A 62,778-nucleotide genomic window follows, 5' to 3' on the forward strand; every position below is an offset into this window, starting at 1 on the left:
AAATCAAAAAGTGACTATGATATGGTGTGAGAGATTAAAGAAACATGATAAGCTGAAATCTCTGACAACAGTACTACAGCTGTGGTGTCCTGTGAAATTTCTACTCCGGCCTGTAACTTGTGTGGTTTTTTGGCCATTTCACATTAATTAGAGTTCAAATTGATGCCAAATGTTTGCTGAATGAGTTAGTGTCTGTTTATGAGTAGTAACACATCATTCATCAACATTTTTAAAGGACTAGATATCTATAACGGTTAAATTGATCAAAATATGAATGTGGTCTGGCAGGCACTGAACTTCTAGAGCAGCTGGCTTTTGTTTTTCAGGATAACAGGCTGAACTTTACACTGACAGAACAACTGACAGTTACAAACAGCTGATCAGCTTACAGCGGAAGATGCAAAACGTAGATGTTAAAGGCTTAAATGTTAAGTTTAAGGAGAAATCTGTAATATATTTTCTGTTTTGTAATAAATCATCTGTGGTGAAGTTTCAACTCTGGCCTGTAATTTGTGTTATTGTTTGGTTGTTTCATGTTAATTAGAGTTCAAATTCATGCTGAATGTTTGCTGAATGAGTTAGTGTCTGTTTGCAAGTCGTAACAAATCATTAATAATGTTTTTAAAGGAAGAAATATGAATGGGGTTTGGCAGTGGGCTTTTGTTTTCAGGATAATGGGCTGAACTTTATACTGACAGACAACTGATGGTTATTAACAGCTGATCAGCTTACAGTGGAGGACTCGTCACTTGTTATTGTCAATTTCCAAAGTTGTGCGTATGCTCCTGTAGCCTGCAGAGCTTCTCAGAATCTGAGGAGGTTGAGGTGAGCAGAAACCACTCCTTTCAACCATAGATTGTCTGTTAAATATTCATTCAACCTATTTGATTTACTGTCTATGGCTCAGACTCCCTATTTTGCACATGTACTTTTTGACTTTGCTATATTGTTTATTTATTGCTGGATTAGTATTTTATTTGTAAAGTTGTAATGCTTCATTAATACTTCTGTGACACTCGTGGTCCTGAGAGGAGTTAGAGATCACTGCAGCAACACCTGTGTAACAATGAAAACTTTTGTCTGGTGATGGTAACTATTAGGAAGAATGGTCATACAGATTATTTGTCAGAAAACATGCTGGTTCAAAGTTCATGTCCACTCGGCTGCCAGTTTACAACTGGCCTGCAATAAATCCGACACAACCTAGTGTGGTTAAGATAGAGAAGTACTGATGCAGCTGTGAATGAGTTGGATCAGGCAGCAAGGGAGACTGACAGACCTGGAAAACCCAAAAAACTGGGGCAACTGGGGAAAGTCCACGAAGTCTTGTGTGTAACGTTAAAAGGGAGTTTTTCTTCAAAACACATTATACATGTTAGAACACAGCTGCTGAAAACATGAAACACTGAGGACTATGTAGTACTGAACTGTGCAGTTTTTTGGGTGGACCTGAAACATGTCTCGGTGACGTAACGGTGCCATGGTGCCCAAATACCTTATAAGCCCCATGAACCCAGTATGTAAGATTTATGGACATTTATTGGCAGAATATGGCAGAGTACTGACTGAACTCCCTGAACTGAATTTAATATTCATAAATATGTTTTCATAAGAAGCATTAGGTTTTGCATAGCTTAAGTTCACTCTCGCCTGCTCATGCAAACATTCTGACCATTCATTCCTGCACAATAGTAGTGTTACACTGATGTTGTGTCCTCTCCTGTCCTGCGGGGAAAACCTGTCATTATTCTGTGGTATTAATAAATGATGCATCTCTGTTGGTAGTAATTTGGTGAAATTATACTCTAGAACACTGCTTCCCAACCTGGGGGATCAGGGGCCCCTTATCACAGAGGATCCACAAGACTTTGTCTGCTCTGAAGTCCACAAAATCAGTTTTGCACATGTCAACTAAAATCACAGTTTCAGGGTTCCTACACCTTTTCCTAAAGTCACATTCAAGCACTTTTCAAGCATTTTCAAGCTTGCTGTGTGCCAGAAAACACCATTGTTCCAGACAAGAACACACAACTTTAAACAATTTAAGAACCTCTGCTATTATTATCAACTTTTTAAAGAAAATGTCGGCACTTAAAAGTTGTGTCCCAGTTTTAATCACCCCGTCTCATTTCCTGGTTTAAAAAAGTCAGGAATACTGCCCAAGCGAAGGTAAAGTTTCTATTTTTGACAAATTCTTTAAATAATATTGCTATCAGATGTTGCATCAACTCTCAGATGAAAATTAAATTTTAAGATTGTAAGATGTGTCTCAACCATAACATGTCAACTCTGTAGTCCTTCTAGATCAAGGTTTAAAAATGTGTATTTTGATTAACATTAAGAGAACTCTGAGCAACTTTAAAAAATAGAATGGTTAGGGTCAGGGTCCACAGTCAGAGTCAACATTTAATTAAATAAAAGGTTTAACCACTAGGAGGTTGGCCTGTTACAAGGTTTAATAGCCAAGAGTAAAAATCAGAACCCCTCAAAAGTCATCTTTGTCACAGTTCTCAAGAATGAGTGATTTTTCAAATGACAAATTAAATACATTTTCCATACCAGTATTTTGTGTTTGTACTTTGATATACTTGTTACACAAGTGATTTATAACAAGATACTTTTTGATGAGCGGATCTCTGTCTGAGTCTGACACTAATCTGAAACACTGCTCTGTTTTCTCCAAATGTTAAATTTTGGTTGAATATTAATTTTGATACTAGATATCCTCAATACATTGTTAGTTTGCAGAGCGAGGGTTGATTTGCTTTGTACAACTTTGGACACTAGAGGGCACTGTTGGGAGACAATCGACTGTACCTGATCCATCTTGTTCTTTCTTCTGGACTGACTCTCTGACCTCTGTAGTCCCTGTTGCATAGCAATGTGGAGTTATAAAATGTAGTGAGGACAAAAATAAAACCTTGGCATTCAGACAGGAATCATCTTCATGAACCAACAAAAACAACGGCCTGTTCACCTGCAAACATCTGTATGAGCATTCAGAAAGAAGGAAACGTGGCTGAGAGATAAGATGTAATCAGATAAAATAAGATGATGAACCTTTGTTGATTCCATGAAAGGAAATTTCAGTGTCACAGCTGCTGATTAAACACATTAGAATCCCTTCCTGCCCTGCACTTATTCTTGCCTTTTCAGTGGGAGATAGAGGCCTTTAAGGGCAGATTGCAGGTCAATAGTATATGCCATGTTGAAGTGGTAAACATCATCTTAAAGCTGGAACCTGAAGATTAATTTGAAATGCAGCCCAGCACTCTGTGTCAAGTTTTTCTAGTCATAAATTTATGCTTTTATGTTTTAGGTCAATTTTATTTAAGAAATGACAGTGCGCATGAATTAACTTGATCACTTAAGTAACGTAAACGTGCCAGATTTAGCTATACAGGATCATTTTCATCTGCAGTCCTTGGCAGGTTGATGATATACATATGAGAGAAAAACAAACTATCATACAAAAGCACAGAAGCACATCAGCACAGATAATAGCAGATTAATGGCACGTCCATACTAGCGCAAACAACCATACACCAAAAGCACATAAACACACACAAAAGTGCACAAACACAGAGCAAAGCACACTAAAATATAACTAGAAAATTTTGAGTGTGATTGATGCTCACTGCTGACTAGTATCTCCATCATATTGCCAGAAGTATTAATAGCAGTAGATGTATCATTGAGGCTGTGTGTCTGTGTGCACATGCACGCACTGTCACACACGTGTGTGTATGTATGTGAGTGTGTGTCTCTGTGTATGTGCATGCATTATCATGTGTGTTTGTATGTATATGGGTGAAAGTGTGTGTCAATAAAAGTCCCCTTACAGACACAAAGAACAGCTTTTGTGTGTGTGTGTATATATGAGAAGGTGTGTGAGTAAGCGGGACAGAAGAACAATATGGTTGACATTAAAAATATCAGTAGGCAGACATGGATATTAGACTCAGAGCTAGACATTCAATTAAGCCAATCACAATCAGCCTCGTCAATTTCTGCCCAGCAACTGTGAGTGGACATGTATCCACTGTGTAGATGAGATGGACATTTCATGAATGAATGAATAAATTTAACATTAACCAGCTCAAACTTTGAATTTATTAACAGTTAAAAAAGACTGCTGTCTAAAATGTCCAAGTTGGACACAGAAAGACAGACAGAGACAGACAGACAGGCAGTGTTTTTAAACTGTTAATAACTTCACACTTTGAGCTGCTTCAGGTGTAATTCTTTCTGTAAAAACAGCTTTAGGTCAATCCACCAATCAGAAGACAGGACCAGCCTCAGGTTGATGAAACTGGCCAATCACCTGTATGTTACAGCACAGAGAAATTTGAATAATGAAAGAACCAAAAGAAAGAGAGAATTTAACCTGAAGCAGATCAAGGTTTGAATTTATGAACAGTTGAAGACAAAAATGTCAAAATTGGACATAGAAAGACAAAGACAGACAGAAACAGACAGATGGCAGACAGAGAGAGAGAGAGAGAGAGAGAGAGAGAGAGAGAGAGAGACAGTCATTTTAAACCGTTAATAATTTCAATCCATGAGCTGCTTCAGGTGTAATTGTCTCTGAATGAGGTTTTAACTACAAAGAACTCATGTTGGTGAAATTGGCCAATCACCTGTGTGCAACAGTACAGTCAATTTTAATTACTCCAAAAAGAGTCAAAGGTCAACTTACCCCTCAAACTACAGCTGTTTAGTGAAACACAGTAATTGCTACAGCTAAAAACTGCATACAGTGAGTGAGAGGACAGTTTGCTGAACACGATGGTGCAAATTTTATTTCTGTGGTGTGAAAAATGAGGCCCCCACCATGATGGAAAAAACTGGAATCATCTGCTTTCTTCTTCCAGAAATTTTGTTTCTTGCTTAACATGGGAGTGAATGGAGCAGTTGGTTGGACCCGTTGTCTTTTTGGACATCGGCCAACCAAAACCATTTGTCCATTTGCTTCAGTGGTCACACCTCTGGCTGCACATCAGGCGCACTTAACTAACAGATCGGGGTCATGGCGGATGAGCAACAATGATGTTCTGCAAGTTAAAATGACAGATTTTGTCGATGGAGTTTAGTGACTTTGGAGAAAAAAATCTGTCTGGGATCAGGATGTCAGATACAAACAGCTCAGACCTGAAACACTAAAAACAAAAACTGAAGGAGCTTTATACTGCAGACAGGATTGTTTTTCTTTAAAAAATAATAATAATAATCTGTAATGTGCAGAAGAATCTGTCATACTTGAAAAGTTGTGCAGATGTGTAGTTTTTCCAGAGGTTGTAAGCATGTTGGTAGTTTGCATGTTGTTTCTGTGCAGACAAACTGACTCATGCAACCAACATATTGATATTAACAATAAAATTTAGTGCAGTGGGAAACACTTTTATTCTACAGGTTGGGATCAGTTCATTCACTTTGACTGAAATTATTTCAAAGTCTTTATTTAGAAGTGATTAAAAAGAAACACAAAACTGCACCTAAAAATTGCAATATCTGAAGAGAGAATTAGCAATAGAAATGCAATGATTGTAAGATGAAATCAGCAATATGGATTTGACTTTGCTTTCACATGAAGTGATTCTGACCTGCAGCTCCGCTCACTCAGCTAGTGGTCTCTGTTTTTGGCTGCGACTGAAGTTCTGAGGAAGCAGGTTCAGTCCTTGGGTTAGTTTTGAGCTGAAGTTGATGCAGAGAGACAGTTCAAGAGGATGACCTGCTAAGATTTAACTTCAACTCAGTGTTGGATTGAATCCTGCTTGAGGACGTGTTGTCTTTAAAGACACCAGCAGAGCAACGCCCCCTACAGGCTGCTCTGGTTCACTGTGTATGTTGTGGATATTAAAAAAGATTCAAGATTGATTTGTAATTTTTATTTTATTTTGAGTGCAAATTGAATATAAAACTTAGTATTCTGATTTTATTTTGATTTTGTTTGCAGCTGAATCATCAGTTATTTTTCCACTGTGCTGCCTTCAAAGTCCCTAAAATTAAATATGAAAAAAAAAAAAAATCGATTAGGTTTAATAATGGATTTTAGGTTTATAAGATCAATTAATAAATTAGTTAAATTTTGAACATAGATATGATGATTTTATGGTAAAAAAAAAAAAAAAAAAAATCTTATCCTAAAAAGATTTTTAATACTTTCCATGAAATAACGCATATTGATAAGCGCAACAGTGTGGCCAAAACAGTTATGCAAATATTATTTATTTTCATTTTGCATTTGTGTTATATATATATATTTTTAGAATTAATGAATCTAAAATTAAATTTAAATTAAATCTGAAAGCCCTAATTACTATATTTATGTTTTTTAAAAAATAAAATAAATAAAAATATGCATGATGAAATGATTCTCGAAGATCATACAATTTTCTCCAGTTCCTTTGAAGATCGATAAACTTTTCATATTTTGATGCCACTGTCAACCTGCAGGCAGAGACGGAGGTTGGGACTCTTATTTTGAATGTGGCACAGTGAAAACTATTTTATAGTTTTATATATATATATATATATATATATATATATATATATATATATATATATATATATATATACATAGAGATAGAGAGAGAGAGAGAGAGAGAGAGAGAGAGAGAGAGAGAGAGAAATAGAATAAATTCTCATTCAAAGATGGCATTAGAGTGTTGGTATTAATATTGAATATTTAATGTTTGTTGTTACTTACTTTGTAAGTTACTCATTGTTACTTTCTAATTGTGGAACTACTTTTCCACAATTGTCTCGACACCTTTATATGCACAAGGTAGAAATGGACAAATGTCCCTGAAACAGTCCAGGCCTGAACATATGATATGACTTTCACTGATGGGCATGCCCAAGAGGCTTGGCCACACCTTTTAAACAGCAGGCTAAACAATTCACCATAATATATACTGAGGCAATCCAAAAGTAACAGAAAGTAATCAGTTTGCATTACTTCTATATTCTGATACTTGGATTAGGTTAATACACAGTTTCTACATGAAACTGGAGAAAGAGACATTAATGTAAAACTTATTTTTTTACGACAAGTCAAGTGTTATTTAGTTCCATTATATTTGAGAGAAGACAGACATTTTCAAAACTCTGCAACTCACCAGAACTGTCTAGATAGATGAACAGATGAGAGGAAAAAAATTGGATTTGGGGATGAATGTCCTTTTACCATTTTTGGTACATATCTGCACACGGTTGGAGATGCAGAGAATATTTTACTGCTCTGTACAAGTGGTGTTTTTAAAAACAGTGTTAAATTTTTGATGACCAGTAGTTTAAAATTTGCTTCTTAGTTTTCGGAGATGTGTCGTCCTGTTAACGGGACGGCCAGCATACCTCGCCAGTTGGCAAGATGACCGGGCTGTTAGCATTCATGTTACCCCGCTAAAAACAGCCTTATCCCGGCATGACCTTTTCAAATTTGCCACTGGCTCTGATATCTATGTAGAAGTTAGTTAGTTAGTTTATTTTCTTGTACTAGTTGTAGTTGGCCAACTTGTTTTCCCCTTGTGTGTTATTTGGTTTGACCTGGTCACTATATATGTTCACTGCTGTTTATTTTTCTCCATTGGCCACAGAGACAGCTGCTCCATGAAAGAGGCTTTTTATGGACTCACAGGTACCTTCAAGAATTAAAGAAGTCATTGTATGAACTGTTTGAGTGTTAACTAGAGCTGGGCAGATGAAGTTCTGTGAAGCTTTGAACCACCTGTAATTCTCTAATTGAAGACAACATGGTTCTCATTGGAAATATTTCACTGGAATATATATGAATATATATATATGTACACACACACATATATACATATATATGTGTGTGTGTGTGTGTGTGCATACTTTCCTTTTAGCTTTCACTGATTTAGAAGTAATGGTCACATGGATCTACAAGACACATTCTACCTATCATATCACGCCAAGTTTGTTACATCTAGGTGGGAGGGGTTTGTGATGGAATTAAAAGTTATAACCTCTGATCTCTATAAACAGTACAACGACTAGTAGGCTTTGTGACAATACTGCAGCTGCAGCTACACCAACTGGACAGAACTTGGAAAACACAAAACAAAGGTGAGTTCAGAAAAAAGTTTCTATTCACATTATCTTGTCAAAACTGTACCTCTGTTGACTTGAAACAGTACCATGACATGATGTTGAAACTGATATACTCGATTGCTTTTTGTACACTATTTCTGAGTTTGATGCCTGCAACATGTTCCAAAGAAGTTGTGACAGAAGACTGGGAAAGTTGTGTAATGCTCAAAAAACACCTGTTTGGAACGTTCCAAAAGGAAAAAGGTTAATTGGTAACATAGCATTGTGATTGGGTATTAAAGGGCGTCCTTGAAAAGTGTAGTCCTTCATAAGCATGAATGAGGTGAGGTTCAACACTTTGTTAAAATCTGCCACTTTGGGCAAATAGTCCAACAGCTTAAGATCAAGCTTTCTCGATGCACAATTTAAAGGAATCTAGGGAATTCACTGTTTACAACCCATTATATCAATAAAAGATTCACAGAATCCAGAGAAATGTCAGTACAAAAGGGGCAAGACTGAAAACCAACATTCAATACCCATTACCTTTGACATCTCAGGAAGCACTGCATCAACAACATCCAGAAACACTGCAGACTTCTCTGAACCTGAGCTCATCTGAGATGGACTGACGCAAAGTGGAAAAGTGTGCTGTGGTCTGACTAGTCCACATTTCAGATTGTTTTTGGAAATCACAGACATTGTATCCTCCAGGCTAAAAAGGACCATCCAAATTGTAGCCAGCGCTAACAGATGCTAAAAGACAGCATCTGTGATGGTATGAGGGTGTGTTAGTGCCCATGGCATCATGGGTAACTGTCACATCTGTGAAGGCCCCATTGATACTGAAAGGTACATACAGGTTTTAGAGTAACATATGTTGCCATCCAGATGTCTTCAGAGACATCCCTGCTTATTTCATGGAGACACTGTCCATATGTCCCAACAGTGTGTCTTCGTAGTAACAGAGTTCAGGTACTAAACTGACCTGCCTGCAGTCCAGACCTGTCTCCCATTTAAATTGTGTGATGCATTATGAAGCACAAAATATGACAACAGAGACCCCGGACTGTTGAGCACCTGAAGTCATATATCAAGCAAGAATGAGAAAGATTAGTGTTCAGAGTTCCCAAACATTTACTAATTTACATTTACTAACACTAATTTACTAATTTAGAGTGTTGTTAAAAGAAAATGTGATGGTAAACATACTCCTGTCCCAACGTTTTTGTAATGTGTTGCAGGGTTTAAATTCAGAATGAAATCTATTTGTATGTTGTGTATACATGTATATTTACAAAAAAACAGCCAAGTTAATCAGTTTAATCATAAATATCTTGTATTTGTACTGTACTCAACTGAATACAGGTCGCATTGCATCCTCTTTTTATTTCTGTTTTATACAATGTTGGAGCCACAGTAATACTTTTTGTTTCTTTTGTTTCTTGTTTAATTAATTAGAGGTAATTATATGTAAATAGAGGTGCAGTTTTGTTGTTTGTACACGGGGTGGAGCACTAGTTCAGAAGGTAATACAGGTAAGGGGCAGATGATGAGCAGCAGGTGTGTGGACGGGGAAAGCAAACAGTTTTTTGACCGTGTGTGGCAGCATGGAAGTTTTGGCAGTGTATCGGAACTGAAACTGTTAAATGGATACTTAACCTGTGATGGACACTAAACCTGTTAAATGGAAACCTGTCTGAGATGAATAATGAATGGCCTTATATTGAAAGACTCTACACACAATATCCCAACTCTTTTGGAACTGGGTTGCATTGTATTTTGCAATGTGAGAAGGGTCATTTGTAGTAATGAACCTGGTTCATTTGGCACGACCTCAAGCAAATTTTAGCAAGTTTAGAAATCAAAAAATTCAGGCAAAGCAAAACATTTAATAAATTATGTATATAAAGCCATAAAGAATACATTTTCACTAAAATATTGGAATGAAAGAAATAATAATATTTTTGGTTGGACATGATTTGTCCCAATTCTCAAGAATGGTTGGTATGTTACTTAACGCTCTTACTTAACCCTCTTATAATGAAGTTAATTGTTCTATTGCAGGTACCGTGGGTGGAGACAAGGATAAGGTAAAAACCCATAATTTAATTTAATAAGATCTTTTGGACCATTTACCTCTGGTTGCATGATGTTATCATTTTACATACATGCTTATTTACTTATTTACAGCAGTCTGAGATCAGAAGGAAGAATCAGCATCAAAGAGAAGCTGAAACACTGTTCAGCAGAATTCACCTTCAAGACAAGCATCAACAGAAGACACCAGCAGATGTTCTTAAAATAGGTCCACCTGTGAAACAGGTCCATGACACATGTGAGAAAGATCTAGTTCCTACTTTTCTTCAGAGGTTGATGATGATAGACTACAGAGCCAGATATATTCCTGTAAGACAAGACAGTCCTGAGGTGAGCCATTCAATGCCTGTTTTAGCCACTGGTGAGACAGAAGAAAGAGATTTAGACGCTTTTTACAGTACTGTTGTTGATGTTGATCAATCAAAACAGATTCATGTGCATCCAATGGATGTTCAAATGGCAGCATTTCACTGCTCAGACAGCTTCCTTAAGCAGAACATAACTACAAAACTCTCACAATGTCAGTATGCCTTACCTTTGCTTGTTCCTGACCCAGTCACAAAGGAAATTGACTGTCCTCTATGGACTTTTAGAAAAATAAAGAAAACATGGAAAATAACTGAAATCAAAGGTAATTCATACGTTGTCACCTTGAAGAGTATGCCCATCTGCAAAGCTAAGACACCCATGGTGTCATTCTTTCGCCTGGGTTCACTGTCTCTGTCTAAATCTCAGCTGATGAACACTTTGATCAACGACCGTCACAGTACCTTCTTCCACAGAAACTGCCCAGGTAGCACCAAGTCTCGCCATTTGATGGATGGAATGGCAGAGATTGCGTGGTACTGCCCTGCTGGAAAACCCAGTGATGCCTTCACTGACTGCATTGCCTTCTGTAATCTTCATGGTGATGCTCTGTTGATTGAAAAACAGCGGGACATACTGACTGACCAATCTTCAGTGAATATTGTTCTTGTGCCAACTCTAGAAAAAGGTGACAATAGTAGTGCAGTTATCTCAGCCCTTTTCAGGTCTCCAAAGCCCCTTATTTGTCTCATTGTTGAGGAGAACTGTGATACAGTGGAGATAAAAGGAAAATACAAAATGGGTCTGAAGGACAAAAGCCAGTCAGATGTTTCTGAGGAGTTAACAAGAATCATTAGGAGCATTTTGTTAAAACCATATGCATCCTTCCAGCTTGAAACCATGGCAAAGGTCCCTGGAATCAGGGTGGATGAAGATGACACAGCCTGCCTACAAGGAAAATCTGCTGCAATGAAAATAGAAAATTTGCTTCAGGCCACAGATGTTTCAAAGATCAAAGATAGATTTCTCCCCTGTCAAGGCCAACTGTGGCATGAGTGGTGCAGGACAAAAAAAGAACTGTATCGCCTCAAAGGACACATTGAGAAGGAGAAATGTAAAAGGCAACAGGAACTGATGGATATCCGGCAAAAACAATGCAGTGTGTCCTCTAGTGAGCTGATGAAGTTGTTCATTGAAAGTCTCTCATGTTTGCCATCAACAGACAAAGAGTATTTCCTGAGATGGACTCAAATCTTAATAGATGCCCTCTGTGCAGATGATCTTTCTTCAGTTCGCCAGAGCTATAATGAAAAGTGGTCAGAGGTCTTGACATTGAAAAAGAACCACGACAACTCTGATCAGCTAAGAAATAAGCAAACTGAGCTCAGTAAAATATCAACAAAACTACAGTCAGCAACTTTTGGCTTGGAGCACATCTTGAGAGAAATGGGACAGATCTATGAAGCCCATGCATCTCTGCAGAAACAAAGAAAGACTGGACAGACCAGCTGGTCTAAATACCCTGAACTGGCTGCAGATCTGATGATATCAGGGCACCCAATTGAGTTAATGGATGGTGATGCAAGTCATGTGCCTTTAACATGGATCTCTAGTCTTCTAGATGAAGTCATCAAGAAACTGGACAACAAAAGAGTTTTTGTTTTGTCAGTTTTAGGTGTACAGAGCAGTGGAAAATCAACAATGTTGAATGCCATGTTTGGATTAGAGTTTGCAGTGAGTGCCGGCAGGTGCACCAAGGGTGCCTTCATTCAGCTGGTCAAAGTGTCAGAGGAGATCAAGAATGATTTTCAGTTTGACTACATTGTGGTGGTGGACACTGAAGGACTGCGTCCTCTTGAGTTGGAATTTGACACTACTCTTCACCATGACAATGAACTAGCAACACTTGTTGTTGGTCTGGCAAACATGACAGTGATCAATATCTTTGGAGAGAATACAGTTGAGATGCAAGATGTACTGCAGATTGTAGTTCAGGCTTTCATGAGAATGAAGAAAGTGAAACTTTCTCCAAGTTGTGTGTTTGTTCACCAGAATGTTACAGATATTGCCGCTGCAGAGAAAGCCATGGACGGCAAGAGATGCCTGCAAGAAAAGCTGGACCAGATGGCCCAACTAGCTGCAAAAGAGGAGGTTTGTGATGCTGAATGCTTCAGTGACATCATTGCATTTGATGTACAAAAAGATGTGAAATACTTTGCCCAACTATGGGAAGGAAGTCCACCGATGGCTCCTCCAAATCCAGGTTATAGTGAGAGTGTCCAAGAGCTGAAGAACTTCATCCTATCTAAAGCTTCACAAACTGCTGGGATGACTCTCTCACAGTTCAAAATCAAAATCCTGGACCTGTGCAATGCCCTGTTGAATGAAAACTTTGTTTTCAGTTTCAAAAACACGCTTGAAATTGCAGTCTACAGAAAACTTGAGGTTGAGTATGGGAACTGGACCTGGGCCTTGAGGAGCAAAATGCTGACCATTGAAAACCAGCTTCATACTAGAATTGAAAATGGAAAACTTGACACAGTTGATCTCAATTATCTCTTTAAAGAAATCAGTGAAACCTACAAAAAGATCACAAAAGCAATGACAACATACTTTGACGAAGACAGAGATGTAGAAATTTTGGGTCAGTGGCGAGACCGATTTGAAAGCAAAATCAAGGAGTTTCATGAAGAACAAGTGGCAGGCGTTAAAAGAAAACTGGATGAAGTCATCAAGCAGAGGAATGCTTGTAAAGAGCTTGATGACAAGAAGACAGAGTTTGAGAACAAGTTGCTAGAAAAGAGCAAAGATCTTGCTCACCAGTTAAAAGACAAGGCAAAAGATGAAGATGAACTTAAAAAGCAGTTCAACTCTGTTTGGAGTGGCTGGGTGGCTGAATTAACTGCACATATAAAACCTATTGAAGACATCAACTTGAAAGACGATGAGTTAACTATCCTTCGAGAGCATGGTTTTCAGTGGTCTGTTATAGAAGAATCCAAAAGCAGTGTTAGCTACAAAAAAATGGAGGATGGAGATTATTCTCAGTATGTGTCTCTACTCAAACACAAAGGTAACCAATGGTTTCAAAATGAGGGGGAAGCCCAGAAAGTGATGAGATCACTTGTTGATGATGTTGTCACACAGTCTCTCGATGCAATTATGAGCAAACCCGTCACTAAAAGTGGCTACAGTCCAACTTACTTGCAAGAAGTGGCCAACAATGTAAATAAAAAGGTGACAGAATTTGAATCAAAGAGGAAATGTACTCTGAGGAAAGAGTTTCTAGCTGATCTCTTACTGCATGTATTTGACAAAGCAGAGCATTGGCTTTCAGAGTCCCACAAGAAATACAAAATGAACAACGATGCACTCAGTTATTTAGAAAGCAAGAAAATGCAATATTACAACATTTTCAGAAGCTTCTGCAAAGGAAACTCATCTGCTGTTGTGCTTGGAGAACTGATATGTGAAAAACTGAAGAGTTCCACCATTGAGTCCGTCTGTAACAAGACTGCCATTGATATTGCTGGTGTGATGAGGTGCAGTTTCCCAGCATTCAGTGGGAACAGGCTGAACTTGGAAAAAAATGTGTTGAAGTCACTGGCAGAGAAAGAGAACTTTAACGATTTTCTCACTTACATCAAACACCCAAGGAAGCAAGTAGAGACTTTCATAAAAGAGAAAGTGAAGAAATACATTTTCGAAGAACAAGCAGATAAAGCACGGACTATACTCAAGAAAAATGCTGACGACATCAGTAAGCTTGTGAGTGGAGCTTTATTTGCTGCAACAGAGAAAGTCAGAAGAGAGAGAGGAAACACGGAAATGTGGGTGAAGGAATTTTCCAGTTTTTTAGGACATGAACTAACATTCACCATTTGTTCTCAAAACTTCAGTGACATAAACAATTTTGACTTTCTTAAAGAAGAGATAGAAAAAGGCTTTATGCCAATAACAAAGGAGATGGGCAGCCTCTCATTGTGTAAAATGGAGGAATTCAGGCTGAAGCCTGATCAAATCCTCATCGATATGCTGTGTAAATGCTGCTGGAGAAAGTGTCCATTCTGTGAAGCTGTTTGTACCAGCAGCATAGCAGATCACAGTCCTTGTGACCACAGTGTGCCTTTTCATCGACCTGCTGCAATCTGTGGTATGCATGTCAGAAACTCAGATGAGTTTGTGATCGATTTCTGCACAACAAGTGTAGCAAGTGATGGAAGTTTTTTCCATCATAGAGATTTAACAGAGCCCATTCCCTACAAAGAGTACCGAAATGCAGGCCCAGGGTTTGCTAATTGGAGAATTACCCCTGATGAGTCCAAACCGACGTATTGGATGTGGTTTGTGTGTAACTTTCAAAAGCAACTGGAAGATCACTATAACTTAAAATTCAGTGGCAGAGGAGAAATTCCCCACTATTGGACAAAATACTCGAAAGAAGATGCTATTGAAAGTCTGGATGAAATGTACAGTTTCTGAATGAGCCAACAACCACACCCAGCTGAAAATCACATCATTATTCGTTAATCAGATTCCTATAAATCAACACTGACAGACTCATTGATTTAATCAGTGTACTTGACTATGAGAAATGAATGTGGACAGTCAAGAAATCATTTAAATGGCATGCAGAAATCTGATTGCTTTATTCACCTTAAAAGGCCATTCACACCAAGAACTACGGCTACAACTATGAAAATATTGTTTCAAAAATTTTGTTTTTACTGTATGTTCTATGTATAATAATCAGGTCACTTGTGATGCAGTATTTATAGATATTCTTACAAGTTTTACAATTCATTATATATAAATATTTGTATCTCCAGTTTTCATTTTATGCATTAGCATTGTTTACATTTGTTTACATTTCTATCTTTATTTTTTGTAACTCATCTAAACAGCATTATTTTATGTTTTAGAAATATTCCTATCTTTATCGTTAGAATATCCAAAGTAACTGTTACATTGCTTGTATTCTTATAGTTTTGTAATTTAGTTTACCCCTTACAGTTTTCACAACAATTGTTGCATTACTCATTGTACTGAAAGTTGCAAACTCTGCTCAGTCTCAGCCTACCAACTATTTTGTATATCTCATTTTAACCTGTTATGATATCCATGAGATTTGTTTGTTTTATTTACCTTGCTGTGTCCTTACTATTCTGATATCAAGAAGTAATTTAAACGACACAAGTCATTGAAAAAAATCTGTTGAGTTTAACCTCGCAATGGGTAGAATACTTAATAAAAATAACTACTTCATATCCACTGAAAGAGCAGTTTCTTAGTGTTTCTGAAATTACAACATCTCAATTTAAAGTCTATGTGAAGGAAAACACATGACACATGAACCAGACCTCAGAACACATGATTATTGTAGATGTACACAAACTTTAAACCTTTAAGGCCTGCTATAAACCGGTGCATTTTCTTTAGTATCATTACATCCTATATATCTCAAAACCACTACAAAAATAAGCTAACATGTGGTATCATCTTTGGCTGTATGGATGCCTATATTCGATAAGCATTGCTATATTATAAAATGTTTGACAAAGCATTGGACTAAAGCAGGGGTCTGCAACCTTTATGATCAAAAGAACCATTTTTGGCCAAAAAAGGGGGAAAAAATCTGTCTGGAGCCACAGCTATTAAATTGTCTCTTTTCTGGCTGTTTTTTTTTTGACAGCCATAGCTTATGAAGACTCAAGACACCGAGCCACCATCACAGTGTAGAGAAAAAGACACCGAGCCACAGACACAGTCTTTGATGCATGTTTTAGTTGATGAAATATTAACACTTTTTTGAAATCTTTTGTTCCCAACTCAAACTTGTACAAATTTTTAGTTCACCTTTAGTTGACATAATTTACTATTCTTCTTAAGATAAACTTTAAGTAGAGGTTAAAGTTAGAAAAACACAAAACTATTGTTTTTCAAAATGTGGTCACAGTTAACTGTGAACCTGATTTGTTACTATTTTGTTGCCTTAAAATTAAATGGTTTACACTATAATTTTTTAAATACAACATTCTGGGGTTTGTAAAACTCAAAGTTTTGAGTTAATCTAAAGAAGGAAAGTAAATGATCTCAACACAAGATCAGCAGTTGGTAAGACTTTTTTAAAACTGAAGAATTTGACTTGGGCTCAAAACTCAAAAAATGAAATATGAAAAATATTTAGAAAATAAAATGTTATTTATTTCCATATCATTTTTTGCCAAAGTCACAGGGAGCCACTGGAGAGGAGCTAAAGAGCCACTTGTGGCTCCAGAGCCTCAGGTTGCAGACCTCTGGTCTAGGAGAACCCCTGACACAACATGAATAGGTCCTCCAGTCTTCCTACTCCCAAGAAGGCCAGCAACCAAGTTTGCAGAGTACAAAAGGAGCAGCTTTTAACTGTTCTTCAGAGGAAGAACAATGCCAAAATAACAAACAAAAACAATCTAAAATAACCCTAAACTTCCCTAACCAAAACAAAAGTAATCAAATGACAAATCTCCTAAATTAGAAAACAGGAGGAGAGGGTTTCAAAACAAAAGGCTTCTCCCCCCTCCTGAACTGCCCCACTATTTACAGGTATTTACAAAAGTTCAAGTCTTAATTGACTTTACACACAATCTCTGCAATCTTTCAACAAACTCTATCAAGCACAATCAGTCTTGCGTTGACTCTCCTACAAAGCTTATTATAACAAGTCAAACTATAACACCATGCTGCCACTTTGTTGTGGACAGAGTGCAGTCTGCTCCTGTTCAAACAGGCCTGGGGACGCGCCCCCTAACCAATCACACTGCAGCAGTCATGCACCACCTGTTCTCAATTCACTCATTCATGAGAATGAGAGGGAGAGGGAGAAAACTCACACACACCAGGAAGAGGAGACAGAGTTCAGACTCCCAGTTCATTCAGTCAGTAAAATAATAACTGCTGTTTAAATACACAATATTTTGATTACCATCCGGCAATTTAGTGTTGAAACTGAATCTAAGTGAGGCAAATATTCAATCTTGACATTAAGATTAATCATTGGTAATCAGAAACTTAATTCATAACTACTGAATTCATTTAGAAGGATTTGCTGTTTTGTAAAAGTTATGATTAGAGACTGAATAAGGATAGAATGATGAAATAAAATAAAGATGAAATACACAACATGAAGATCTATTGCTTGTATGAAAGGTATGAAACTCTTAATACAGTCAGGAAAACAGAAGTGTGGACCAAACTATGAATCATTTACATACAATATCTGTTGGTATAGGGGGCAGGATAGATAATCATAAAATAATTAGAAAATAATAATTAAAAAATAATAATAATCACAATCAAACAGCTAATTTACCATTTGAATTATTATTTATTTATTTTTAATATCAGTGTTATTATAAAAGCCCCTGCATGTAGTTTTGCATATGGCCACTAGGAGGTTCAGTGAGCCACCTGAACTAAGCATGTGTATGCACACAGGGACACAGGCAAAAGTCTATTGCATGAAATTTGCATGTAATTGTAATGGATGCTGTAGGAGAGAGGAATAATGTGATGACAGAGACAAAAATTGAGTAAAAAACACCCTTTGTACTTTCTTCTGTTGATTCTGTTTTTTTTAAGTTTGCCATTGAAAATAGGTCATCACTTCTCAAAATAACTTCATGAATAAATACTTTGTCTAGACCCACATTACATAAATCAATTTTGTTTTGTTGTTAAATGTTTGAATATCAAATTTAATCAAAAGACTGTTATGTTGGGTCGGAACTGCTCCCAGCCCTCCTCCTTTATCCGGGCTTGGGACCGGCAAAGTGACCCAAAAGAGACACCTTGGCAGAGTTACTGTTTTTTTTTTTATTTATTTATTTAATTATTATTACTTTTTTTTTTTTTTTTTTACTTTTTAGTTTTCTTAAGCTTGGTTTAGTTTGGCAAGTTCAGCAACTGAGGGAGCTGACGTAAATGAGTCAGCAGCTGATTTATTTTATTTATTTTAGTGTGACAGTGAAGAAACATTGACATTTACATCCTGTTCTGTAAGCCAGGGTGGGATCATAACAATATAATAATAATAATAATAATAATAATAATAATAATAATAATAATAATCTTTATTTATAGAGCACTTTTCAAAATTCACATTACAAAGTGCTTCACAAGGGCAACAAAATAAAACAGACAGGATCAAGTGTCACACAACAACTAAAACAGATCAAATAAAATGGTACAGAGCAAAAATAGGAAGGTAAAAACATTTTTAAGAAAACAGTACACAACAGTTCGAACTTCGATAAAATCAGGAAAGGCTCTCTGATAAAAGTATGTCTTAAGAAGAGATTTAAAGGAGATCACTGACTTGGCTGACCTAATTTCCTCAGGCAGATTGTTCCAGAGCTTTGGGGCCCTGACTAAAAAGGCCCTGTCCCCTTTAGTTTTCAGCCGGGCATGTGGAACAGACAAGAGACCTCTGCCTGAGGATCTCAGGGACGTCCTGGTATGTAAGGTACTAACAGGTCAGAGATATACGGGGGTGCGAGGCCATTGAGAGCTTTAAAAGTCATCAGTAAAATCTTAAAATCTATTCTAAAACATACAGGGAGCCAATGTAGAGACGCTACAACAGGAGTGATATGATCATGTTTCCTAGTTCTGGTTAAAAGTTTTGAACATTCTGAAGTCTGTTAATAGATTTTTGGTTCAAGCGGGTAAAAAGGCTGTTGCAGAAATCCAGGCATGATGAGATAAAAGCATGTAAAATGGTTTCTGTGTCTTGAAAAGATAGTATAGAACGTATTTTGGAAATATTTCTTAGATGATAAAAACATGACTGTACAAGCTTTGTCATATGATGTTCAAAATGTAGGTTTCCATCAAACCACACTCCCAGATTCCTAGCAACAGGCTTGATATGATCTGTTAGGGGACCAGCAAATGGTGGGATTTGTGTGATCATTTGCTGGGGCCCAATCAACACGATTTCAGTTTTGTCAGAGTTTAGTTGGAGAAAATTTTGTGACATCCAATCCTTTACTTCACACAGGCAGCCATTTAGTGAATCTAGCATATTAGGGTCAGAGGATCTCAGGGGTAAGTACATTTGTGAATCATCTGCATAAAAATGGTAAGACACATCAGGTTTTTGTAAAATATGCCCAAGAGGAAGCATGTATAAATAAAGTAAGATTGGCCCCAAAACTGACCCTTGAGGCATACCATATTTAACACACGCAAAGGATGACACATAGTTATTAACAGAGACGCAGAATTTCCTGTTTGATAGATAAGATGAAAACCACTGCAGTGCTGTACCAGAAATCCCTGTCCAGCGCCTCAGTCTGTCGAGGACGATGTTGTGGTCGATTGTGTCAAAGGCCGAGCTAAGATCCAGGAGAACAAGAACTGTGCATTTGCCATCGTCAGCAGCCATTAAAAGGTCATTTGTGACCTTAAGCAGGGCTGTTTTGGTGCTGTGGAACTTCCGGAAACCAGATTGAAATTTTTCAAAAGTGTTATTATTTTCCAGTGCTGATAGAAATTGCTTGTACACTATTTTCTCTAAAAGTTTTGAAATAAGTGGCAACTTGGGTAACGGTGTGTAATTTTCAGGGAGGGAAGGTTCCAGACCACTTTTTTTTAAAAGCGGGTTCACACATGCAGTTTTAAAATGATCAGGGACGCAACCCGTAGATAGGGAACTGTTGAAAACAGAAAGCAAATGGGGCCCAGTAAAATCCATTATTTTAAGTAAAAACTTTGTTGGTATCACATCAAGAGGGCTGGAAGACACTCTCATATGTGACACTGTATCTAAAAGTTCAGACAGGCTGATGGAATAAAACTTGTTAAAGTCATTACGCTGCAGGTAAAGGTTATCAGAGTAAGTTATTTCTCCTAACTCTGTTCTGCTCATGGTCTCTTTGACACCTTGGAGGCTCATAATTATGAGCTTGTGGTCCGTCGTATGCAGAACAATACACATCTTCAACCTCTTCAGACTCAAAACAAGTACTGGTATCCATATCTATTAATGTTAGTTATGATCAAATTCAGCCCGTCTGTGTCGATCTATGTCACCCCAGTTTGTCGTTTTTAGCCACGGAATTGTAATCCTCTCACAAAAATGGCGCCAGAAGTCACTTTAGTACCTTTTTTTTTGGACTGTGGGAGAAAGCCGGAGCACCCGGAGAGAACCCACACAAACACGAGGAGAACACGCAAACTCCGCACAGAAAGGCCGTCGTATGCAGAAGAATACACATCTTCAACCTCTTCAGACTCAAAACCAGTTAGTTATGATCAAATTCAGCCCGTCTGTGTCGATCTACGTCACCCCAGTTTGTCGTTTTTAGCCACGGAATTGTAATCCTCTCACAAAAATGGCGCCAGAAGTCACTTTTAGTACCTTCTTTTTTGGACTGTGGGAGAAAGCCGGAGCACCCGGAGAGAACCCACACAAACACGAGGAGAACACACAAACTCCGCACAGAAAGGCCCTGCCTCAGCCGCAAACTCCCCAACCGCCGAGGCGTCTGGAAAATTCCAACCCAGGACCTTCTTGCTGTGAGGCAGCAGTGTTAACCACTGTGCCACCGTGCTGCATTAGCTAGACTGCTACGTTGAGCTGCCATAAGCCAAAGAAAGTGACCCTGCTTCCCACCATCATGCTATCCGCTTATTAAGTCTGAATGCAGGCAGGCCAAGTTGAAATACTGGTAGATTCTGCTTTTGACGTAGTTCCTAACAGTACAGGGCTGTAAATGAATCATCAGTTTTACCTGTACTTTGGCTCTGCTGCTCCTCGGACTCTGATGTCTTCTCAGTAGGACAAAAAGAGATCGTCTCTGGTGGGGACAGAGGGCTGATGGCAGATACATAATGTGATTGACCAGTTAACACATTTGGGTGTGTAGAATAAGATGCAGCATGCAAAACATTTTTTGCAGAAACTGACACAAAACATGTTATTTTGATGACACAATAAATGTGATGACACATTTATATGCCATCGATTGCCATCAGCCCTCTGTCCCCACCAGAGACGATCTCTTTTTGTCCTACTGAGAAGACATCAGAGTCCGAGGAGCAGCAGAGCCAAAAGACAGGTAAAACTGATGTTACTGTATTGTGATGATTTATTGTGTCAAAAAATAACATTTTTTTAAGGGTGTACTAGAAAATCATTTTTCCTCTATGTACCTTTAAATATTTCCCTGAGTGTTTTTATTACTGAGTTGTGGTAGTAGTTGTAAAACAGAATTTTAATCTAAACCAGGGACTGGTAGTGTTTTACTTTCAATGCATAACATTTTTCCCCACCATGTCCAAGTTGTGCTTTTAGTTTTTTTCGCCCCTGCCCCTCAGACAGCCCATCATGAAGATCTATTCATGCTGTGTATTTCAGGAGCAAATGACAGGAGCAAAGACCCAAAGCCAGAAGTGATGTTAGGATTCTTTGCTTCTACCAGCATGAACAGACTCCTTAACATCATGGGACATCACAAGAAATATTAATCAACTTTAACCAGTTATGATGCTGTTATGCAGCTGTACCATTATTTGTGCAGGTCAGATTTACTGGTGATAACAGCAAATCATTCATTCTATGGGTCACAACATTTTGGAGGCGCCAAACAGACTATTGTGGTTGAAATAAAAAAGTCAGGCACTATTTGAACTTTTTTCATCATTCTGTGACGACATGAGTCTGTGAACAGCAGGGCTCAGTGAGTCGGTTATCTGGTGAAGAAGTTGAAACTGATCCTCTGTTAGTAAATGATAAAAATGACTGTTGTCTTGAAAGGATAATGGTTAAGCTAAACTTACTACTAAGACATTGTTGATTGCTAACAGGCATAAGCCAGAACCCGAATCACTTCCTTCAAAACTCTTAATACAGTCAGCAAAACAGAAATGTGGCAATTCAGATTTGCCAATTAGCCTAACTTGCACGCAGAAAAGTCGCAGCCACATGGACATGGATCTGCAGCTGTGACATGTCTGTGAGAGGTCAGGAACTGTTGAACGTTTTTGTTACTATTTCAAGATGTTGATACCTTCACAGGATGGTCACGATTTTTAATTTGGGCTGACCGTTTCAAACTGCGTCTAGCAGACTTAACTTCCATTTTTTTTGTTGGAGGTGGCTGTGGCATGATTTGAATTGCATGGCAATTAAACTCACTGGGGGGAAAGTCAGGCTTTGATTCCTGTGCAGACGCTGGACGGGACGTGGCAGATGTGAGTGGGAACCGTCTGTGCCTTGATGTGTGCCCAGACTCACACTTGTCTTTTGGCACGCCGTCAGCGAGCGACTTGGCCTTGGTTTGAATAGGAGGCAAGCGTGTGTACCTTGGTAAGTCTGCTGACATCTTGACACTCCTCGGCTCATTTGCTAGCGTGTCGCTCTTCTCCTCCTCCTTGCAGATTTCCTCACCTACCTTTGATGAATTCAAAGTGTCTTCAGGAGGTTTAGATTCAATTTTCTGTGATTTTTTCTTTGTTGGAGGTGGCTGTGGCATGATTTGAACTGCATGACAATTGAGCTCACTGGGGGGAGAGTCAGGCTTTGATTTGGGTGCAGTCTGTTGCTGAGACTTGTCTTTTGACGTGTCCTCAGGGAGAGACTTGGCCTTAGTTTGAATAGGTGGCAGGCAGTTGTACCTTGTTAGGTCTCCATTCTCCAACTTGAGCTTCCTCAGCTCTTCTGTCAGCAATTTGTTTGTCTCCCTCTCCTTGTTGAACAAGTCATTGTAAGCCTTGGCACATGCATTTGATGATATCAACTTTTTGTTTAGGTCTCTTATATCCCATTTATACATTTGGAACTTCACTACTGTTTCATTCGGCAGCCAGCCCAACATCTCCATCAGGTCCTCAATCTTCCTGTCCTTTTCCTTCAGAAGACATCTTGTCTGAGCGATTTCTTGACTTTGAATGTCCATCATCTGGAGATTGGAGGGATCCCTTCTTATTCTGTTCCTAATTTTCTCTCGCCTCTTGTCTGAGATGTAAAGGTCATGCTTGAGTGTCTTGTTCTCTTGCTTGAGAAACTGGATGTCATCCATGTATTTGACTATTTGTTCTTTTGCAGACTGGAAATCATTTTTGAGGCTCGTTAGCTCCTCCATGTTGACCAGGGGCTCTTCCAACACATTGTCTTCTGGTGCCATCTCAGGCAATTCTTCCTTCGTAATGGGTAGTTCCTCAACAATAGAAGTTTGAATCCCCTGTGTTCTTACAGAATTACCTTCATTTACGATGGTAGACAGCTTGATTTCACCACTCTGATCTCTGATTTCATCTTTCAGTTGTTGAACTGTTTTATCCGTCAGATGTATTTGCTCCTGTGCCCTGAACAAATTGTCAAGGATGAGATCTTTCTCTACCCTTTGGGCTGTGGCCGGGAGCTCTAGCAGTCTGATTTTGTCCTCGAACTCACTAACCAAACTCTTAAGATCGACTATTTCCTTGTCTTTGGCCTCAGTCTCTGTGGTGATTGCTCTGTTTCTTTTTTTGAGTTTTTCTATTTCATGTTCTTTCAGAGAAATAAGTTGTATTAGTGTTTGTTTCTCCTCTTTCAGTTTGTTAAGTGAATTTGTTGTATTGTCTAACACGTCCATTAAAGTGTTAAAGTCCTTTTTCAGCACTTCAGAGTTTCTCTTATCATGGTAAGCATCAGTTCGGTATTTTGTAGCTTCACGAAATGTCTCCTTATACTTTTCTACATACTCTTCATATTTTTGTTTATAGGTTTCAGCTTGTGAGGTCTGGTGATTTGCAGTTTCTGTGATATCTAGAAGCTTCCCCTTTGTCTCAGTGAGTTCACTGTCAATCTGTCGCAACTCCCGAAACTGGTCATTTATTTTGTTGTAGGCATTGTTTAAATACAGTTTCAGATCGCTCACCAGTTCAGGCAAAGTCCTCTTTTCATCCTCAGTCAGGTGCTCATTATTTGGGTAGGCCAAGTTAAAGAACTCATTTTTCTTAATCGTCTCAATGTTTTTTGCGTGTTCAAGTTTCCGGTATTTGTCCGACATTTCCGCAATTCTCTTCTCTAAAACAACTCTCTGGTCCCTTTCATTCTCAAACTTATCACACATATCGCGTAATTCTTCTTTCAATTTCTCAATGGCTGAGTCCTTATTACAGACTATCATGCTTAGCGTTTCACACTCACGTTCTTTTTTCAAACACCTATTTTCAGCTACCAGATGTTTGGAGGCCTTTACTTTAAGCTCCATCAGTTGGTCATTCATTTTTTTATGAATTTTCCTCGCGGTGATGATTTCATTCTTGATTTCAGTCGCACTCATGAATTTCAGGTCACTGTTGTCTATATGATTCATTGTGATTGATCGTTAATATCACTCTAAATGAAATTACTCTACTTACTCTTACTCTATTACTCTCGTACTGCTGTACTACTGTATTACTGTAGTGTTTCTCTGTATAGGCACTTGTGTACTTTATATGTGGTCATTGCATTCCTTTGATGACATCACACTGTGATGACATCACATTCCAATGATGTCATCACAGTAAGCACTAACTGTACTCCTATCTATTGATGTTGTGATGTCATTACATTCCAGTGATGACATCACAGATCTATTCCATGGAATCATTTCCTGTTCCATTTTCTGAACATTCTTTTTTAATGTTTGTATTCAGTATTTTTTATTAATGTTTAAATAAAGCCTTGTGACTGGTCATGACACATGCACACACACACACACACACACAGGTGCACACAGACACACGCACGCACACACACACACACACACGTGCGCACACACATGCACACACATGCATATACACACACACACACACACACACAGGTGCACGCACACAGGTTCACACACACACGCACACACGCAACTGCAATTCCTGGTTCCTGTTCTGTTCTTATTGTATATATTATAGAAATATAAAGAAGGGTTGAAGGAAAACTAGTAATGTTTTATGTATTAATCTATTATATTATATTATATTATATTATAATTTTTATTGGGGTAACTAAATAAATAAATAAATAAAATAAACAAATAATCAGGTGAAAATCCTGTTATGCAGTTCCTAACCTGCAAACAAAGATTTGAGGATTGTGGGGACTGTTCTGTAGTTCTTTGGCAACTAAGGCAGAGTTTGTTGTTGCCTTCGGTGTCTTCAGAGACACCATATGCAAGTTTATCCGTAACACAGGGAGGAGTGAGGCACCAATTAAGCTATTATCTCCAATAGGGCCGAACGGTTTTGAAAAATGCAAATTTTACATCGTTATTCTCATTTTCATATCATTATGGTGTTATTTGTGCAAGGAGTTTTTTTTCCCTAAGACTGTAAAATATGTTGTGTGTGTATTCAACACAAAATGCACCTCATGCAATTAGTAAATTGCCATAGGCCATATTGCAATTTCAATAAAAATTTCATCAACTGTTCAGCTCTAATCTCTGACCTCACTCAACCGGCGTGAAATGGCACTCAAAGTTCTCTGTTAAATTGACATTCTGTTGACAGTAGCCCTAACGTCTTTGACACTTTGTCAGAGGCACTATGTTGGATTCTGTACAACACCAGCAAACCTCCCTTTGACTGCTCTTCATCTTTTGGATGAACTTTAGTGGTTGTATTTCCCTCGTTCCTGTCAGCTCACATCTCCAGTTTAAGAGAGAACATATAGGCCTGTCTACATGCTTGGAATTTTTTGGTATAAACCTTGATGGTTTGCTTATGCAAGCATCTCTGATACAGGACAAGCTGTTTTGCATCAGAGACGCGTATAAAAATAGATCATTTTCTCTATGCTAGGCCACCTTATCTTTGTTATACGCATCATATATCATGGTCATTCATGTGTATCACACTCACTAGTATTAGCTAATTCCATGAAATTTAAAAGACATCGTGGTCTTAGATGAAGGCTGTTGCTCAGATGTGTGGTTGTGGCCTTTGCATGTCATGAATGTAACAGCATTTCTGGCCTTCACTAGGGATGTGCATGATGTGCAACTGAACATTGCCACCCTCACTAGTCGGCACCAAAAATACTAGTCGGCTAAACTATTTATCTAGTCAGCAAAGTATTACTAGTCAGGGCTGTGGTCCCATCAGACAGCAGCCTCTCTTGCCAAGTGTGTATGGCCCACCCTACCCTGGATGTTTTATCAGCAAACCAGGCAGATGACAGCTTGTAAACAGCGTGGTTTGGCAGTGTTTTGACCTAGAAAATGGAAATACATTTACAATATGATAAACTTTATTGTCCCCATAGGGAAAATTGCCTCAGACTCGCTGTGTGCTGTGCACAAAAATGCCTAAAAACAGACTGCTCATGATTCGACTGGAGGGACTGGTCTTCATTCCTCCCTATCACCTACATGGCAGTGAGTATCAGACGAGCAAGCTTAGTTCTCTGACATAACATCTGTTTTGTGTCTCACATTGGGAATGCTCTGCGTGTCAGCATCAGACAGGGGAGAGACCTTCCCCATATAAAAGGGCCTGACACTACCCTACTTGCCATTCAGAAGCCTCTTCTTGCTACAAACAGAAGTTCTGAACCTCCCAAGCTGACTGACAATAGTAGCAATAAACCATGGAGCAGAGATACTCACCAGATGTATGTATTGTATGTTGGTCTCAAACATGCCCAAGCTGCCGTTGAGTCCATGGACGAGTAGCTGGTTCTCCCTCAAAGTGTTGTGTCACTGACTGGCTCGTCTGACAAATTTGTCCAGCAGCGACCCAATTATGACGTCCACCACAGTGGCTCCAGAGCTGATGGACCTCACAGAGGTGGTAGCTCCCAAAGCCAACACTGGGCTGAACTGGGGAGACCAGCTTGACGTCATTGAACCCCTCTTCTGCCTCTCCTCCGCTGTCTGCGTCTTGTCGGTTGTACTTCCACAGCCTCGGGGAGATCAACAGGTGGGATCGCTCCTGTGGACCAGAGATATAGCAGTGCGTCTCTGGTGTAACACAGTGGCAGCTTTGCTTCTGTGTGAGGAGTTGTTTGGCATGTGAAGAACAGTTCCCAAATAAACCGTGCCAGAAGCAGACCTTGTGCAAAGGCTGGAGCCTAGACGCCAGTAAACATTCTTAAACGTGAGTTGTCTGACTGAACTGTAGATCATTGGCTAAAATATAGACAAGACCTTGTGATAGTTCCAATAAATATGTAGTCTATAGCCTATAAAATATAAAATTGTTGAGTCTCATCTGTTTTGTTTTTCTGTGTCCTGAGCCCCTCCTACCAGATGAGCAGGACGCGCTTCATGCACGCAACAGTTTATTGAGGCAATCGTGAGCGAGCATGGACTGACAGACGATAACTGTGTGTAATAAAGCAGATACCTGAGAGTACAAACAGTGACAGAGAGAAACTAGATTTCAAAGCACAGAGATTCCATTTGAGGCAGAAGTAGTGAGAGCTGAACTTAAAGAGACTTTTAAAAAGGACACTGGTCAAGGTGTGGCCATGGTTGCTGAGACGTCCTTGCATCCTGCTTGGAGGTGGCTCGTCGGTCCGTCTCAGGCACAATAAAAGCGGTCATGGAGAAGCAAATCAGCATGATGTAGCTGGACTCATTTTTCTCCTCCAGTCAGCAGTTAACACGAACAGAGAGTATAATTATCTTGTTAACTTTGCGCTTCATGGTTGAATCTGCCCCAAACATGTCTGATAAGATACCCGGCCTAAATACAACTGCAGGACAATATTTATTCAGTTTTCCAAAATGGCTCCATCGTGCCCCCTGCAATATTTCAATGAAGCAGCCCCCACAGTATTTCATCAACATGTACAGAAATCAGTCAGCACATGTATCATGTCCAGATGTACAAAAAAAAAAAAAATTGTGATTAGATTGACTTCAAAATTGATGTGCCTTGTAGACTAGTTTGTGATCAAAAGTTTTGATGTCTTCTCACGAAGCAGGAAGTTACTGTAATTTGAGTGGAAATCTGAGTCCCTTCATGATCATCAGAGATACTCACCAGCCCAGGGCTAAGAATATGTAGTGTGAAAAGCCCTTTAGTATCCTCAGTTTCCAAGTGCATACTGGGTGTTGTTAAGAAAAGGTAATAGATCACAGTGGTAAACATGTAACCTGACATGACAGCGGATTTGCTACACAGAACCACCTGGGAAGTCGTCCTTAGAAACTGGTTGGAAAAGGGCAGGCACTTTCAAGAAACACTTGGCAGGTGACTGGACAAACCATCTGTCTATCACATGTAACATGGGCTAAGCAGTCAGATCAAACTCTTGCAGAAGCCGGTCATGGATGCTTCTCGTTGTCATCACACCTTAAACCACACCTGCAGCTGCCAGTAGTCCCTCCTAGGACGCTGATTGGCTGCACCACTTTTACTATGTACACAAATGGATAAGTTGAAGCCTGGCAAGATGGATTCTCACCTGATCTCATGAATTGAGCTGCCTTGCAAAGCAAGCTCCAGTGTTTGGAATGTTTTGCAGCCATCAAATTCAGAATGAGTGTATATTTTCAAAAACCAATAAAGTTAATCAGATGAACATTAAATTTCTTGTCTTTGTACTGCATTCTGAATATAAGTCGATACGTTTTTGCAAATCATTGTATTCTGTTCTTAATTATGTTTTACACAATGTCCCACCTTTTTGGAAGAGGGGTTGTCGATTTCTGTCTCAGTGAATCAAATGATACCTCAGTTAAAAACTCTATGACATTAAACATTGTGTTGAAAGAATTTATTGTCAGGGAGCTCTGTGGGTGCAAAATACACATGAATACTAAATTAGCAACTTGTCACAGGATAATGTGTTGTTGGTAATTTTAAATTTTACATCCACATGCTTGAGCAGATTGGATGCTGAGTTTTTATAAGGCTGGGACTGGCACTCTGGCCATTCTGCCAAATGTCAGATGTTCCAGTTTACCTGGTGAGTCACGAGTTGCGTCTGTTGTTCAGATGAAACCATAACCACATTCAAACCGGGTGAACACCATTTTTTAATCTTGGCTGGTAACTTTAATCACTCTGTAACTGTAACACGGTGCTGGTTGGTTGTCTGACAGCCTGGGCAGCTCTTCATTCTTAAGGTGTTATTATCCCCACCACGCATGAGTCTGCATGTGTGTGTACATACATGTAAATGTGAGTGAACAACGGACCTACAGCTCGTCCACAGCCAATCTCAAATACCACTGGATTGATCAGCCTATTATTTTTATGCACATTAATGATAAAACCTTGAAAAACCTTTTTCATGGCTCCATGCCGGCGACAGCTGTGGCTGAAGGCACTATATTTTCAGGTCATCCCATTCTTGTGAACCTGATATGTCAAAATGTTCGCATAGACTCATAGATGATCTGATTACACTTTGGAAGTTAAAGGTCACAGTGACCTCACTAAACACATTTGTGGTCATAAGTTATGATTTCAGATGCTAATTATGACAGAAATTCACACAAATATAAAGACCAGATGATAAAGTGATGATGACGTTTTATATCCAAAAGGTCAAAGGTCAACTTCACTGTGATATAGGGATGTAACAATTCACTCATGCATCTGATACATTGTATTTTAATGTGTAAGACACAAGTGCATCGGTTCAGACGGCCTGTATCGTTTAAAGGCTGGTGTCTCCTCTTCATTTTCTCAAAAGAGACGACAGAAGTGACATTGTACCGCGTCACACCACCAAACTTTCACAACATGCAAGCCTAGAATGAGTTTGTGTTTTATAATAAAGATGAGAAACGCTGCTGCAGATCATTAATGTAAAACGTGTCTGACAGCAGAGAACAGAGACACGAGTCTGACCCACAGAGACGTCATGTCACTGTGAGAGCAGGTAACACAGAGCATCACTGTTCCTCCACACTCATCAAAACCACAGCACTCTTCATATGAAACAGAGCAGCACATCATCTTACTGCAAAAATACTCATATTTGAAACAGTTTGAAAGTTTGTTCACAGATTCTCATTTAGGCTACAGGATCTCATTTACACATGAGACTCATAATAAGATGTTAACACCAGATATATCGTTGAACATGTATTGAGACATGAATCGAATCAGTCTCAGTCAGTGAGATACACCCCCCTGTGTAATATGTGACATTTCCTTATTAAAACATCTAAAAACACCTGTCAGAGGCCTCTGTTATATATAAAATTATGGTAATTAAACTGGTATGCCGAAATTACAGAACTATATCTATAAAAATATTGTTTTAAAACTCTTTCTAACTCAAGTGGATCTCAGAGTCTGGACCGCAACTTTATGATTTTAATTATAGTTACAGTTACAGTTGTAGTTGAAGTTACAGTTGGCCCTTAATACTTAGAGCAGACAGATCAATAGTAATTTGGGAAATTGGTGAGTGATGAAAATTTAAAGCCCGCCTATGCGTGCTATCTTCTGATGAAAAAGCACAGACTTTGCGCTTTGACCAGGTTTTAGCTGGTCACAAGCACAAGTGGTTTTTACTGCAATGCACCGATCACAAGATAGGAAACGTGCCAGGCCAGGCCTCATTTACACGGCACACCCCTAAAAGACTTCTGCATAGGATACACCAGTGTATCCTCACTCTGAGCTCCTCCAGAAGCCTCCTCTCTCCTCGTCTCCTACAGGTGCATTTAAGCAATTGGAAAATCCTTCATCATGGCGGAGGGGAAACAACTTCCGGGTCGACGAAGGAGAGAGGAGACAACGAGGCAAAATTCAATGTAATGAAAAGCACCCACACACACTGTGGCACGTAACAGCCTGAAATCAGTTGAAAAATAAAGGTTATCTAAAAAAAAACACAGCTCCCCAGTTAACATGTATTTGTTCACAGGCCAGTCTGGACCTTTTTCAGTATGGTGCTGACGTTCACAAAAGATCCAAAGACCAATGCAGCGTCTACTTGTAATATGCCTATGCTTCAGACTGGTTTGTCCCCTGGTTTGATATTAAAAGGGAACCTGAACACTGCATCCAGCATCTTCGTGAAGACTGTGCTATACTGGTTGGATGGGCTGCTGTTGAGAGATTGACACAAGGAGAGAGAAAATAGCAGTGTGATAAATCACATTATCATATGGAAATGGTTTGGCCTTTAGCTTTGATTGAGAGTCACTATCAGTGTGGGAAAATAACTTTTTAACGTGTGAGAATGTACCAGCCACTGATAGTAATGTTTACATCTCGTTCCTCACAGTTGCTTCTCATGTTCTGTCAGGCATGAACTGATTACCTGTCCTTGAGCACACAGCTGTCTCACACAAGCACATTCCAACCCTCCTGATAAGCACTTTAGAGTCATTCTGTCCCAACTGGATTCATTTTCTCCCAACCTCTTTGTTTTCCTTACCCTATAGAAGACACTGCAGACTGATTATTAGTTCCTTTAATGCTCTGTGTGACTGTGCACTGATCCTTTGCAAAGTTCTATTAAGACACCACAAAGACAATTTTGGTCATGGTATGTGTCTTTATTTTCAGATTTTCCACCACATCACATAGGCACCTGTAGCAGCATGTCTCTGTCAGCACTGCGCTCCTCTGCTGGCAGCGTTCAGCTCTCAGGGTCAGTCTGGGGTACAGGCAGTTAAAGCCTAACCAGACATTTAGAAAGGCTGCATCCTTTGTAAGCTCCATAAACATTACATATTTTTTTCCCCACCATTAGTATTAGTATTATGCATATACTCTATAATTTATTAGGCTACCATGATAAGACATGACACGTGAAAGGACAACATTCTGATGATGTGTTATGCACAGAAACATTTTTCTAACTGTTTTTCATTAAAGCTACAGTAGGTAGAAGGTCAAAAAATGGTTGATTGTTGAGTCTCATTTGCATTAAGTTTCACTTTCTGTGTCCTGAGCTCCTCCTACCAGATGAGCAGGACGTGCTTCATGTATGCAACAGTATATCGACACAATCGTGAACAAGCATGGACTGACAGACGATAACTGTGTGTAATAAAGCTGATACCTGAGAGTACAAACAGTGATGGAGAGAAACTACATTTCAAAGCACAGAGATGAAGTTTGAGGCAGAAGTACTGAGAGCTGAACTTAAAGAGACTTTTAAAAACATCCTTCTCTCTGCTGTCCTGAACACACAGGAGCTCAGTATCACAACAGACACTTGTTCGAGGGGGAGAAAAGGAGGCCGGTCACGGTTTGGTTAATTGTCGGCGAGACATCCCTGCATCCCGCTTGGAGGCGAGTCTGGCTCGCTTTTGCCCCGCTCCACAGTCGGTCCATCTCAGGCGCAGCATAGCACGATAAAAACGGCAATGGAGACGCAAGTCAGTGTGACATGGTTCGACTCAACACCGCCAAAAGCAGCAGTGGATTAGCCCCATGTGTGTTTGTGTGTCAGTACTGACCTCTCTTTACTCTCACAACGTGCTTTTCAAATACATTTTTCCTCCGGTCACCAGTTAACACGAACAGAGGGACTAATTATCTTACTGTAAACAACAAGGTCGGCTCTCCCCCGTGTTTGCTGCTGCACACAGGTTAACAAGCCAATGTGAAGATAAATCCACCTTTTAATCCCAAAAATAAAAAAAAAATAAAGGCTGAGCTCTAGTTTGGCCGGTCTGTGATTTCTCCAAGGATCACTGCTGCAAAGGCTGACAATTGGTAATAAAAATAAATTTGTTTTTAATCCCAAAAGTTTAGAAGACAAATGCTGAGCTCTCATCTGGCCAGTCCACCGTGTGCAATTTCTACGAGGAGTTGAGATGCAGGAGTGAAAATAAATCCACATTTTTTACCCAAAAAGTTTCAAACATACACTCAGCGCTCCCCTCCTGCCAGTATTGATTGATTTACAATATCCTGAAAGGTTATTATAAAATAATTTTTCAAAAATACCAAACAATGTTGCCTACCCTAGCTTTAAGTTAATTTTAAACTAATGATGTAATTTGTGCAAGTAGCCAAGATGTGCATGATATTGCAAATAGTCTCGCACAGCCAGACCTCTCTCCACGACGCTCAGTGCTGGACAAAGACTCCACTGTTTTCTGCTATTGAGGAAAAAACACCCTGGTTGGTTTAACACCCTGTTGGTCTTATGATGCTAAAACTATGACAGCTTATGATGTTCAGACTGCCCTTCTAAAGGTTTAACAGTCTTAGCTAAGGAGACTCTGAGAAACAGCCCGTAAGCTATAAGGTACAGCGTGCAATGCACATAGCACTAACTAGGGTCTGGGAAACTGGGACCAGGATAATCCTGATCTATAATAATAAACCTGTTGGATTCAGCAAGGTGGATGTAGAAACATCCAGTGCTCGTTGGATGTATATAATCATTATTTTATTCATGTTGTGCATAAGTAAATTGGATCCTGCCTTAACATTATCATTTTAAATTAAACAATTAACCAATAAACCAATATTTTCAATTAGATCACCAAAAAACTCCAAGCTGTTGTGCAAAACCAAGAATTTCACATTTCTTCCACTGAAGGCACAATGTGTAACATAATTCTAGTATCATGTTTCATAATATCACTAAAGGATGCGAGGTTCCTCACTGTGATTGAAGACACAAGTAGATGAGTCTGACCCTACAACTGAGGGACCATTACTTCACTGAGGGTCTTTTGATCAATAAAGACAGTAGTATGCATTTTCACATGAAATGTTATTTTGACCAACAGATGGAGGCTGATCCAAAGACTCCAAATCCACATTCTATCATCCTGATCTTGTGATATCTAGATCAGAATGATCCTATTTGAACCAGGACAAAACCTACAAGATCAGTTTTATCTGGGATAGCTACTAAAAAAGGTTACAAAATCTGGTTAATTCTGATCTAATTTAAAAGTTTTAAAATGCTGGTCCCAGCTGATTGAACTTTGAACAGTTCCTGTTTGAAGAATCCCCCATTCAGGGAGACAAAGGTAAAAGACATCTCGGATCACGTAGATACTCTTGAGACCTGAAAAAACAGTCATTGACTTTATTACATTCATTGTGTCTTTAGTATATGAAGATATTATTGTAGCCAGAGGTTGCAAAAGAGGTCCATTTGTTCTATGGTCCTCCTCCCGCAGCTGCAGCAGCATTGCAGTGTTTACTCTCTGTCAGCACCCAAACACAATATATGAGGATTATCAACACGTGGCACATGTTTCTGTTAGTAGAGGTCATGTAAGTGTCATGGCCATGTCAGTGCTTCCTGTTATCTCACAGTGTTTTCCTCTGTTTTTCTCTCTCCTCCTGTGTCTCCCGTCTGTCTTTGTCTTTGTCTTATGAGCATGGCGTTCCCTCTCCGGTCTCCTGTCTCCTCCCCACCTGGCAGGAATCATCTCACCACCAGCTCACCTGCACCCTGTCAGTCCTCCACTTTGTCACCCCTGGTTTCCACACTTCCAGTGCCGGTTCATTCAGTCTGCTATGTGTAAGAGCTCAGGCTTAAAGCGGTCGTCAGTGATCTGTTAGCCTTTTGTTGCCTCTGAGCTGATGGTGTTTTTTTCCCTGTGCTTCAGGGCCACGTTTATCTCCCTGCCTGCCTGTGTTCAGACTGTTATCCCTCTGCCATCTCCAGCTTCAGTGATCGATGAATTTGAGATCCAGTATTTTTCTGATCAGGAATCTGACATGGAGTCTATTAAACAGGGTGGAAATTAGACTGACTTTAAATATTTGACACTATTAACATTATTCTAATGTGCTTCATGTGTCTATTTTTTGGAATTATGATGGAATAAAATGTTGAAATATTAATTAGATAAATTTTTGCCATGTATTTTAGGTAAGTTGTTGCATAATTCTTCTCTCTTCTCATTCTCCTTAACCAGCCTGAGTGACCTCCTCTAGTTTATGTCGTGTTAACATGCATGAACGGAAACAAAACACACAGCACTTTGAGTCAAATCGGTTGTGTTTTATTTATAAAATATAATAAAATAATACAGATAATAGAATAATACAGACTATTTACTTGATATGTACATATGAAGACCATTTAAGTTATGAGAACACTGGCCATTGACAGCAGTTTGATCACTTTTATATACACATTGTATTTACATAAAGACAACAATGATGAGGAACTCCCTCTATCACAACAACAGTGTTTCAGTGCAGTGTTGGGGTCCTACAGCCTGGATGTCGTGTGGACACTTGTTGAGCTTGAAGCTGATGTCGTGTGGACACTTGTTGAGTTTGAAGCCGTCGTCTTGCTCACAGCTCCGTTCTTCTCTTGTCTGAATCAAAAAATGACACCGTCAGTAAGAAGCAGAGATCTGAAACCGTAATATCTCAGTAATATTTCACATTGGAGAGCCCGAGCATGAACACTGTGTCATGATGTCTGGCTGATCTTACCTGTTCTTCAGAATGAGATGTCCCAGTGGTGACTGTGGATTCACACATTTCTCCTTATTTGACGTCATTGTGATTCTGAGAGAGAAGAAAGAGGTTTGTTAGAGAGAAGCCGACCAATGACGTGTCAGGAAACGTGTCTTTATTCAGCTCATTTACTCACATGATCTCTGTACGAGGACAGAAGACAGTCGGATCATGGACGACTGGTCCCGTCTTGATGAGGTCTTTGGAGACCCTGCCGCTGATGTAACCGTTTGAACATTTGCACTTATTGGATCTGACCTGTTGCCCTGTGGGAGGAAAAGACACAACCTTATTATCTGCTGATCATCTTTCAGATCAATTTATGTTGGTTCTTAAATGCAACACGCAGCATTTACAGTCATGTTAACATACAGTAAGAGGAAAGATGAGTATATTTATATTGAGAGTGGACCAGAAGGACAAGATCATGACAGGACACAGTACCTTGTACACTGAAGACAAGCAGGCAGGTGAGGAAGGCGATGACAGCTGAGTTCATAGTTGTGTTTGTAGACAGGTTCTGGATCACACTCCTCTGTGTCTGTCTTCAGTCTGGACTCCTGATGATGTCCAGCTCACAGGATCACTCTCTTTTATACACTGGAGGAACACCCACACAGGGCTGCTGTGCACTCTGGAAAAATGCTTCCACTTTCCTGTGTCCGTTTCACTTTCCCTCTCCTTCCCTTTTCCTCTAAAAAGCCTCTTTCACAGAAACACAAACACAAAGCTTTGGCTCAGAGACTCATTTTAGTGTACAGATAATAACTTGCTAATAATTGTGTTTGCTGATGAACATTAGAATCAGTCACAGTGAAGTTGACCTTTGACCTTTTGGATATAAAATGTCATCATTGTATCCTGTTAGATATCTGAATGTGATTTTTGTCATAATTAGCACATTAATTCTAGATTCATGGCCAGTGCATGTGTTGTCAAATGAATACAGATGTTTTCTTAGTTTACGTGTGTTTTCTTAGGTTACAGTGCAGTGAGCTCCACCGTAATATGTTTATATAGTGCATGTTTCATACCAGTGGCAGTTGGTCAATATAGGGTGCCACCCCATCTCTCCCCACAACGTAAAGCTTCAGTGAAGAAGACTTACTTTGAAATATATACTGTGTATTAATTAAATGAGCAATTAAAATGTTGTGTAGTTGATGAATAAAATGTACAATCTGCAATAAAATGTGGTGTTAAAAAAGCGTTGTGTTATCTTAAGTTAGAGGTCACGTGTTTACAGCTTTGAGCATAATTTTTTCACCCACTGACTCTTGCTCTAAGTTGTACATGTGCAGTTCAATCCTCTCAATACAAGAGACAGGAGCTTGGTGGCACACAGAACCTGCACCATTCATCTGAACACTGCTGATGTCAACCTCTGGGTTGGAATCATGAAAAAAAAAAAAAAAACTTTCTGGCAATACTCTGTGCACCATTATTTTATCGTTTTGTGCTGTTTGAGTTTGAGCTCCAAAAAGATTCTACTTCTTAATGGAATACCCCTCAGCTGCACTTCCATCTGAGCCTTTTTGGTAAGGTTGGTTAGAACACTCAGGACAGAGTGAGGTTTTTTTCTCCTCAGAACAAGTTAGTTAGTTTTGATTTTTAATGGATTATAAAAAAAAAAAAAAAAGGTATGCAACTTCTCTTTACAATTTTCTCTTGGTCCCACTATTTGATTGTATGGCGAGGGAGGGGGGGGGGGGGGGGGGGGAGTGAGCCAGACACAACCAGGGAATTTCATAAGAGGCAGAGACATGTCGTCAAATAAAGCAAAAGTTTTATTTACAAGAATAAGCTAAATTAAAGTAATGAGCAGAGACTGGAGCTTCTGGGAAGGAAGAAAAAGATTAATAAGCAAGAAATAACAAAATGAATGCAGTGGATAAAGTTGCTTTATTACAATTAATGCTAAAAACAGTGAATGTTACAAAAACTAAGTCAGTCCAACATATGCAAAATAAAGAAACTAGTGAAGCTGAGAAGAGGCTACTTGTTGAGAAGCACACTGCTCATCACAGGTGGAAACAGCAAACATCACAACAATGATGTCAGACGTCATGTGATCTGATCACGCCGGCGTGATCATAGACACCTAAGGGTTAAGATAACCCACAGACCTTCTTTTGAGCTGTTTCATGTAGGAACTACTTTGCCACAACGCAAGATTACTTTTAATTTCATTTTCACATGACAAAGTCCTCTTATAGGAAACACTTCCCTTTTCAAGGAAATATGCATCTGGTTACAGTTTGTCTCTTTAGCCAGGATTCCAAAAGTATGTGCAAGATTTAAAGGAGCCATTTGAAACTTTGTTCTGAATGAGCAGACAGCCTTCCCTCAACAGTCTGAAGTCATGATGAAGTTTTTTTCTTTTGCAGCATATCATTCTGGTATAGTTTTGTTCTTCAGGAGGAATGTTCTTATTTAAAGGACCAGTGTGTAGGATTTAGTTGCATCCAACACTGAGCCTGCACACTGCAAACACGTCGCCTAACCCTCCCCTCTTTCATGCATGTTGAAGAACCTGGGTTGAAGATCACAAAAGGCCCTCTCCAGAGCCAGTGTTTGGTTTGTACGGTCTGGGCTACTGTAGAATCACGGCGGTGCAACATGGCAGCCTCTATGGAAGGACTTGCGTCCCCATGTAGCTATAAAGGCCTCATTCTAAAGTCATGAAAACACGAAACTTATTCATGAAAACATACTTACAAATAATATATTCAATTGCTGTGATATTGCTGCCAGTTGATCCCTTAAATCTTATACACTGAACCTTCAAAAGTCTCCTCCTGCTTCTTTTAACTGGCTAATGTACAGTATAACTCACTCTAACTGTGGCTGGGTAAATGTGCACACAGGCTCATTATATCTGAATTCAAGAGGAATCTTACCTCGTGGCAGGCATTAAGAAAAACTATAAAGAAATAGCTGAACATCTCTCTGACGGTCTTGTGAACTTATGCAGGTCATACAGAGGCATCAGAATTAAACTGACACTGTTTCATTACCAGTTAAAATGAGCAATGATGAGCAAGTAATTATAACAAGATACTTTTGCATGTATTTGTGTCCATCTCTGGTGGAATGTTTGGATATCCGTATACTTTTGGCCATGCACAGTACGTATAGACTGCTGCTGAAGGAAAGCATACATTCATTATTCCCACCAGACAAACCTGGAGGAGATCATGTAATCGCTTCCCTGAGTGCGTGCGGGAGGGAGTGATTTTGTGCATGATCACTGGAACTACAGTTTGTCTGCAGCCAATCTTGAATATTACTGGAACAATCATTGTTTTTGTTTGTGTACATTCATGACTGTAAGCTGAAGGACCTCTGTGAATCAGAATGTTTAATAAACCTTTTAAAAGACTTTTATGTCTGTATGGTTTTATTGCCAGAGGCATTGTTTTTTCAGGTCATCCCATTCTATCTCAAGAATATTCACTTGGACTCAGAGATCTGATTAGATTTTGGAGGTCAAAGGTCAAAGGTCAAAGTTTAAGGTCACTATGACCGCATGTCTGTCCCCTTTTTGTGAACATGGCACTTTAACTCCACACATATGACCGGTAGGACTCATGGATGAACTGATTTGATTCAAATCTCTAGGTCACAGTGGCCTTACTAAAGACATTTTTGGTCACAACTCAATATTTAATATGCTAATTATGACAAAATTACTCACAAATATGTGAGATAATGATAATGAGATGAAATGATTAGATGATGACATTTTATATCCAAAAGGTTTAAGGTCAGCTTCACTGTGACATCATAATGTTCAGCTATCTGTCAGTCCTCTGTAAAAAATAGTCTTTAATGGCCCTTTTCCATACACAGAGCTGGCCTGGCTCGACTCGGTTTGACTCGGCCCGTCGGCCCAGCACAGCAGGGATTTGCATATCCATTACAACAGGACTACCTGCTTGAAAGTGTGTCTTTTACATGAAGATGAGCTTGAGGATGCTTGAGTCGAGTGACTGTATCGTGGTGGATAAACTGTACAAACATGTCTCTGGGATAAACAAACTGTTTCCTCAAATTTGTCACAGCGAAGGTCCCCTTTAATTTCATTATTTGAATGAAGCAGCACAAACAGGAAATGTTTTCATTTGAGGGTTTCATCAGTACTAATTTAACACAAGTCCAACACAGCCATGTCAGAGCAAATATGAAATGGTAAAATAATGCAGATACCATAAAGATTCTGTTAGAAGACACAGAAGTACTGAGAGCTGAACTTAAAGAGACTATATGAAATGTCTTTGTCTCTCTTCTCCTGCACACACGAGTATCACACCATTCACTTGTTTGAGGGGGAGAAAGGGGTCAGCCGTGGCCGGTGACATGTCATCACACCTCGCTTGAAGGTGGGTCCTTCAAAGTCTTGGAGAGTGGAGACAAAAAACTGTGAGGTAGTAATTATATTTTTTGACTGGTCTGTTTTATACGACTGCTGACGGCTGACTTCTCACTCTTCTTATACGACCACTATGGGCCACAAGTGATCAACAACTGCTTCAGTTTGACATCTTGTTGTGGTGGCATTGCAGTAGGTGCTTCACTGTCTGCTGCCTGGTGTGGCTCTGCACTCTACTAATTGACCTCCTCTAGTTTATGTCGTGTTAAAAAAAAAATACAGAGCACTGAAAGTCAGATCAACTGTGTTTTATTTATAAAATATATACAAAGAATAGACTATTTACTTGATATGTACATATGAAGACCATTTAAGTTAAGAGAACACTGGCCATTGACAGCAGTTTGATCACTTTTACACACTCATTGTATTTACATAAAGACAACAATGATGAGGAACTCCTCTATCACAACAACAGTGTTTCAGTGCAGTGTTGGGGTCCTACAGCCTGGATGTCGTGTGGACACTTGTTGAGCTTGAAGCTGATGTCGTGTGGACACTTGTTGAGTTTGAAGCCGTCGTCTTGCTCACAGCTCCGTTCTTCTCTTGCCTGAATCAAAAAATGACACCGTCAGTAAGAAGCAGAGATCTGAAACCGTAATATCTCAGTAATATTTCACATTGGAGAGCCCGAGCATGAACACTGTGTCATGATGTCTGGCTGATCTTACCTGTTCTTCAGAATGAGATGTCCCAGTGGTGACTGTGGATTCACACATTTCTCCTTATCTGACGTCATTGTGATTCTGAGAGAGAAGAAAGAGGTTTGTTAGAGAGAAGCCGACCAATGACGTGTCAGGAAACGTGGCTTCATTCAGCTCATTTACTCACATGATCTCTGTACGTTGACAGAAGACAGTCGGATCATGGACGACTGGTCCCGTCTTGATGAGGTCTTTGGCGACCCTGCCGCTGATGTAACCGTTTGAACATTTGCACTTATTGGATCTGACCTGTTGCCCTGTGGGAGGAAAAGACACAACCTTATTATCTGCTGATCATCTGTGAAATCAATTTATGTTGGTTCTTAAATGCAACACGCAGCATTTACAGTCATGTTAACATACAGTAAGAGGAAAGATGAGTATATTTATATTGAGAGTGGACCAGAAGGACAAGATCATGACAGGACACAGTACCTTGTACACTGAAGACAAGCAGGCAGGTGAGGAAGGCGATGACAGCTGAGTTCATAGTTGTGTTTGTAGACAGGTTCTGGATCACACTCCTCTGTGTCTGTCTTCAGTCTGGACTCCTGATGATGTCCAGCTCACAGGATCACTCTCTTTTATACACTGGAGGAACAACCACACAGGGCTGCTGTGCACTCTGGAAAAATGCTTTCACTTTCCTGTGTCCGTTTCACTTTCCCTCTCCTTCCCTTTTCCTCTAAAAAGCCTCTTTCACAGAAACACAAACACAAAGCTTTGGCTCAGAGACTCATTTTAGTGTACAGAATGGCTACTTTGTAATATTGTTACATGAGGGAATAAATTCAATAAATCATATTAATTCATTTATCATACTTGTATACAACAAAACAGTTTTGCCATTCCAGTGAGTCCAGACTCAAATTGAGAAAACATGCTTCCACATTTTTCCTCATTCTGCAAGAAAGAACAACATTTCTGAGAGTTTTACTTTTTTGTACAATTGCTAACATAACTTACAGCAAAACCAAAGCAGCTTTGCATTTTTATATACATTAGTTAGCCGTGCATTGGACAAACTAAGCAACTCTTCTGTCACTTTGAATTGGTCTTTAACATGAAAGACATGGTGAAAATTGCTGCTGAACAGCTGCTGGAGGTTTTGTCTGTGCTTTCCTCAATCGCCACACAATATGAAAACTTGCTTTGTCATGTAACTGATCATAAATATCAGTTGATAACTTGCTAATAATTGTGTTTGCTGATGAACATTAGAATCAGTCACAGTGAAGTTGACCTTTGACCTTTTGGATATAAAATGTCATCATTGTATCCTGTTAGATATCTGAATGTGATTTTTGTCATAATTAGCACATTAATTCTAGATTCATGGCCAGTGCATGTGTTGTCAAATGAATACAGATGTTTTCTTAGTTTACGTGTGTTTTCTTAGGTTACAGTGCAGTGAGCTCCACCGTAATATGTTTATATAGTGCATGTTTCATACCAGTGGCAGTTGGTCAATATAGGGTGCCACCCCATCTCTCCCCACAACGTAAAGCTTCAGTGAAGAAGACTTACTTTGAAATATATACTGTTTATTAATTAAATGAGCAATTATAATGTTGTGTAGTTGATGAATAAAATGTACATTCTGCAATAAAATGTGGTGTTAAAAAAGCGTTGTGTTATCTTAAGTTAGAGGTCACGTGTTTACAGCTTTGAGCATAATTTTTTCACCCACTGACTCTTGCTCTAAGTTGTACATGTGCAGTTCAATCCTCTCAATACAAGAGACAGGAGCTTGGTGGCACACAGAACCTGCACCATTCATCTGAACACTGCTGATGTCAACCTCTGGGTTGGAATCATGAAAAAAAAAAAAAAACTTTCTGGCAATACTTTGTGCACCATTATTTTATCGTTTTGTGCTGTTTGAGTTTGAGCTCCAAAAAGGTTCTACTTCTTAATGGAATACCCCTCAGCTGCACTTCCACATTTACAAACATATCTGAGCCTTTTTGGTAAGGTTGGTTAGAACACTCAGGACAGAGTGAGGTTGTGTTCTTTTGATTTTTAATGGATTATTTAAAAAAAAAAAAAAAAGGTATGCAACCTCTCTTTACATTTTTCTCCTGGTCCTACTATTTGATTGTATGGCGAGGGGGGGGGGGGGGGTTAGGTTTTGCTTGGATTGATATGGTGTAATGGTGGTGTCAATGAGGGGAGAACAGAAAGTGAGCCAGACAGCTCATAAGAGGCAGAGACATGTTGTCAAATAAAGCAAAAGTTTTATTTACAAGAATAAGCTAAATTAAAGTAATGAGCAGAGACTGGAGCTTCTGGAAAGGAAGAAAAAGATTAATAAGCAAGAAATAACAAAATGAATGCAGTGGATAAAGTTGCTTTATTACAATTAATGCTAAAAACGCCTCAATATAAATTCTAAAAACAGTGAATGTTACAAAAACTAAGTCAGTCCAACATATGCAAAATAAAGAAACTAGTGAAGCTGAGAAGAGGCTACTTGTTGAGAAGCACACTGCTCATCACAGGTGGACACAGCAAACATCACAACAATCCTCAAAACAAAAATGGTGCCATCTATGGTGTCCCAGTGCAATTACTGACATGCAAAAGTGAAGGGACCTCATCAACGGGTGGCTAGCCTCCCAACAATACGACTCTCTGCTCCTGAAATAAAGAAAACAAAGTATCCCAGTTGGCTTAACAATAATACAAACTCAACTGGACTCTAGTGACTCAATAAGGGAAACTATTACAAAATAATAAGCAACTGGGGAGAACTAATCCACAATAATGGGCAACTACACTAATGGGCAAAGCAAATAAAGTAACAATAGTGGGCAAAACACTAAACTAAAAGTGAGCTAAAAGGGCAAAACCGCAGAGTTTAAAAGGGGGCAGGTGAACCGAAAAAAGGGCAAACCAAAGTTAGCCAGGCTCACCGGCTACTTACCACCTCTGGTGTGGGGCTCCTACCAGATACAGGTGAGCAGGAGGACATTCATACTCTGCACCTGGCCAGGTACACATATCACAACTGCTAAAGCAAAAAACAACTAACAGGCAGTACAGGTAAAGTTGTGCACAAAGGGTGTTTTGGCACATACCTGGAGCAAAAAACACAAAAGAAAAGCAGCACGGACAGAACAGTGAAAAGGAGAGAACAAAAAACAGGTGCCTTATAATGACTGGCCCTGATTAGGAGGTTGGCTTTGACAGGAGTCACACCAAGGCTGTGTTCACTCACTGCACATGTTCTCCTGCACTACTGGGAATATTCCCACCACTATCACAAAAAAAGCTGAAAAACATCACAATATGTATCCCAGTTTTTTTTCTCACATCAGGACACAAGGGGAGCAAAACAGCATAGAGTCATACAGATGGAGATGGCATTATGAGATAAGTAGTATTCTGTGTTTATAAAGAACAAACCATTCTATAAAAAAGTTTCAGATATTTGTGTAAGTGGATTTAAACCATGTGCAAGTGAATTTTTTTCCTCTGTTTAATCAAGTGAGTGATGAAACATCTCATTTGTGCTGATCAGGCTGAATAACTGCAGTTTTTTCAGTTTCATTTCTGAATTTCTTCCCTGGATCTTTCCTCTTCTTTGTGGTTTGTGGGAAATCCCTCAAATCAGACAACAGGATGTGCTAAAAATGACCACGGATGTAGACTGAATATGTGACTCCCGTTGGTGTCTGTACAGTGATGTTACAGCCTCTAACTGGTGGTCAGAAAACATGATGTTCTCTGTGCTGCTGGCATGTGAAGTACCTCGTTTCATGTGACATCGTCTTGTAATAAATTTCCACTACGCCTGACGTGCATATGGAAACACTGCATGAACAGAAGATGCAGTTTAATCATATCGATTTCAAGGAACATCACACAGATTTATTGATATCAGCAATTTCTCCATGAGGTGGATAGAGCCCAGAGGAATGTTTGAGTGATTAAATTCAGAGTAGAATACGATAAAATGTAAGACAAAATAAAGCAATGTATGCACTTATATACTTATTTGCATACACACATATTGACCGAGGCAATAATTTTGTAGTGCATTTCTCGAATTAGCATCAGGTTGAATGTAAACAGCAGCAATAAGATAGTGATTATAATAATATTTCATATTATCATAATATAGTTTACATCTTCACATAAAAAGTTGAACATCTGGGGAAAATTGTCCCAGTTAGTGTGTCCCAAAGCCCAAAATGACGTCCTCAAATGTCCTGTCTTACTGACATCCCAAAGATATCGACTTTACTGTGAGACAGAAGTAAAGAAACCAGATAATATTCATATTTTAGTTGAAATCAGAGAATTTTGACCTGAATTTGGATAATTTTCTTAAAATTTGGTTTAAAATAATTAATTAATTATCAAAATAGTTGTTGATCAATTTAATAGTTGACAGCTAATCAATTAATCATTGAAGCTCTTCTATTTTTCTATGATATTGACAATAGTAAATCGTCCAGATTAAAATGAAACTTTGGCTCCTATCTCCCAGTTTTCATGTGCTTATTATAAAGATATTTATATTTATATGGTCAGATGTCCATGTCTCTTTGGACTGATAAAGGACAAAACTGTGAAAACGAGTGCAGAAGTGATTTTTTTTGGCAGCACTGTCATCTAATTCTGCAGCAGTTTGACAGCAGTCAGTGCTCACATGTTGAGCAGTGTTTGAACTGACCCACTACTTGTATTGTGTGTTTTGAGCATTATGTTCACAGCTGACTGCTGGCTGGATGGAACTGGTTCCCATGACCTTGTGCACATAACTCTCTCTGTGTGTGTGTGTGTGTGTGTGTGTGTGTGTGTGTGTGTGTGTGTGTGTGTGTGTGTGTGTGTGTGTGTGTGTGGGTTGAAGTGTGCATGTGTCTGTGGACACACTGTGTATTTTCAGGTCACTGTTGTTTGTCAACTGTGACTGTGTAAATACAGAATCCTCCCCTCGTCCTGTTGGAGTTCCCCTCAGACACTAGCCAGGAGTAGCTTTAAAGGGACACTTCACCCCAAAGTCAAAAATCCCCCTGGCCTGTAGTCCCCTATTTATCCACCTAGATTTTTTGGTGTGAGTTGCAGAATTTTGGGGATATCAGCCATAGAGATGTCTGTCTTCTCTCCAATATATAACTGTCACTCTTTGTATGGTGCACCAAAAAGTAAATATATTTTAAAAATTCAAAACCAGTGTCTCTTTCCAAAAGTCATGGCTTACTTAAGATAACCCACAGACCTTCTTTTGAGCTGTTTCATGTAGGAACTACTTTGCCACAACGCAAGATTACTTTTAATTTCATTTTCACATGACAAAGTCCTCTTATAGGAAACACTTCCCTTTTCAAGGAAATATGCATCTGGATATCCGTATACTTTTGGCCATGCACAGTACGTATAGACTGCTGCTGAAGGAAAGCATACATTCATTATTCCCACCAGACAAGCCTGGAGGAGATCATGTAATCGCTTCCCTGAGTGCGTGCGGGAGGGAGTGATTTTGTGCATGATCACTGGAACTACAGTTTGTCTGCAGCCAATCTTGAATATTACTGGAACAATCATTGTTTTTGTGTGTGTACATTCATGACTGTAAGCTGAAGGACCTCTGTGAATCAGAATGTTTAATAAACCTTTTAAAAGACTTTTATGTCTGTATGGTTTTATTGCCAGAGGCATTGTTTTTTCAGGTCATCCCATTCTATCTCAAGAATATTCACTTGGACTCAGAGATCTGATTAGATTTTGGAGGTCAAAGGTCAAAGGTCAAAGTTTAAGGTCACTATGACCGCATGTCTGTCCCCTTTTTGTGAACATGGCACTTTAACTCCACACATATGACCGGTAGGACTCATGGATGAACTGATTTGATTCAAATCTCTAGGTCACAGTGGCCTTACTAAAGACATTTTTGGTCACAACTCAATATTTAATATGCTAATTATGACAAAATTACTCACAAATATCTAACAGGATGAAATGATTAGATGATGACATTTTATATCCAAAAGGTTAAAGGTCAGCTTCACTGTGACATCATAATGTTCAGCTATCTGTCAGTCCTCTGTAAAAAATAGTCTTTAATGGCCCTTTTCCATACACAGAGCTGGCCTGGTTCGACTCGGTTTGACTCGGCCCGTCAGCCCAGCACAGCAGGGGTTTGCATATCCATTACAACAGGACTACCTGCTTGAAAGTGTGTCTTTTACCTGAAGATGAGCTTGAGGATGCTTGAGTCGAGTGACTGTATCGTGGTGGATAAACTGTACAAACATGTCTCTGGGATAAACAAACTGTTTCCTCAAATTTGTCACAGCGAAGGTCCCCTTTAATTTCATTATTTGAATGAAGCAGCACAAACAGGAAATGTTTTCATTTGAGGGTTTCATCAGTACTAATTTAACACAAGTCCAACACAGCCATGTCAGAGCAAATATGAAATGGTAAAATAATGCAGATACCATAAAGATTCTGTTAGAAGACACAGAAGTACTGAGAGCTGAACTTAAAGAGACTATATGAAATGTCTTTGTCTCTCTTCTCCTGCACACACGAGTATCACACCATTCACTTGTTTGAGGGGGAGAAAGGGGTCAGCCGTGGCCGGTGACATGTCATCCCACCTCGCTTGAAGGTGGGTCCTTCGAAGTCTTGGAGAGTGGAGACAAAAAACTGTGAGGTAGTAATTATATTTTTTGACTGGTCTGTTTTATACGACTGCTGACGGCTGACTTCTCACTCTTCTTATACGACCACTATGGGCCACAAGTGATCAACAACTGCTTCAGTTTGACATCTTGTTGTGGTGGCATTGCAGTAGGTGCTTCACTGTCTGCTGCCTGGTGTGGCTCTGCACTCTACTAATTGACCTCCTCTAGTTTATGTCGTGTTAAAAAAAAAATACAGAGCACTGAAAGTCAGATCAACTGTGTTTTATTTATAAAATATATACAAAGAATAGACTATTTACTTGATATGTACATATGAAGACCATTTAAGTTAAGAGAACACTGGCCATTGACAGCAGTTTGATCACTTTTATACACTCATTGTATTTACATAAAGACAACAATGATGAGGAACTCCTCTATCACAACAACAGTGTTTCAGTGCAGTGTTGGGGTCCTACAGCCTGGATGTCGTGTGGACACTTGTTGAGCTTGAAGCTGATGTCGTGTGGACACTTGTTGAGCTTGAAGCCGTCGTCTTGCTCACAGCTCCGTTCTTCTCTTGCCTGAATCAAAAAATGACACCGTCAGTAAGAAGCAGAGATCTGAAACCGTAATATCTCAGTAATATTTCACATTGGAGAGCCCGAGCATGAACACTGTGTCATGATGTCTGGCTGATCTTACCTGTTCTTCAGAATGAGATGTCCCAGGGGTGACTGTGGATTCACACATTTCTCCTTATCTGACGTCATTGTGATTCTGAGAGAGAAGAAAGAGGTTTGTTAGAGAGAAGCCGACCAATGACGTGTCAGGAAACGTGGCTTCATTCAGCTCATTTACTCACATGATCTCTGTACGAGGACAGAAGACACTGGGATCATGGACGACTGGTCCTGTCTTGATGAGGTGTTTGGACATCCTGCCGCTGATGTAACCGTTTGAACACTTGCACTTATTGGATCTGACCTGTTGCCCTGTGGGAGGAAAAGACACAACCTTATTATCTACAGTAAGAGATAATTAACATACAGTAAGAGGAAAGATGAGTATATTTATATTGAGAGTGGACCAGAAGGACAAGATCATGACAGGACACAGTACCTTGTACACTGAAGACAAGCAGGCAGGTGAGGAAGGCGATGACAGCTGAGTTCATAGTTGTGTCTGTAGACAGGTTCTGGATCACACTCCTCTGTGTCTGTCTTCAGTCTGGACTCCTGATGATGTCCAGCTCACAGGATCACTCTCTTTTATACACTGGAGGAACACCCACACAGGGCTGCTGTGCGCTGTGATGCAATGCTGCCACTTTCCTGTGTCCGTTTCACTTTCCCTCTCCTTCCCTTTTCCTCTAAAAAGCCTCTTTCACAGAAACACAAACACTTCTTCTGCAGACACTTCGGCTCAGAGACTCATTTCAGTCAACAGAACAGTTGCTTTAGAACATCAGAACAACAGCAGAATCTCCCAAATAATTGAAGTGAATAGTGACATGCCATTCACTTGCACGTGCACACCGTCACACCACACACACACACACACACACACACACACACACACACACACACACACACACACACACACACACACACTGTTAAAACGATGTGCATGTGAACTTGTCTCCAAGCTAAACATCTACAGTGAAGAGTTTTGGCTTAAAACATGGTGTAAATGACATCTCTCAAGTCAACTTGGCATGTCAGGTCATTAGAGGACTTGGATTACACCAGACAAGCAGTATGGAGGCATTTTATGTTTTTATTTTGTTGTTTTTTTCATGTTTGAAAACTGGTCACCATTCACTTCTGTTGTTTGGGAGATCCTGCAACACTGTTTTCCTGTGAAACTTCCTATGAAACCTATGAAACTGTTCTGAGGACTAAAAACTAAACCTGACCTTCATTCAACATGAGGGTGAGTAGATGATGACTAGAGATGAAGTTTCATTTCGGGGTGAACTGTCCCTTTAAGTCCAAGCTGGGTTAGCATGGCTCTTATCCCTGCTCTCCTACACTCCTCCTGGGGTGATCCACAGCAGTGTCTGCATGTCAAAAGATGCAGCAAGCATGTTATAAATTCTGACTTTTATTATAGAGGGGGCATTTTATTGCTTATCAGTTTAATAATCTTAACATATTACAAGAAAAATATTTTTTTATGTCTTAAAAATAATTTCACTCTTTCCGGAACAAACCTCAGGATTACTTTTAATTGAATGTTCACATGATGAAGTCCTTTCATTTGAAATGCTGGGCTTTTTAATGAAATGTCCATCTGATCACCTGTCAGGTAGTCTTATGATAAATTTCCACTATGCCTGACATGTATGTGAAAACACTGCATGAAGAGAAGACAAAGTTTAATTTAATCTTAATAATCTATTTCAAGGAATATCAGTTAGTTATGACTAACAGTTTCTCCATGAGGTGGAGAAGAAGATTGTTTGAATAGTTCACAAGGCTCTGCAGTAACCATGTTATACATGATGACTTTTATCATCTATAGAGTGTACTGAATTGAGCGAGGATGCATTGTATTGCTTATCAACCTTTAAATGTTATTCTCACTCTCTCTCCTTCTGCAGAACAGCATGTTGCAACATTACTTTTATTTTCATTTTCACATGATACAGTCATCTTATAGGAAACACTGGGTTTTTCAATTAAATATGCACCTCGTTACAGTTTGTCTCTTTGGCCAGGATTCCAAAAGTATGTGCAAGACTTAAAGGAGTTGTTTTTAACTTTGCTGTGAGTGAGCAGTCAACAGTCTGAAGTCGTGATTCTGTAGCCACTGAAGTTACTTGTTGTGGCTGGCAAGTCAGTTCACTTTAGAATTGAGCAAGTTGCAATCAATGTCTAGCTATATAGCTAAATCTATGGTTCCACTGTCTCAAAGTAGCTCAGATATGTGCTTTAGTCTTATTTATCTTATCACTAAGGCTGTTCTGAATGCCATGTTTTGGCCTCTGATGCTTCAGTAGTAATTTTTCCAGTGCACTTTTCAAAATGCAATTGAAAAATGTGCACCTTTATCGTGGTAAAACACTGGCTACAGTGGAGCATCACTGCCTTCCTCCTCTTCCTCCTCTGGCTGAAACTGATTTCTCTCTCTGTAGGAGAGGCAGTGGTCTGAGAGGCAGCTGGGTAGGGGTCCGAGGCCGGTGCAGTGTGTGCTGCTTGTACTGAAGCTGCGCACACAACACCTGCTGTGTCTGTTGCACAGACAGAGAGGAGCAGCAGGCGTTGTGTTCTGAGTCCTGCTGGAAGAAGTGAAAATATCAAGACGAGCTTAACCGGCAAAACACCGGCAACATGACCAGCTATCAATAGGAGAATACTAATTTAAACGAACAAGCAAAGCTTTGAACTGTTTCGGTACAGCCATGCTTATCACACACACACCAGTCTTTGCAGGCAGCCTCATGTGGGCCAAAGAAAAATTCAAAAAGGACATATCAGACTGCTAATTGAATGGGCCTGTCCTAAACCTCACACACGGACCTTTTACTGGTACCTCTGTCATGCAATGTCAGCATGTGTTCCCCTTTTAATATTTTCAGCAGAGTCCTTAAGACTTTCAAAGAAATGGGATGTGAAACAAACCGGCTGAGGGGAAAGGCCCGGCCCCAGCGTCGACCCTAAACCCACAATGGTCAACCCTAACCGTAAAGGTTCAGCAGATAACCATGTTTACTCTGTCAAAAATAGGCCAAAGTCAGAGCTTCTGGGTCTGAAAAGTGAAACCAATGCTAAAGTGCCTTGAACCTGAATTCTTACTAATGGCCAGCAGGAGGCGACTCCACTGGTGGCTCAAAGAAGTCTGACTGAATGTACCATTATGGCTAAATGAGCCTGCTTCTCACTTGATTTATGACCACAGTAAACAGTTTCCTAGTGAAGTTATGGCCTCAATTACTAGTTGAAGTTACGATGTGAAAGTTACTGCGTTATACTGTTAAAGGGACAGTTCACCCTCAAAACATATTGTTCCCCCAGCTTGTAGTGCTATTTGTCCGTCTTGAGTTTTTTTGATGTGAGTTGCAGAGTTTTGGAGATATCAGCCATAGACATATCTGCCTTCTCTCCACCATAATGGAAGTAAATGGTGCTCGGATTGTGGTGCTCAATGCACCAAAAAATACATTTGAAAAATTAAAAACCAAAAATCATGACCCCGTTACTCAAGATAATCCACAGAGCTTGTTGTGAGCAGTTTCCTGTAGGAACTATTTTCTGTCTAGTAGAACGAATGCTCCAGAAGAGTCTAAAGTAGTTCTGGTACATTCTATACTGCAGAAAGTAAGTAGTTCCCCCATGAAAGTGCTGATAATAAAGACTGTTCACAACTAACTGGGTCATGAGTTCTAGAAGGAAACACATTTTCAAAGGTTTTTTTTTCTCTTTGAGCACCACAAGTCGAGTGCCATTTAGTTCCATTATATTGGAGAGAAGGCAGACATCTCTATAGATGATATCTAAAAAAAACTCACTCTGCAACTCACAATTTAGACAGATAAACAGCACTGCAGGCCAGAGAAAAAAAATGCATTTTTGATTTTGAGATGAACTGTCCCTGTAATACAAACTCAACATTTCCTGTCTGTTTCAAATTAAAACCCTCTTTACACCTTACAATTTTAGGGCTGCGATGTACTTTGATAATGAAGTAAATACATTTTACATACATTTTTAATATTTTAATGTGCATTTATGTATTTATTACTGCTTTGTATGTAGTACTGCCTATATGTATTGCTGTGATACTTATGACACTTTATTTACTAGAACATTCATCCATCCTATAGTCCGTGGTGGACAGTAACAAAGTACATTTACTTGAGTACTGTACTTACGTACATTTTTTGAGTATCTGTACTTTACTTGAGTATTTGTTTTTTTTGGAAACTTCTGACTTTCACTCCACTACATTTCGAGGAAGGTTGTTTTTACTCGTTATTTTTAGTCTAAGCAGATCTTTGAAGTCAGCTGTTGCTGTTTTTTCTTTTCTAAAATACAATTGGCCACATGCTGTGTTCCTCACAGAAGGAAACCAATCACAGTACTCGCTCTCAACTGGGATTGATGTAAAAGCAGAAATACGTCATCCAGGCGCTCTGTAACAAGAACAAGTAAACTCTCCCTCTTTCATTCAAACAAAACTCAGTAATGGTGACGACAGGAGAAAGACTAAATTAAATCCCAAGATATTATTATAATTTGAAAGGGAGAATTAATTCCAGATCAGCTTTTAATGTTGGATTGTTTTTATTGGGGTGAAAAATACCATATAATTCATGTATATATACTGCTCCTGAAGACAGAGAAAAATCTCATTTATTTAACAGACTTGGACTCCTTACAGTTGGTTTTATCTAATTTTATGAAGTGATTTTAATACAGTTATGTCAGAAAATGACAATATCTGTCCATTTCTGTTTTTGGTTGCATGCTGAACTTTTTATAGATGTTTCTATAGACTTTGTGTAGCAGAGTGGTTCTACAAGCATCAGTGCATCATTAGATGGTTTCAGAGAGTTACAAGGTTCTGTAAATGCATCATGAAAACAATACAGCATGTATTGATATTAGAAAATGTACTTTGTAATTTGTACTGTTGAAGACATAAGTATTTTTAAAAGCAAGTACCCTAGTACTTTAACTCGAGTAAAGTTTTGAGTGAGCAACTTTCACTTGTAGTTGAGTAATATTTGACCAGATCTGAATGTCTGTTTGTACAGCCTGCAATTCACATCAATAAACTACAGACAGCTTATCACTACAAACTACTGAAACTACTGACAGTGCTATGTCTGTTATTATTGTCATGTTTATGCTGCTCTCTCACACCACAGACATGCAACACACCCCTTCACTTTGTTTTCTGTTTGAGATTTGATTTTATTGTGACATGGAAAATTCACATCACAGTGAAAAACAATTAGTTATGAAAGAAAAAAGCTAAATAATTGTCATTTAACATGTTTTTTTTTCATTAATTCAATAATGACACTGTAATTACACACATAACTAGAGTGCACTCAGTAAAGTGCAGACAAAACATGGTGAAGTACCTATTCTTCCAGAGATATCGACCAGAGAGACATCTGTCTTCTCTCCAATATAATGAAACTAAATGACTTGGCTTGTGTTGCTCAAACTTCTGATAGATTCTGCCTCAGAAAGAAAACAGTTCCTCCATGAATCTGCTCTCAACAAGGTCTGTGGATTATTGGCCAGCAAGACTTCTACAAAGAAACACTGTTTGGCTCTTTGAGCTCCACAAGCAGAGTGCCATTTTGTCCCATTATACTGGAGAGAAGGAAGACGGCTCTACAGCTGATATCTCCAAAACTCTGCAACTCACACCAAAAAAATCTAGATGGATTAATAGCACTACAGGCCAGATGGAAAAATATGTATGTAATGATATTGTAACCAAATATCCTGTGTTTGCCTAATTGTATAAACTGAATAAGGAAACAATAAAATTATTGGGTTACCAATTGGTGAGTAACACACATAACAATGCTGTGATATGTTCTATGCTGGTTTGTTCAGCGTAGTATTTGTTGTTTTTCCTGCGTGAACAAAACTTTTAAGAGACAGCAGAGAAGTAAGTCAGTCATATGTTGGTGTAGCATTGGAGTTTTGTTTTGTGTGTGTGGTGGAAAATCTGAAAATGAAAACAGGCACGAAGACCAAGATTGTCTTTGTGGTGTTTTAATGGAGCTTTGCAAAGGATCAGTACACAGTCACACAGAGTGTAAAAGGAACTGACAAAGAAACACAAATGTACCTCTGTCTTATGGAATAAGGAAAACAAAGAAGGGTTGAGACAGGATGATTATGAAGTGCTTATCAAAAGGGTCAGGAAGTGCTCGTGATATCAGGTGTTGTTCTTCCGAAGAAGCAGCTGTGTGTTCAAGGACAACTAACCAATTGGTGTCTGACAAATCATGAGAACTGAGAACTGACTATAAGGAATAGAATATAGTTCAGCATATATTTTACCACTACATGTGTCTGGTACTTGGTGACTGCTCTGTTCCTTGCTGACCAGTTACTTGATTTTGCTGCAGTAGCAGTATCATTTGTCATTTAAAAAAATCTTTTTAAAGACAAAGTAGTACTTTATGTCATTCAAAACTGTTTGATGGGTAAATCTTGACAGTGGAAATCACTCAAAACATGCTGACGCCATAAATGCTAAATTAGGAGCAGAGGTGGAAGTAACTGATTACAAATACTCAAATCACTGTAATTAAGTAGCTTTGGGGGTACTTGTACTTTATGAGTCGATTTTAAAGTCTGTACTTGTACTTGTATGTAAGTACATGCATTTCATGATGTAATCTACTTAGTTACGGGCCAATGAAAACCAGGACATGTGGACAAAAAACAAACCAAACACTTCAGCAGCAGACATTTAAAGTACAGATCTTAATCAACAATCGATTGATTACCATTAAGAATTTAACAAAGTAAAAATGTATTCATGGATATTAAATCAATAGTCGTGGCAGTAATTGCACCTCATTTGATATTGTTTTGTCTGGATAGCTAAACTTAAATGAGAAAATCTTAATATAATATAGTTGAAAACCTCATAAGTAAAAACACTTTCTTATGAAGACAACAACATTATATCTTTATAAATTTGCTTACTTAACTCCCAAACATCTTTGCTCAAGTGCCATATTTGTAATGACAGAAGATGTGCTCTGTTGACCACACCCACATGTATGTACATCAGTAGTAAGCCCAGGATGTGCTTTTCAGAGGACATTATAGGTTCATTTTCGTTCAGTAAATTGGTCTCCTCGTCTCCTCCACTCGCTTCCTTTCCTTGCGTCTTAGCTTCACCCAGCAAGAAAATGAAAGAGGGATGTGAGGTAAAGATGCAAGGACGAGGAGATGAAACTCTGAAGTGAAAAATCCTCGTTCCACAGCCTCAGTCTGAAGCAACGTAATTTATTGATGACGTGTTGCACAGCTGTATCAGCTGTCAAAGGGACTGCAGCTGAACGCCCATAAGAAGCCTTTACTTATGAACAATTTCTAAAAACTCACAGTAGTCTTTAATTTTGTAATTTGTTTTAAATACGTGGATCATTTAAACTTTATTTTAAATCATCTAATATATACATGGGTTTGTGTTGTTTGATGATCACTCAAAAAAAGTAGAAGTCACCTTTATATCCTAAAGTGTCAGACACATCACACACAGACTGACGGTGCATGATACTGTGTTTCATCATGTAACTGTGAGAATAAACTGTGTAATTAAAATTGATTTTATTGTGTTCAGGATAACGTGGAGTGCGTCATTTATACAGCACACCCCTTAATTAATAAAAGACTTCCACATAGGATACACCGGTGAATCCTCACCCTGAGCTCCTCCAGAAGCCTCCTCTCTCCTCGTCTCCTTGTCTCCTCCACGTGTATTTAAGCAATTGGAAGATCCATCATCAGGGAAACGACTTCCAGGTCGACGAAGGAGAGAGGAGACGAGGAGGCAAAATTCAACGAAATGAAAAGCACCCTAGGACTGACCTGCACACTGTGTTTGAAATAAAGGCCTCTGTGTCATGTCCTCCACGAAGGACAAAAATAAATTGCTGGATCTTGGAGGCGGGAGAGGATAAGTCACAGAACAAATTTTTTGAAAAAGGGAAAACGTGTGAGAAAACAGCATCATAATGAAGTTCTGTAGTGTTGCCAGATGCCCAGGCCTAAAAATCTAGTTCTTCAGATGAATGAAATTACAAGCAATCAAATGGCTTTACAACAAAATAATATATATACAGAAATCTAGACTTTTGGAAAAAAAAATTCACAAAAGCTGAAATTTGGAATACTTTACACTTAATGTTGCCCATTCATAGATCAGCGGTCACGTCTCAGTGGAATTCAGAGGGTCAATGTTTTGTCATAGAGCAGATTAGATCACCCCCAGTATTTAGTTTAGTAACCACTATCATGTTCAAGTTTCAAAAAATGTTCTCATTACAATGAATGGCTACCATGAGAACTAATATCATCACATATGAATACAATTTGGCTCCTTGAATCCAAAAACTTACTGGTCAGACTCAATTTATGGAATTCCCAATACTTTTTAACCCCAGTGTCACAGCCTCCATACAAAAAAACAAAACCAAAAACAAATTACAGCTCAATAGGGGTAGGAGGCTGCAACATAATAAATAGGACACCACACCAAAAGGTAACGGGTAACTAGAAAGCTTTATTATGAACCCAAACAAGAGGAAACAAAAGGGAGCTGGAGACCCCGGCCAAAAACAACAAAAGGAGGGGAGATGCTGGGCCAAAAACGCAGTGGGCCGTGGCTCCCAGCATCACCCCCTAAACTGCCTGAACAGAAACTAAAACAAACAAAAAAAGCAAAGAACTGAACTTACAGCAATCTCCAGCCCACGCTAAAACAACAGAACTCCAGCACCTAAATGCGCATGGAGGGAAAAACCTGCTTGGGAAGGGAAAAAAAAGGAACGAAGAGAAAAGATGTGCTGCTGTCCATGTGTGCAGCACGCCATGTGCCTCCCTGTCTCTCCACTCTCTGTCCCTCTTATCCCCTCCTCCTCTCTCTTTACCTGAGGGCGTGATTGCGCTCAGGTGTGCAGCAGGCAGAGGGAGGAGGGAGGACGAGGCCGACAGAGAGAGGGAGAGAGAGAGAGAGAGAGAGAGCAGGATGCCACATGCCCAGTGCAGGAATATTCAAAATAGAATTGGCAAAACACATTCATACTGCATGCAAAAAAGTGCATGGCCTTTGTCCCAGTCTGCAACCGATTAGCATAAAGTGGTGTATCTGTAAAGAGGAGAATGCTGGGTACCCCACAGAATTCATTTCCATTCAGATATCTTGAGATCAGAGGTCAAGGGAACCTTTTGCCAGTTTCTCTCCCATCAAAATATAGTCACTGACACTGAAGCATTATTTCTATCATACTAAATTTAGACTGCCAAACAAATATATGTAAATGTAGTTATAGATTTCTTTACAAATATACAAAGTGGTGAAAACAACATTTCTATGATAAAGGATGTTCTGTTGCTTTCTCCCATAGGACCCATGCAGTGGAAGAGAAACAACAACATACAAATACATAAATATGTTTCCTCAGCATTTAGAGTGTTTACATTTTCATGCAGAGAAATGTCAGTTCAGCGAAACAAAAGTCATCATAAGAAATGACAACCTCCATGGCTAAACAGACACAGGATGGAGCATAACATAAAGAAAGTCAAACAATTACAGAAGAGTAAATTAGAGGATAATGTTTGATTTACAGGTGATTTCACTGTAGTGAAGAAATGCCACAACAATCAACTTGACCCACTGCCCCTTAAATTACTTCTGTTTATTTGACTTTACAGAACTCAGCAGTGCATTTACCTAAAAGCCAGAGTCCAGCATGGAGAGGCTGAGTGAATGTAGTCTGGACTCTGTGGAGGAGAGTCATGGTTTCGGAGATGCTGTAGAAGGACAAAATACCTGCTCTGTAATCCAGATACACTCCAATTCTGGAGGACAGAGGACCTGAGATGGGAGTTTGAGCCCGGTTGTAGAAAAATATATAATTGCTATAACTGTTCGGGAAACAATATAACGCCCAAGATTTGTCATCGTGCCCAAATCCAAATGTATCCAAACTCCCTGCACTGCTGATAACCTTGTATGCGACTGTTATACAGACTGGTCCTTCTCCCCACTCCACCTCCCAGTAACAACGTTGAGTCAGACTCTCTCTACAAAGGACCTGACCCCAGCTTATGAATCTGTCTGGGTGACTAGAATAAGTCTGCCGTCTTGTCGTTGTGGTCGCTTTTCTGTTCCCCTCAGATAATAAGAGACATGGATGTGCTGTGTTTGGATCCAGTGTGATTTCACATGAATATTTTAAGAATCCAGCTCTGGTCTTAGGCTCTGGTTGTGACAGTAAAACATCCACTTCAGTCACTGTCAGTGAGATGTTTGTCCATTTCACACTCAGAAGGTCCTGTAGTTTATCTCTGACTTCTGACACAGCTGCTGTCACATCCTCAAAGTACCTCAGAGGACGGATATTGATGCTGGATGATTCTGTAGATTCACTGAGTGGTGACAGTGAGGGGTAGCTGCGTAGAAACTGGTTGTGATCCTCTGTGTGTGAGAGTCGCTCCAACTCAGCGTCTGTCCTCTTCAGCTCAGTGATCTCCTGCTCCAGCTTCTCCTGAAGCTCTTTGACTCGGCTCACTTCAACTTTCTGCTGGGACCTGACCTCCTGCTTCACATCAGAGCGTCTTTTCTCAAAGAGACGGATCAGCTGAGTGAAGCTCTTCTCACTGTCCTCCACTGCTTTATCAGCAGAGCGATTGATCTCCTCCACCTCCTGTTGAAGCATCTTCACATCTTTCTCTCTGTCCTGGATCCTCTGCTGGATTTTTTGTCGAGTCTCTCTCTGCCTCTCAGTCCGTTCTGCTGCCGCTGACACTGTGTCATGGCCTTTATGTTCATCCTCAGAGCAGAGATAACAGATGCACTGCTGATCAGTACGGCAGAACATCTTCATCACCTCATCATGATGAGAGCAGATGTTCTCCTGGAGCTTCTCAGAGGGGTCCATCAGCTTGTGTTTTATCAGGGGTGGAAGTTACTAATTACAAATACTCAAATTATTGTCATTAGTTTTTTGGGTACTTGTACTTTTAAATGTACGTTTTTAAAAGTAACTAATATTCTGAGTAGTTTTTGAGATGAATACTTTGTACTTCTACTTAAGGATATTTCAAACACCAGTACTTTTACTTGTTACTGAGTAATATTTTAGCAGTGTAACAGTAGCTGTAGTTGTGTGCAGATTTTCAGTACTCTTTCCACCACTGTTCATAATGAAGCTGAAGATGTGTCTCACAGTAAGAGGCCAATCAAACCAGACAGGACTTGACAGCTTTCAGTTTTCTCCCAGTGCAGAAATCACAGGCCACATCTTCAGGTCCCGCAAAGCAGGGATCAGTAGGAGCAGCTTGGAGTTCAGTCTTCCTCAGTTCTTCCACTAAAGCTGCTAACATGGTGTTTTTCAGCATGACAGGCCTTGGTGCAAAGGTGTGTCCACACTGAGGGCAGCTGTGGATTTTCTTCTCATCCTCTTCATCCCAGAAGCTTTTAATACAGTTCATGCAGTAGCTGTGTCCACAGGGAGTAGTCACCGGATCCTTCAGTAGATCCAGACAGATGGAACAAGAGAAGGTTTCCCGATCCAGCTGAACTCTTTTCTGCGCCATTCCATTTCTCTGGCGGTAAGGAATGTCCCAGTTTCTTTTCCACAGAAGCAAAACAAGTATGAGCTCTGATCTCAACAACATGTGTCTCTGCAGTGAGAAGGCCTGCCAGTGCCAGCGGTGCACCACATGGTGGTTGCACCCATCTTCAAACTGTAGATCTGAAGGGGAGGAGCGTGCTGTGTTTCAGAGCAGGAGGAAGAGGTAGGGATTTTTAAGCTTCGATTCATTTCAGGCGGAGGAGCAGTTTGAGAGACATTCTGTGTGTCTTAGGGGCTAAATTCCTCTTAGAATCACATGAGTTTGGCACCACAGTTTTCAAATAACTGAGATGTCTTAATTTAGTTTAATCAAACTTTCTATTGATTACAATCAGGGGTGTAGTGGATTATAAACCAGAGTAAACTTGAGTAAAAGAGTTTTTTCACCTATTTTCAGATCAACTGTATCAATGAATCAATGAGGGGAAAAAAACAGTGGATAAATTTCACTAAACAACAGTTTACAAACCTCTATATTTACCACTACAGCATAAATGATGAATGAATCACAAGGAAAGAGAAGAGGACAACTGCTGTCTTACCAGTGTGATGATGTTTTCAGTTCAATCAAAGAAGGCGCTGTTGTATTATAGTCAGAAAGCAACACACAGGCTGATTAAAACCAAGGTCAGTTTACTGTGCAAAGCCTGAGAAACTGGTGATAAACATTTTCTGTATCAGTCAGAGACAGGAAAGAAATAAGAGTTTCTCTTATTGTGAAGTTCTTCAACCAAGGACATACAGGAGGACAGATGTGCTACAGGTAAACAGCTGTAATGACATCATACCAGTAAGGGTTTCCTTGTAAAAATAGCACCATCAAGTGGGTAAAAGTGTAATGGCATACAATTGTCTGATTAATTCATAACCAACCAGAAACTCTCAGTGAATTCTTTGATTACTGAACAATTGGGAATGTCCAATCCTTCAGGAGGGGCAAAGGTTAAAAGTATTTTGTAAAAATACTTAACTGGAAAGTCTTTTTCTCACAAGTCAATTAACCAAACTCTGCACTATTAAATAACTTTAGTCGGGAATCCTTTAATAGAAATATCCCAGACAAGCCCCTATTTACCACCTCTATAACCACAACCATATAAATATTCTTACTCACAGTCTTTAAAAATGAAATTTCACACAATATCTACTCATCCCTGTGCTGATGTGAGGATGGGTGAAGATCTCCAGTTCACAAAACACTCCTGGAACTTCAGAGGAAAACAGCGTAGCAGCCGAGACATTAAAATTTGACTCAAAAAGACACTATTTACACCATGTTTTTATCCTAAATGTCAACTGTAGCCTCTCAGACCTGATCCTCGTGTGGGACACCTGCTGTATCTGTTAGACGGACAGAGAGGAGCAGCGGCCATTGCATTATATATTAGCTATGAATAGAAAAATACAAATTTAGCCTTCTGTTAGCATAGCAATAAATAAAGCTTTGAATCCTTTGCTATAGCCCTGCTTATCACACACATGACAGTCTTTGCAGGCAGCTTCTAACGGGCCATAGAAACATTTAAAAAGGGCCGTACTCGGCCTTCAGACCACTAGTTGAATGGGCCTGTCCTAAATCTTACACACGGACCTTTTACTGGTACCTCTGTAATGCAATGTCAGCATGTGTTCCCCTTTTAATATTTTCAGCAGAGTCTTTAAGGTTTTCAAAGAAATGGGATGTGAAACAAACCGGCTGAGGGGAAAGGCCCGGCCCCAGCGTCGACCCTAAACCCACAATGGTCAACCCTAACCGTAAAGGTTCAGCAGATAACCATGTTTACTCTGTCAAAAATAGGCCAAAGTCAATACCACAGACTCTGTATGTCTCCACTGGTCTGATTGAATGTACCATTATGGCTAAATGAGCCTGCTTCTCACTTGATTTATGACCACAGTAAACAGTTTCCTAGTGACGTTATGGCCTCAATCACTAGTTAAAATTAAGATGTGAAAGTTACTGCGTTATACTGTTAAACTGTGACAGTTCACCCTCAAAACATATACTGTTCCCCCTGCCTGTATAGTGCTATTTGTCTGTCTAGATTTTTTTTTTTTTGGTGTGAGTTGCAGAGTGTTGGAGAAATCAGCCACAGATGAGATGTCTGCCCTTTTTCCACCATAATGGAAGTAAATGGTGCCCGGCTTGTGGTGCTCAAAGCACCAAAACATACATTTGAAAAAATAAAAACCAAAAATCGTGACCCCGTTACTCAAGATAATCCACAAAGCTTGTTGTGAGCAGTTTCCTGTAGGAACTATTTTCTGTCTAGTAGAACGAATGCTCCAGAAGAGTCTAAAGTAGTTCTGGTACATTCTACACTGCAGAAAGTAAGTATTCACTGGATAAGGAAACTTCAAATTAACCTTAAATAAAAACTTATCTAAGAAATTTAAAAAAGAATAAAGTGAAAAAACAGGGAAAAAAAATGAAAAAACAAGAAGGGGGGGTGTTTTATATCTTATTAATTATTGATGATTAACCAATTTTTCAGTTGTTAGCATTTTCAACTATTAATCAAGGAAAATGCATAACATTGACAATGATAATTGGAAGCCAAGTCTACTTACTTACTTAAATGACACATTTTGAAATATGAATTCTATGGGAAAACATAATTTTGTTTGATAATAGTACAATAGCATTTAACTTAATGTAATTAAGAGGTGGAACAATCATCTTGTATATAAATGTCAATTACCAGCCGTAAGGTGCTGGAAAAGCTTGAAGATGCACCTTGAAAACGGAAAAGTGCTTGAATGTGACTTTGGGAAAAGATGTGTGAACCCTGAAATTGTGATTTTAGTTGACATGTGCAAATC

The 62,778-nt window shown here is 39.3% G+C and overlaps 3 protein-coding genes, 1 long non-coding RNA gene and 1 pseudogene across 4 annotated transcripts; 1 reads left to right on the forward strand and 4 right to left on the reverse strand.

Annotated features, from left to right (window-relative positions):
* The first annotated feature begins 10,428 nt into the window (after positions 1 to 10,428).
* Positions 10,429 to 14,940, forward strand: LOC146320814 (interferon-induced very large GTPase 1-like). Its single transcript, XM_084729266.1, has one exon. It carries the CDS (start codon positions 10,429 to 10,431, stop codon positions 14,938 to 14,940), a length of 4,512 nt encoding a protein of 1,503 aa, XP_084585392.1.
* A 20,615-nt stretch (positions 14,941 to 35,555) lies between these two features.
* On the reverse strand, positions 35,556 to 36,481 carry LOC146320815 (uncharacterized). Its single transcript, XM_084729638.1, has 5 exons — positions 36,274 to 36,481; positions 35,966 to 36,095; positions 35,806 to 35,880; positions 35,644 to 35,684; positions 35,556 to 35,610 (listed from the first exon to the last, which is right to left on the reverse strand). Exons 1-5 carry the CDS (start codon positions 36,326 to 36,328, stop codon positions 35,576 to 35,578), a joined length of 336 nt encoding a protein of 111 aa, XP_084585764.1. The 5' UTR covers positions 36,329 to 36,481; the 3' UTR covers positions 35,556 to 35,575.
* Positions 36,482 to 40,766: 4,285 nt separating this feature from the next.
* Positions 40,767 to 41,609, reverse strand: LOC146320816 (uncharacterized). Its single transcript, XR_014771510.1, has 3 exons — positions 41,401 to 41,609; positions 40,933 to 41,222; positions 40,767 to 40,811 (listed from the first exon to the last, which is right to left on the reverse strand). It is a non-coding gene; the product is annotated as an uncharacterized LOC146320816 (long non-coding RNA).
* A 6,449-nt stretch (positions 41,610 to 48,058) lies between these two features.
* LOC146320817 (uncharacterized) lies at positions 48,059 to 49,094 on the reverse strand. Its single transcript, XM_084729639.1, has 5 exons — positions 48,726 to 49,094; positions 48,469 to 48,598; positions 48,309 to 48,383; positions 48,122 to 48,187; positions 48,059 to 48,088 (listed from the first exon to the last, which is right to left on the reverse strand). The coding sequence occupies exons 1-5, from the start codon at positions 48,778 to 48,780 to the stop codon at positions 48,079 to 48,081; spliced, it is 336 nt and encodes a 111-aa protein (XP_084585765.1). The 5' UTR covers positions 48,781 to 49,094; the 3' UTR covers positions 48,059 to 48,078.
* An 8,501-nt stretch (positions 49,095 to 57,595) lies between these two features.
* LOC146320818 (tripartite motif-containing protein 16-like) lies at positions 57,596 to 60,037 on the reverse strand (annotated as a pseudogene).
* Positions 60,038 to 62,778: the final 2,741 nt, after the last annotated feature.

Source organism: Lutjanus erythropterus, chromosome 10 (assembly GCF_056507025.1).
Source record: "Lutjanus erythropterus isolate fLutEry1 chromosome 10, fLutEry1.hap2, whole genome shotgun sequence".
NCBI lineage: Eukaryota > Metazoa > Chordata > Actinopteri > Lutjaniformes > Lutjanidae > Lutjanus > Lutjanus erythropterus.

Excerpts from the sequence above, each read along its gene's own strand:
- LOC146320814 (XM_084729266.1), top strand. The coding sequence starts at position 10,429 with ATGATGATAGACTACAGAGCCAGATATATTCCTGTAAGACAAGACAGT.
- LOC146320815 (XM_084729638.1), bottom strand. The coding sequence starts at position 36,328 with ATGAACTCAGCTGTCATCGCCTTCCTCACCTGCCTGCTTGTCTTCAGT. Across the intron at positions 36,096-36,273 it reads GCTTGTCTTCAGTGTACAAG|GGCAACAGGTCAGATCCAAT; the intron begins GTACTGTGTCCT and ends TTCCTCCCACAG. Across the intron at positions 35,611-35,643 it reads GAGCAAGACGACGGCTTCAA|GCTCAACAAGTGTCCACACG; the intron begins ACTCAACAAGTG and ends CATCAGCTTCAA.
- LOC146320817 (XM_084729639.1), bottom strand. The coding sequence starts at position 48,780 with ATGAACTCAGCTGTCATCGCCTTCCTCACCTGCCTGCTTGTCTTCAGT. Across the intron at positions 48,599-48,725 it reads GCTTGTCTTCAGTGTACAAG|GGCAACAGGTCAGATCCAAT; the intron begins GTACTGTGTCCT and ends TTCCTCCCACAG. Across the intron at positions 48,384-48,468 it reads TGTCCTCGTACAGAGATCAT|AATCACAATGACGTCAGATA; the intron begins GTGAGTAAATGA and ends CTTCTCTCTCAG.